At 36.3% G+C, this 72,089-nt stretch overlaps 1 protein-coding gene and 1 pseudogene across 2 annotated transcripts; one reads left to right on the top strand and one right to left on the bottom strand.

Moving 5' to 3' along the window:
* The first annotated feature begins 41,655 nt into the window (after positions 1–41,655).
* LOC143567103 (uncharacterized) lies at positions 41,656–46,849 on the top strand. 2 transcript variants are annotated; one of them, XM_077053607.1, is made up of 11 exons: positions 41,656–42,215; positions 42,392–42,458; positions 42,533–42,586; positions 42,686–42,802; positions 42,900–43,220; positions 43,826–44,181; positions 44,935–45,034; positions 45,169–45,228; positions 45,320–45,406; positions 46,090–46,218; positions 46,313–46,849. In XM_077053607.1, the coding sequence occupies exons 1-11, from the start codon at positions 42,178–42,180 to the stop codon at positions 46,613–46,615; spliced, it is 1,632 nt and encodes a 543-aa protein (XP_076909722.1). In that variant the 5' UTR covers positions 41,656–42,177; the 3' UTR covers positions 46,616–46,849. The 2 variants fall into 2 exon arrangements, with proteins under 2 accessions (XP_076909722.1, XP_076909721.1); XM_077053606.1 differs by lacking the exon at positions 41,656–42,215 and adding an exon at positions 42,253–42,314.
* An 11,622-nt stretch (positions 46,850–58,471) lies between these two features.
* LOC143567101 (mitochondrial import receptor subunit TOM6 homolog pseudogene) lies at positions 58,472–58,681 on the bottom strand (annotated as a pseudogene).
* Between the last annotated feature and the right edge of the window lie 13,408 nt (positions 58,682–72,089).

Here is a 72,089-nt window from a genome sequence, read left to right as displayed (position 1 = left end):
GGAGTAGGTGTGATAGTGGACTGGGAGTTGGAAGTAGAGTGGATGTGGGCCGAGGTGGTTGTAGTGGGGTTTTGGGCCTGTTGGTGGTTAGTGGGGCGGGAAGGCGTGGATTGGTCTGCGGTCGTTGGGCCAGGTGGGTCCTTTGAAGGACCGTGGGTTGGCAAATAAATGGATGGGTGGGGACTATCTTCCAGGAAAGTGTATGTGTGGGTGGTGGGAGTAGGGGATTTAGAGAAGGGAAAAATAGTTTCATCAAAGATTACATGGCGGTTGATGGTAATGGTTCGGGTTTTAAGGTCAAGGCACTTGTATCCCCGGTGGTTGGGTGGGTAGCCGAGGAATACACACGGGTAGGAACGGTAGGCGAGTTTGTGAATTGTGGTGTGTGGTATGAGTGGGTAACACATGCAACCGAACACGCGAAGGTGGTCATAGGTGGGTAGGCATTTATATAATCTGTGGGTGGGGGTTTGAAAATTATGTATTTTACTTGGGATGATATTTAGCAAGTAGGTGGTGGTTTCGAGGGCATGATGCTAGTAGGTGTTAGGTGTTGAGGAATGTGAGAGTATGGATCGCATGTGGTTATTAATGGTGCGGATTTTTCGCTCGGCTTTACCATTTTGGGAGGAGGTGTGTGGGCAGGAGAAACGGAAGTGCATGCCATTGGTGTTGCAAAAAGTATGAAATTGATTGTTGGCATATTCACCTCCGTTATCACATTGGAATTTTTTTATTTTGGTGTTGAATTGGGTTTGCACAAATGTGTTAAATTTAGTGAACATGGTAAAAACTTCAGATTTATTGGTTAATGGGTAGGTCCACAAAAAATTGGTAAAATCATCCAAGAATAAAACATAATATCGGTGAACCCCATTTGAAATTATAGGGGAGGTCCACACATCACTATGAACAAGATCAAATGGCATTAACGTGCGTGTATTAGATGAAATAAAAGGTAGTTTAGTATGTTTTCCATAAATACAAGCAGTGCAAACATTATTATTCAAAGAACCAAAAGAAATTGAACTAGAAGTTTTTAAAGTTTGCAAAATGGCTGGGCCTGGGTGGCCGAGCCGTTGATGCTAGATGTCTTGAGTGATTGCTGCATAAGTGGAAGCAGTGTTGAGGTTGGTGATGTTGGACGGGCTGAGAGTGTAGAGATCCCCCGAGCTATTGCATCGTAGGATAGGTCTCTTGGTCTGTAGGTCCTTCACAGTAAAACCATAGGGGTCAAATTCAACAGATAATTGATTGTCAGTTGTGAAACGACGAACAGAAATTAGGTTTTTAACTAGGTTAGGGGCATATAGGACATTATTGAGTTTAAATGGTGGGAATGGTGGTGGTAGGGTAATATTGCCTTGTCCCAAAACTGGAATGGTTTTACCATTCCCAACAATAATGTTGCGAATAATGCAAGAATTAAAAATAGACGGAAACTTATAATATTGAGGAGACATTGTACCTGACGCGCCTGTGTCCATAGTCCAAGAGGAATCATTATTCTGAAGCGCCAAGTTGTAGAGAGCTTGAGCAATATCGGTTGGCGAGTACCCAGCAGCATATGATTGGGCCGATCCAAATGAGTTGGGTCTCGGGCCTAATATTCCTGGCCCAGCAGCATTGGAGTGGGCTGTATTGGATTGTGGAGAGGATTGGGCCACAGGAGCTGATGGGTATGGACAGGGAGGATATGACCATGGGCTCCATGATGGTTGTTGGGCCTACATGTTGGGCCAGGGAGGGGGCTGCCAGGAGGGGGCAGGAGAAATGTGATGTTGCTGAAAGCGGCCGCGGCCATAGGAGAATTTTCCCCTGGAACAACCCCTGCCACGACCTCGATAACGGTTGCTGGTGCCGGTGTCTGATCTGGGTGGGTTACGGTTGTCCAAAGGTTGTGAGGTGGGTGTTTCGGGTGTTGTTAAGAGAGCCGTTCCAGCATGTTGGGCAGATTGTTTAGCTTGGGATGATTTCTGATCTTCGACTTGACATAATTTTGACCGAGTAGTATAGAAGTCTGGGAGGGGTTGGGTGTTTTGGAGAATGAGAGAGATGCTTTCGAACGGTCCAGTCAAGCCTGTCAATATTTGAAGAACGAGTTGGTTTTCAGTTACGGGTGAACCGAGACTCGTGAGTGGGTCATATAGGAGCTTCACGTGTTGGCAATAGGCTGAGATATCGGGGAATTGATCAAGGCGAGAGTTGAAGAATTTATTTTGAATGGCAATGGTACGAGTGGTTTGATTGTCAAGAAAAAGATTCTTAAGTCGGCACCAGGCGTCGTACGCAGTGGTGTTGGGAATCATTATGGTGTGGACAAGGTCGCGAGTGATCGTACCATAGATCCATTGTAAGACAATGGCTTCTATGCGTTCCCACGATTCTTGGTGAGGGGTTTTGGTGGTTTCCTTTTCTTTGTCAGAGGACGAAGAGGAGGTGGCTTGGATACGGGGTTGAAGATGATCAAAAGCATCATATGCTTTGCAATGAATAACAAACAATTCGGCCCAGGTATTATAATGCTCGTTTTGGCTGTCAAGGATGATAGGAATAAAATTTTTAATATTTGTCATAGTCACAGCAGGGTGGAATGAGGATGCCATGATTGTGTATGTATGATTTGAAGAAAAAGAATACGGCAGGAAGGAAGGTAGGAAGAAACTAGGGTAAGGCTATTGATACCATGTTGAATGATATTGTTCAAAGTGCCCCATCCTTTCATTGATTTTGACCATATATACATAATACATTCCCTCATAATAGGGAAGTCTGTTAATATAAATTAATACTATCTATAAATACAAATGGCATATTCTTTATACAAATATATATTCTATTAGGATATACCTAAAAATATATTTTAACATGATAAGTGGTTCTTTGAACTATATTATTTAATAGAAGTTGTAGTTTTTAAAAATTAATTGATGTTAAAAAATGTATATTTTTATATGCAGCATTAAGCAATTTGTTGATCGATTCCATTCACCCCAATATAAATGATTCTATTAAGTAATAAATAATAAAAAGTAGAAAAACCATGAATTCAATCACATCCCACACGGTCGCAAGTAGCGACAAACAATTTACAAATTTAAATTACAAGTTCGGTACCGTTTTGTTTTGTCAGAAGTAGTGGCTTGTGAGGCACTAGCTTTGTTGTGGAGATAAATGAACCACCAAATAAATAGGCATGTATATCACTCAATACCTTAACTGTATTATATACATCTCCCAAAGTCAATAGGTTTAATGGATAAAAAGGCATGATTTTAGTACTTTACAATATTATTTTACTTTTAGTAATTTAATCTATATACCTTTAGAGTTACCACTTTCAACTTTTCAACCCATTCAAACGGTTAACAATAGTCTTTCTGTTTCGTTTTGTTTATATTGTTAAAGTTCCCACTATCCTAACACATACATTTGTAAGAAAAAAATTGTGCGGCTAAAACGTAATGGTTGAAAAATTTATAGTTGACGGGTTGAATAAGTGAAGTCGAACATAATTTGTATATTTATTCGTGTTAGAGACCAATTATACTTAAAAGTATAGTGTGCAGTGTGTTTGTGCTATGATTCAGGTTGACCTATTTAATATTCATTTGTAATACAAGTAACGCTAGTGAGTTATTAACATTTTATAGAACTAATAACTTCTTACTCAAATAGTTATTATTATTTTTAATTGTACCTTTTAATTGTTTTTTCCCTACCTTTTATTTATACTTAACAAATTTAATTTGTATATTTAGCTCGAGAGTAGATGAACCAAGTGGGATGACTTGAGAAAAGAGAAGTATTTAGAAAGAAAATTTAAAAAGAAAAAAATATCAAACTTTAAATGTTAAAATTTGTAAATAAATTCTCTAAAATCTAAACAAAAACTAAAAGAAAAACTCTTAATCTTAGACGGGTCAACATGTTTTTTTGATAGGGTGTGTTCATGTTAACCGTGTGTTCATGTTAACCTATTATTAGACATATCGTGTTTGTGTTAACCGATTTATAAAAATGATCGTTGAAGAGGTAGGTCCCAGCAGAGCCCAGTTGGACCCGCAAGACTCACCTTGAAGAGGGACGTCTGCACGAAGACCAACTGGTTCCGCAGGATCCACCATGCTCAGAGAGATGAAGACCTTACGCGCAGTACGCCAGCTGTTCCCGCAGGAAAAGCCTCCCAATGGTAAAGTACCCCGCCTGTTCCCGCAACTGCGGATACAAGCCATCAGGGAAGGCTACCCGCACTAATAGTAAGGCTACACGCACAAGGCACTAACTCTCAATAATTCAGTAATGTCACCTGAAGAAGGAATGAGCAAGGCGGGAATACTCCCGCCCAAATGAGCCAGTCCGTACGCTTCTGGAAGATCTTTTGTACTATACCTGCCAAGGTATGGACAAAATAGACAAGATCTGACCAAAGCAGCCCATGAACCAATCACAGGGTGACAGCTCACCGACAACAGTACGAGGAGGAGCACGCTCTAGTACAAAATGTCACTATCAGCCGCTGCCTACCCACCAACCCTCATCGTGGCACGTACATAGCCTGTAGTTGGTGGAAAAGGAATAGTACACAGCCGGCCATGTCACTATCAGCCGCTGCCTACCCACCAACTACCAGCATGGCACGTACGTAGCCCACAGTTGGTGGAAAAGGAATATTATACAGCTGGCTGTACCTGCTTGGAAACCTACCTTCGGCTATAAATACTCCAACACCTTGGAACGGTATCATGATCTCAGATTATCTTATACTATCACATATCATCTGATATTATCTTATCTACTCTAGCTATTTCTCTTAATATACACTTATATTCAGAGCAATCTAGTCTGATTCTCACGCCGGAGGGTGGTCACAAGGAGGTACCCCCCCCTTCTCAGTGACGAGCTCACGGTGTCTGTTTTGCAGGTCATCAGAAGAATAACCATCTTTGCTGGACCTAAACCTCGTGGGAAACATCTACTTGACCCTAAGATTATCCGTAATCTTCCGGGGTCACTTAGTGTTTCTTCATTGGCGCCATCGGTGCATAAAAGCTAGAACTAATTCTTTTTCAGTTTTTTCAAAACCTCTGGAAAGATGGTTAAGGTTACTCCGATGCCAAGGCCAACGAGTGACCAAGAAACTCCAGTAACCACAACCCCAGCTACTGGGGGGAACACCGGCGAGTACACAATTTTTACGAACACTACCCTGGTTACCCAAGCCGGGGCAAGTGCAGTAAACAATCCTCCCCTGGGATTCATTGATACCCAGTTGGAGAAACAACAAACGAGGCTCCACCGCCAAACACTTGATCAAGTTAAAGCGTGGGCAGAAGCACGTCAGAAAGAATTCCAAGCTGAGTTGGATGAACGTTTACGATCACTCCAACAGGCTAATGACGAGTTTGGAAACACTCAACAGCTCAACATGAGTAATGAGTGCGAGTATGATGAATATTGGGAAGAATCTGACAGTGACGCAAACCCGCGCCATAGGGCGAAAGGGAAGCGTAAACAAGCAGATTTCCACAGAAGAAATTTTGGAGAAACCTTTAAACCAAAAAACGCGGGTGGAAACCCACGTGACTTCTCTAAAACCTTCAGACCAACTGTTGCAAATGCGGGAACGTCCAAATTTGCAAGGGACATTGCGGAAGCAATTGCCCCGAAAAGTGCCAAACAAATGTCCAACATAGGCACATATGATGGTATATCTGACCCAGACGATCATTTGAACAGATTCATAGCGGGGGCAACCGTCAGCAATTGGACGGAACCCACGTGGTGTTACATGTTCCAAATGACGCTTGTTGGGGCAGCCAGAGCGTGGTTTGACCGTCTACCGGTCCACCACATCTACGATTGGGCAGACTTCCAGCAGAAGTTCAGCCAACACTTCAGTCAACAAAGAAAGTATACCGAAGAGCAATGGACGATCCTCAACTGCATCCGAGATGAAGATGAGTCTTTACTAGACTTCATCACGCGCTTCAATTCAAAGAAGCTAAGTCTGGGCACTATTAGCGAAGATCTTGTTCGCGCTGCTTTCATCCAGGGCGCGGAAAACCCAGAGCTCATCCGCACCTTGACAGGTAAAGATGGCATGCCATCCACGTGGGATGCCATCATGACAGCAGCTAAACGCTTCGCGGAAACAGAAAAGCAACTGGGTAGAGATCTTCCCCAGAGCACAAACCTCTACACTCAAAAAACAAGAGAAAACAACGTCCTTACCGCCCGACAAAACAAAAAGAGGAAGCTTGGTATTTGGCAGTTAAGGGTAAACTTTGACACCTCATCCGGCTCGCACCCTCGGTTAGGCGGAAAGGATAACATGCAGTCGTCGAATCGGAACTCCAGATGGACGCCACTCACCAAAAGCGTCACCGAAATATTTGCTACCGAGAGGCTCCCATGGCCAAAGGCTCCAATGATCCGACAGCGTCACAACGCTGATCAGAGCAAGTCCTGTGACTTCCACAGGACAAAAGGCCACACCACGGAGGAATGCGTATCCTTGAAGGACGTCGTCGAAGCATTCGTCAGAGATGGGAAACTCACTCACCTCGTGGCGTAATGGACGCTAAGCAGGCTGATGCGTGTAGAACCCCAGTTGGGGAAAACACGGATGAAACTGCAGCTTCAATGTTGGAGACTACATACTGCGTAAACAACAAGAGTCCGAACCAGGTGCATATTGGCTTGAAAGGCTCGATGACACCCCCATCCCAAGAACATGGAAGGGAGCTCAATTACACAGGCTGCATGTAGATCAATTCCAAACTTGTAAAGAAAAGGCCTAGAGCCACTTCTAATGGAAATGATTCTCCTTATCACATTGACGCTGATGGTCTTACATTTATACTTATGATCTGACCACACTGATATGCCGGTATTCACCGCATAAATAAGTGGGGAAGTAAGTCGTTGCGTGTGGAAGGCGGCAAAACCCGCATAAACACAAAAAAAGGTAAAAATTTCTAAGGAAAAGATGAGGAAAACCTTCACGCAGGTCAGTTATAGGTGAAGTTTGGTCATCCCACTAAATGAAAGTGACGGTCCTACCCGCACAATCATGATAGAGGAAACTGAACATTAACCTATTGACAACCACGCGTCGAAAGGTTAACTTATTCAAAACACTTAGAAAATTTCTAAAAATATGAGGAAAACCTTCACGCATGTCAGTTATAGGTGAAGTTTTATCATCCCACTAAATGAAAGTGACGGTCCTACCCGCACAATCATGATAGAGGAAACTGAACATTAACCTATTGACAACCACGCGTCGAAAGGTTAACTTATTCAAAACACTTAGAAAATTTCTAAAAAGATGAGGAAAACCTTCACGAAGGTCAGTTATAGGTGAAGTTTTGTCATCCCACTGAATGAAAGTGACGGTCCTACCCGCACAATCATGATAGAGGAAACTGAACACTAACCTATTGACAACCACGCGTCGAAAGGTTAACTTATTCAAAACACTTGGAAAATTGCTAAGTTAAACTAAAGTATGCATGAGCAAATCATATATTGTTTATAAGGCAAAACAAGTGCCAAATTAAACTATAATATGCATGAGCAAGTCATATAACGTTTATAAAGCAAGTCATTAACTGAAAGTGACGGTCCCACCCGCACAAACATTTATATTTCATAAAAAATTCAAACATTACAAGAACGGCCAGGTATCTACCCGCCTACAGAAATGTAAATCCATCCTAACGGTGGGAAGGGATCTCAAGGTTCAAACTTCAGGACCACTCCCTCCAAACCCACTTGAACCCGCACCATCAGTTGGCTGTGGCGGTTCAAGGAAAGCCTTGAGAATAGTTAGCCCATCATCAGCAGCAGCAATTTCCTTCACCTTCTCCACCACCGGATGCGGGAAGGCAGCATACTGGTTCACTGCTTGGTCGTAAGCAGCTTCAGTGTTCACGTCATAAAGAGGGAAGTTGGAAGGCGGGATGCCCTTCTCAACAAATCCCAGACCAAGCAGGAAACCAGCCTTTTCCCCATCCTCATGGGAAGCGTTGAGGGCTGCGCTCATGGCATCGTCATAAGATGTGTTCGTGAAGATCCGATGCACAACCTACAAAAAAAATATATGTATCAAAAACTTTTCTAAGTATAAAGAAAAGCGTAAAGATATTATGAAGCTACGCATACCTGCGACAACGCTTCTCGTAGAAGCCACTCCTTGGTGATCAGAGCTTCCTGGAGGGCAGCTTGAGCTTGGTCACGGGCGCGTTCGGCTTCATTTTTGTTAAGGTTGGCAAGCAACACTTCCTTAACAGCAGCCTCTTCAACGCCCTTCAGCTTACGCTCAGTGCGGGTACAGTGTCAAGGCGAAACCCTTCACATACTTAGCACTTACAGGGAATCGAAGCTAACAAGATACCTTGGTAACCAAGAAACCGTAAGACAAGTGCGGGTACAGTGTCAAGGCGAAACCCTTCACATACTTAGCACCTGCAGGGAATTGAAGCCAAGAATACATTGGAAATCAAGAAACTATAAGACGAGTGCGGGTACAGTGTCAAGGCGAAACCCTTCACATACTTAGCACTTGCAGGGAATTGAAACCAAGAAGGATCTTCTGGGCCATGCTTGTGGAAAAAGAAATAACATCCCCGCATAGCGGGAACGTTGAGAACTAGAGTATTTGAAGCTCCAAGATGGAATTGGTTGTTTAACATAATTGATCACTATGTCTAAAACTACCAAAACCTCGTGGAGAATCTACACAAGTGAAACTCAACGCTCCTGACTTGCGAGGAGGTTACACACCTACCCGCATCATACCCAAAGATCAAGCAGAAAAGTCGGGAATTTCTGCACGTGACATTAGGAAAACCGCGGGAAGAATCCCCACGGAGAACCTTAAAACTAAAAACCCTTTTCAAAACCCCTTGCTTAAGTCCAAAAGTTCACCTCACTTATTAACAATTCATGAGAAGAACAATGGACTGGGGGGACTTGAAGAGGTAGGTCCCAGCAGAGCCCAGTTGGACCCGCAAGACTCACCTTGAAGAGGGACGTCTGCGCGAAGACCAACTGGTTCCGCAGGACCCACCATGCTCAGAGAGATGAAGACCTTACGCGCAGTACGCCAGCTGTTCCCGCAGGAAAAGCCTCCCAATGGTAAAGTACCCCGCCTGTTCCCGCAGCTGCGGATACAAGCCATCAGGGAAGGCTACCCGCACTAATAGTAAGGCTACACGCACAAGACACTAACTCTCAATAATTCAGTAATGTCACCTGAAGAAGGAATGAGCAAGGCGGGAATACTCCCGCCCAAATGAGCTAGTCCGTACGCTTCTGGAAGATCTTTTGTACTATACCTGCCAAGGTATGGACAAAATAGACAAGATCTGACCAAAGCAGCCCATGAACCAATCACAGGGTGACAGCTCACCGACAACAGTACGAGGAGGAGCACGCTCTAGTACAAAATGTCACTATCAGCCGCTGCATACCCACCAACCCTCATCGTGGCACGTACATAGCCTGTAGTTGGTGGAAAAGGAATAGTACACAGCCGGCCATGTCACTATCAGCCGCTGCCTACCCACCAACTACCAGCATGGCACGTACGTAGCCCACAGTTGATGGAAAATGAATATTATACAGCTGGCTGTACCTGCTTGGAAACCTACCTTCGGCTATAAATACTCCAACACCTTGGAACGGTATCATGATCTCAGATTATCTTATACTATCACATATCATCTGATATTATCTTATCTACTCTAGCTATTTCTCTTAATATACACTTATATTCAGAGCAATCTAGTCTGATTCTCACGCCGGATGGTGGTCACAAGGAGGTACCCCCCCTTCTCAGTGACGAGCTCACGGTGTCTGTTTTGCATGTCATCAGAAGAATAACCATCTTTGCCGGACCTAACCCTCGTGGGAAACATCTACTTGACCCTAAGATTATCCGTAATCTGCCGGGGTCACTTAGTGTTTCTTCAATCGTCTTTAAGCTAAGCTGGTTTGTTTGGTAAATTGGATATTATAATCAACCCAAAACATGATTATTGTTGTGATTGAAGCTGGTAAGGCGTCCACTTCGATGAGTGTGGTCTGGTTATGTAAATTATCGTGTAGCTTTGTCCAAAATATGGGGAAACAGAAAAAGAGAGGTGATTATGCAATTACATAAGAAGCTTAAATATCACAATAAAAGTAATCTAGTATATTTAATATTTTTATAAAAAAAAACTACAAACCAGTAATATATAAATTACCGTGGTAGGTATTTTGGTCTTTTAAGTGGAAAATGTACCCCAGTCGTAAGAGCTCAAGTCTTGTAGTGAACCAAAAAAGTGTAGATTTAGAAATATTATTAGAATATATCTGTACATCTAGAAAGTAAATTTATAAGTATGACTAAAGAATAGGTGAGTATTTTTATTTTTTTTTTCATTTAAGAGAAAGATATTTGGGCTATACAAAATGTTCGTTGTGGTTGTGGGGAATGGGGATAGCTTAACATTTGGACCAGCCCATCTATGTTATCCCTCTTACTAACTTTTCTTGAGTTTTTTTAAAGGATAGAAAGGAAAGAAAAACTTGTTCTTTTAAGTTTTTTTTAGAATGGAAAGGAAAAAAGTAGGAGGAGTTAGGAAGGATTAAATTAATATTATCCTAATAAGTTATCCTCCCAAAAATAGAATGATTACTAAGGATAATTATTTTTTAACATAGGTATCCTTTCCTTTCCTCTAATTTCCTTCCAACTCAAGAACACACCTAATTAAAAAATTTTCCTTCATTTCCCTTCCCTCTCTTATCATTCCCTCTCCTTTCCTTTTCCTTCCTTCGTTAAAAAACTCAAAAACAAGGCGTGAGAGTCTTTGGTTATTTTCACTCTTCAGTCTTTTATTTAGAGAGGAGAAAAATTAATACAGGAAGATTGAATTATTTGGAACGGATAATAGGATCTATATTTGGATATGGGATTGATACAAAATTGTGGGTTTATGTACGAGTTTGCTATTAGGTAATGCCCTGATCTGATAACCTAAAATCATATACTCGTTTACTCAACACATACTTGAAAACTTTTAATTTTAATTTTTCATTTACCCTTGTCTAGTAATGTTTTATTCTAATGGCTTCATGAAATTTTCTTCTGAATTGTGTACTTGGTGATGTTGTTTACTTAATACTTATCTTAACTTATAGGATTCCTATCATCATAAATTTACATATTATACGTATGTCAAATATTTAATAGCAATGACGATAATTGATATGTATGTAAGAGAACTAACTTACATAGTTACCAGTTAATTACAGTTGTGCGACATTTTTTTGTATATAGTAAGATGTAATATTATTTTTTTTATACATAGGACACATATGTATTGTATTTACACGTAACTTACTCACTTTAACATGGAATTTATCATATTTTAATTTGGTGTAGCTTTTAAAACCATATAATTATATCAAAGTTAAAATGGTAAGAAAAATCAATGTACTTAGAAATATCAATAACCATTTTTAACAAATCAATGTAATTTGTTGTGTCGGGTATATTTTTAGGTGCATCCGAAACCCGACAAGTAATTACTAATTAGTCGACAGGTACCTATATGTATCGGACCAGGTATTGAACATGATTTGATAATAAACATGAGGATGTATCCGTCTCAATATCACATTTGCTTCTCTGTTGTTTAACTCAAAAAACTTGATCCGTAAAATATGGAAAATGTGCAACTCCCAACGGTGCAATGTTACTATGTTAGTATGTGAGTGTGTGTCAGTGTTTGTTTTTATTAACAAGTTTATTATAAAACATATTAATAAAAGAATACCTTATTTTCTGTGTCATTTCAGCTTAGAAAATGGGAATTGAGAAGAGGAAGAAGAAGAAGGGTTGTGATTCCTAGATTCTTCTAATGACTAATATTTTAATTTTGACTGTGGATTGAAGAAGTTCCTTTGGTTTCTCCAATGTCTTAGGATTCGATTTTAGCTTTTACCAATCAATAGGTTTGTTTTATTTAACGACGTTTGGAACTACTTCAAATACCCAAGTAACTCTTTTTGAGACTGGATGTCAACCGTTAATACTGATTTTGACATTCCATGTCTAACTCACCCAAGAACGTCATCAAGGAGGAAGCCTACCACTGTGAGAAAACTTCTCTGAGTCGAGTTTTGAACTTGAGACCTTAGGGATCCCAAGCCTTACCTATCACCCCATGTTATTAAACCAGAATATCAATGACACCTTTTTTTAATATATGCATTTCACAGCCTTTATAAATAACTAACATGGGTTAAAAAAAAGTGACTCGGCTCCAAAAAAGAAAAGAAAAGTAGGTTGCAACTTTAATTTTTTGTTTTTTTTTTGTTTTAATAAGGGTAACAATTGTACTGAATTAGCGGGTTGAGAGAACACAACATTAGCCATGTATTTATTTGTGTTAAAAACGTGGGCAAGGCTTCAACTATCAATCTTACTTGCAATACAAAGTTTTAAATATTAAGTTTTAACACTTAACTTTTGTTGTGTAACCTTTCATATATTACAAGTTAAACATAAACCAAACTGCATTACAAGAAAAAAAAAGTAATATTAGAAGTATTGAAGTGACCAAAGACCAGATGATAACCCACTAAACTTTCAACTATCTACACTTTTCTAGCATTATGTTTTTTTCATCTTTTTATCCCGACCCATTTTGATACGAGCAAGTACTAGTTCACCCATATTTGTCACTCATCAACGAGAATTCCTTGATCGTTATTAGTCAAAACCATCAGCCTATTAAGTACACACTTAAAATTGTATAACCTGAACAAGCCTTGTGTAACCCATTTATCTAAATTGACTCTAAACGAGTCAGGTGACTTTGATGACATATGTCAAAATTGTATATGGGTTGTAATTAAGTTGTAAACGAAATGATGTGTTGTAAATGGGTTGATAGATTGACTCACTGACCTCATAGAAAAATATATATATTTATCTAATTTTTAGCAGGTTACTGTGCCGACGTTTTTTATTAACGTGTTAAACCTGTCAACTCGTACATAACCAATTTAATTAAACGTGTTATACTTGCACAGCCCAAACATGACCTGTTTAGTTAATCAATATGCTTCTTAACTCATATACAACTTGTTTATTAAATAGTTTAAATATTAAATCCAAGTGTCGTTCTAAAACCATATCAGAAATTGTACCCAACACACTATGAAGGTACGTTTGCCTAGAGGACCACAATGAGAAATCATATACAACAATGAAATGTGATGTTAAACGTCTCATAGTAAAAAGAGAGTTGATGATGTTTTGAAGTAACAACCGGTGCTTTGGATGTTTAGGCGATTTATGGTAGTCTTGCTTGGTTTTCTATTTCTGTATGTTTCCTTTTCTTTGTACCTTCACTCCCTGCTGGCTTGCTTTTTAGTTTCCAGTACATTAGCTGTAAAAATAACTATTTCTTTAAAAGTTTTAATTAAATAATGAGTTGGTAATTTTTGTTGGCCACCAATGAGAAATTGTGACATCCTTTGTTATGTAAACTGTAAAGCAACTCATGTGAAATAAAAATATCATCTATAAAGTAATATAAAGAATAGAAATAACCTAACCACATATTATTATTTTTTTTATATAAAAAAAGCTCGTTACCTAAACTTGAGTCCTGCTAACATTGTTATCTTTAAAATTGATACTCTCTTTGATAATTGACATCTCGTCTCAAAAAAGCTCACTTGAGTATTAAGAGTGGCTCCAAACGCTCTAAAAAACATATGTTATTTTACAGTTTAAAAAAATAATTGTTTACTTGGTGCGAAATAAATTAAAAGTTTTTAAAACCTATTTCTCATAACTAGGATGACAAATTGAAAGTGAATTGTTATATTGTCTTAAATTCTTATCCAATTTGTTCCTAAATTTGTGTACACTTCTTCACATGAATTCCGAAGTGTAATTGCAACTAATTTATGTTTCAAGTTTTCATGTACACCTAAACTTCGTAAACAAATGCATGTTCGTGCATCGTGCGTGTTCTCTAGAAAAGTTATGTACTATACATTTCACTACATCTTCACGCTTCTTTATCAAATTACTACATGTTAGTGTGGGTTCGATGACACAATACTCACTGATACATCCTTCACTACATGTTTACGGTCACGTGATCCTCTCTTCACTAACACAGAATAACTATTGATAAATACAATTGAAATCACTATGCTGCGTACGGAGACAGGACACATTGACTCATAGGCAATTATGTTAGTTTGTATTAAAATATGTACAGTGACATGAATAGTAACTCTACCAATCATATATTGTATCTGGGTTTGAGTCACGTTTCATGTAGTTCTAGATAAAAATTTTCTCCATACCTGGACAATTGCAATTGGTCTGTCGTAAGGTGTTTTTTTCAAGCCCTTCTTTAACATCCTTTTTTACTAAGTTCTAAATTAGTTTATTATTATTAATATTATTATTGTTATTTTTTCCTCTCTTTTTCTCTGTTTTTGTTTGCTTGTTTGTTTAATTTTCTCTTTTGATGTTGACTTTTTTATTATTATTATTATTATTATTATTATTATTATTCATTAAGATTGCTTCCTGGAACAAAGCTTGTATAATCTCGTCAACGATGTTGGATTTAACTTGAAGATATGTCATAGCTGACGGATTGAAGCCACATGAAAGTATTGAACGAAAATGTCATCCCGCCAAGAAGATCCGTCGCCAACAATGAAATTGAGGGGACAATTTGTGCACTTCAATTCTCCAAAGGGTTATTTTGGGACTTTTATTTTATTGTTTTCATATAATTGTTACGCTTTATTTTTGTATTATATGGTCACATCTTTTTTGTATTGATGTAAATGAACTTATTTATATTGTAACTTACATGTTTCCTTCAAAATTGCGGATAAAAATTCCAATTATAATTTAATATTTTTGTAATTTGTTTTCTTAATAAAGATTTTAATGGAATAAAAAATCATGCCTGACCTTCCAAGACCAAGAGAGAATACAATGGACAAGAAGGTCAAATGCAAATGGAATCTTCTTCTAATCCAACTCCACTAAACCCAAAGATTAATTTTTGTCTGCAAGTATGTCTGTCAGTTTACTCACTATGTTCACTCCCCAATACCAGGGCTAAACTTTTTTAGAAGATTAAATTAAGCACGACACATTTAAAAAATCAATTTTAAAGGTGAAAATGTCAAATGAATAATATGACAGAAAGTTGTGTATTCGAAACACATGCAATTGATCCTATAAATTTTAAATTTAGCATTTATGTTAATTATTTTATAACTTATTTTTATTTATTTTGTTTTAAAACATATATAAGAACAATTTACACAATTTACCATATTTTTTTTTTGTTTTAAACGGCATTTACCAAGTTTGTAACTATTTGTAAAACTAAAATAAATAGTATGAACGTGCTAATCCTTTTCTTCACCCCGTGCTTGGTCTCTATGTGAATTCGGTGAAGGATGTGGATCACGTTGTATGTGAGTGTTCACTGTTTCAAGTATATGAGATTCGATTGGTCGGTGAAGAAACACCAGTCGAACCCCGACAGATTACGAGTAACCTGAGGGTTAGATAGACGTTTCCCACGAGGGATTAATTCCGGCAAGATGGTTCTTCCGATAACCTGCAAAACAGACACCGTGAGCTCGTCACTAAGAAAGGGGGGGTTCCTCCTTGTGACCACCCTCCGGCGTGAGAATCAGTCTATATTACTCTTTGAATATAAAAGTATATTATTAATACTAGAGCAGTTATCAGGTAAATTATACAAGATATTAGATGATGAAATGATATTACCATTTGATGTCTTTTATAGCCGAAGGTGGGTTTCCAAGGAGGTTTAGCCGGCCTACTACTCTGCCAACTGTGGCCTACGCACGTGCTCTGCTGGTAATTGGTGGATAGGTAGCGGCTGACAGTGACCAGGCGTGCTGTTCACTTTTCCTTTTCCACCAACTACAGGCTAGGCATGTGGTATGGCAGGAGTTGGTGAGCAGGCGGCGGCTATTGGTCACAGTGCTGTGGCGTGTTGTCTGCCATGCTGCTGTCAGTGAGCTGTCGTATCGTTGGTCAGATCTTTTGTCCATACCTCGTCAGGTATCACACAAAAGATCCTCCATTATTATACGGACTGGCTCATTTAGGCGGGAGTTTTCCCCCTCCCGCCTTTATGCGGGAATGTTCCCGGCTTTGCTCATTCCTTCTTCAGGTGACTACTGAATTATTATGAGTCTGAGCCTTATGCGTGTAGCCATGCTGCGCGGGTGGCCAGTCCCTAATGGCGGGTATCCGCACCTGCGGGAACAGGCGGATACTTGGAAACCATAGGGAGGCATTTCCTGCGGGACCAGCTTGCGTACCGCATGTGAGGTCGTCACAACTCTGAGCGTGGTGGGTCCTGCGGGTTTGGTAGGTCGCGGCACAGACGTCCCTATGGTGAAGTCTGCGGGTTCAACTGCGCAGACGTCCGTTTAAGGAGTCTTGCGTGTTCAACTGCGCAGACGTCTCCTTTTAAGGGAGTCTTGCGGGTCCTAACCACCTCTGCTGGGACCTACCTCTTCAAGTCCCCCCAGTCCAATGTTCTGCTCATGAATGTTTAATAAAGTGAGGTGAACTTTTGGACTTAAGCAAGGGGTTTTTGAAAAGGGTTTAGTTTTATGGGTTTTCCGTGGGAAGTCTTACCCACGGGTTTCCCAATGTCACGCAGAATTTCCCAATGTTCTGCTTGATCTCTGGGATGATGCGGATAGGTCTGTAACCTCCCCGCAAGTCAGGAGCGTTTAGAACCTTTTGTGTAGATTCTCCATGAGGTCTTGGTGGTTTTGAACATAGTGATCAATCATGTTATAATCACCAATTCCATCCTGAAGTTTCAAACAATCTAGTTCTTGACGTTCCCGCTATGCGGGGATGTTAATCCCGTTTCTGCAAGCATGGCCCAGAAGATCCTTCTTGGTTTCAATTCCCATGGAGTGCTCGGTATGCGAAGGGTTTTGCCTTGACGCTGTACCCACACTTCGTCTTATTAGTTACTTTACTCCCAAGGTATCCCTGGCGTTAAATCCCTGCAGGGCTAGGTGCGTGAAGGGTTTTGCCTTAACACTGTACCCGCACCTGACTTATGGTTGCCGAGGTGTTCCTGGCGTTTAATCCCCTGCGGGCGCTAGGTATGTGAAGGGTTTTGCCTTTACACTGTACCCGCGGCCGACTTACAATTGGGTGCCGAGGTATGACTTTTTACGGGTGTTAGGTATGTGGAGGGTTTTGCCTTAACACTGTACCTGTGCCCGTTTTGTAGTTGGGTGGAATGCCAAGATTTTCTCGGCTTCACTTCCCTGTGGGTGCTAGGTATGTGAAGGGTTTTGCTTTAACACTGTACCCGCACCCGGCTTCATAATTGGGTTTTTCCGGTTTCCGTTCCCTGCGGGTGCTAGGTATGTGAAGGGTTTTGCCTTAACACTGTACCCGCACCCGGCTTCATAATTGGGTTTTTCCGGTTTCCGTTCCCTGCGGGTGCTAGGTATGTGAAGGGTTTTGCCTTAACACTGTACCTGCACCAGGCTTCATAATTGGGTTTTTCCGGTTTCCGTTCCCTGCGGGTGCTAGGTATGTGAAGGGTTTTGCCTTAACACTGTATCCGCACCCGGCTTCATAATTGGGTTTTTCCGGTTTCCGTGCCCTGCGGGTGCTAGGTATGTGAAGGGTTTTGCCTTAACACTGTACCCGCACCCGACTTCATAGTTGGGTATTCTTGGCCTCTGTTCCCCGCGGGTGCTAGGTATGTGAAGGGTTTCGCCTTGACACGGTACCCGCAGCCGTCTTACGGTCAACTGGATAGCCAGGGTAAGGGGTTTTTCCCGCTTACTTTTCGAATCTTTTTGAATTTTTGAAATTTGAAAAGTTGGTGAAAGGATAAGAACAGTCGTCGTGCGACGGTTTCTTCTGACTGTGTCAGGACGTGCTGGAAGTTATGGCGACGTGACATTATATGGTCATTCCAGACGCTTTTTACGGCGCGTGGGCGCGATTTTTCGGGCGCGTGGCCGCTAAATTAAATTCACTCGTCCTTTCAACAGCTGTTGCCAGCTTGCCTGGTGCCACATGTCACGGTTTCATTGCACCTTCAATTTCTCTCTCCTCCGCATTAAATTCATCGCATTAATTGCGATCACTATATAAAGGGGGAGAGGGTCCTTTGTAATTCACATCTTCACTTCTTCTCTTCATCTCTAAGGCGATTTCTGGTGAATACTCTCTTATTTAGTTGAGCATTCCTCCGAAATCGTTTCTTCTTCCTCTGCAATATGTCTTCTCATGATGCTGAAGCTGTAGCCGACGATAGGAGTACTGCTGGCGAGTGCCAGTGTGCTCTACCTATCGATCTGTACCAGTATGTCGTCAGGAAATTCATGCTTGAGTCTCTTGAGCCTGAGTTTCCTGAACCCCAGCAGACTGTGTACGATGCCCCCGGTGGCAAGATCGGGGTATATGCTGCATTCTTTTTTTATGGGAACCTTAGGTTCCCATTGACAAAGTTTGTGTACCGTGTCCTGGAGAGGCACGGTGTGCACCTGACCGAGGTGCATCCGATGGCGATTGCCAAGATTCGGCACTTCGAGTGGGTGTGCCGAATTCTGGGCATTGAGCCCTATGTGGACCGCCTGATGACCTTCTATACTTGGAGGTGCATCCAGGGGTGGTACACCCTGACAACCCGGATCAAGGGTTTGAAGATTTGCGCGACCGAGCGCAGTCTCCGATCGTGGAAGCGGGAGTTCTTCTACATTTCTGCCCGCGCCATCCCCATTGCCATGAAGTTTAAGAAGGGGCAAGCGCTTCCGAGCCTTCACGCTTCCAACTACCAGGAGGCGGAATGGTTCGCGAAGATATCTCGGGTCCAGTCTCCGGTTTACCGGCTTCCGGAGTCCGGGATGGTGATGCTGGGGATGAGCCGGGTATGGAAGGAGGCGTCTCGGTTTCCCATCCTTCTCGAATACGGTTTGAATTCTATTCCTTATGGTATGTCTTGTCTTTCTTGCTGATATGAGTTTGTCTTTTAACTGTTTCTTTTCTTTCAGAGGGGAGCGATTTGGAGTCGCTCCTGTACCCGCGGGAAGCTGACGGTCCCGTGCGGGTGGGTACTCGTGCTCTAGACGAGCACGAGTTGCCCATCCTGGAACAAACAGCGGATCGGTTTGTGGAGGTCTATCCGCTGGGCCACGAGATCCTGAGCCACCGGCGGCCAGGTAAGGCGTTATCCTCTCCTCCACCCCTCAATGCTGTACCCGCTGCTGGAATTCCTGACATCCTGTCTTCTTCTGAGGAATCCGCAGATGGTCCTCCGCTGGTGCGGAAGAAGAAGGCTGCCGGTGGAAAAGGGAAGGAGAAGGCGGCCTCCACAGCCGATCCAGTGCTCCTATCTGACACTGAGTCAGATAATGAAGAGGTGGCGGGGAACCCCGGTGGTGAGAAGACCACTGCTCCGGAGGCTACGACTGTTACCTCCGGAGAACCAATGACGACGACGGTGACCGGCATCAAGAGACCGGCTCCATCGGGTTCGTCCCCGCCCGTCCGTACGTTCAAGCTCAAGAAAACCCGTAAGTACAAACATCCTTCTTATCTTTGTAGATTTATCACTTTATAAATTTATTGAAACACTTATCTTCTTGTGCAGGCGTGGATGTTGACGCATTCCAGGGTGGAGCGCAGAGGAGTACCTCTCCGCCGATGACGGTAGGCTCGGTCAGCCTACCTGAGGCGACGACCCAGGCGCCTGCGCCTGCTTCCGCTGGATCAGTTGCTCACTCCTTTGAGCCGACTGTTCCAGCCGAGATGACGTCACCGCCGGTGGTAAGTGCGATTTTTACAGCATCTTTCACCGAGCCGGCGGTTACGATTGCTGCAGATTCTGCGGCGGCGACGGCGACCACGGCGGCCGCTACTATGCCTCCGCCACCGGCAACGACGGCCGGCCCATCGGGTACGCGCAGGGCTTCTCGCCAATCTTTGTCACCTTCCCATCTGCCCGACCTTTTGGATGGATTTCCCTTAGGTTCAGGCGATGGGTTCGGTGGCTATCGGCCTGTGATCGACCCTACAGGTGCGTAGGGTTCTTTTGGCCTTTCTTATATATCCCTTCATCTTTTTCCTAACTGCTTTGTTTCTTTTGCAGTGTCGGATTCCAATGAAGTGTATGTTCCGCGATGGAACATCCGCCGAGGAACAACCCTTCGTACCCCTGTGGAGTGCGTGGAATGGGCTCGCCACGCTGCTCCCCATGGTGCGTTGGGGGAAGCCATGGCTAGCTACCAGGAGGGTAGGCTAACCAACGAGCTTCGGGTTCTCCAGGCCCGGATGCAGCCGCGCGTTGAGCTGCTTTGTCGTGAAAACGACAAGTTGAAAGCAGCTCGCGCCAAGGAAGTATCTCAAGCGCGGGCTCTTCGGGAGGAGAACCAACAGTTGGCCGCAGCTGCTGCGGAGAAGGAGAAGGCCTTCAAGGCCCTCGAGGTTGAGGTTCAAGCGCGACTCGAGGCCCGCTCCAAGGCTGCCCAAGCTGTTAACGAACAGCTTCGGCTGGCTAAGGAGACTGCGAGGAACGCAACCGAGAGGGCCACCAAGGCTGAAGCCGTTGCCGAGCCTTTACGCGTGGAGAACGAGGAGCTCAAGGCCAAATTAGAGGCTCTCCAACGTGCTCATGATGCCTTGGCGATGGAGGATGCCAAGAAGCTCCAAGAGATCCTGGACCAGAGGGTCGTGCTTGACCACACCGAGCGGAAGCTTAAGGGTGTTGAAGAGGCTGCTGCAAAGGAAGTGCTACTTGCCAACCTAAACAAAAGCGAAGCCGAACGCACCCGCACTCAAGCTCAAGCCGCCCTTCAAGAAGCTCTAGTTGCCAAGGACTGGCTTCTTCGAGAAGCGTTGACTCAGGTATGTTTAGCTTTACGTCTTCACGCTTTCCTTTGTTCATAGAAAAGGTGTTTGACACTTGTATTTTCTTTGTAGGTTGTGCATCGGGTCTTCTCAGAGACTACTTACGATGATGCCATGAGCGCAGCCCTCAACGCTTCTCATGAGGATGGGGAAAAGGCCGGCTTCCTGCTTGGTCTAGGGTTCGTTGAGAAAGGCGTCCCGCCTTCCAACTTCCCTTTGTTCGATGCGGACACCGAAGCTGCATATGACCAAGCGGTAAACCAATATGCCGCCTTCCCGCATCCGGTGGTGGAGAAGGTGAAGGAAGTCGCTGCTGCTGATGATGGACTTGCTATCCTCAAGGCTTTCCTTGAACCGCCACGCTCCACTGATGGGGCGGGTCCAAGTGGAAGTGGTCCTGAAGCTTGATTCTGAAGATCCCTTCCCGCCGCTAGGATAGACTAGATTTTGTTTTGTAGGCGGGTAGTTACCCAGCCATTCTTTGTAATATATCTTTGTGAAATACAAATCTTTTTGTGGATAAGACTGTTATTTCCTTTGGGTTCATTGCTTTATAAACCATATATGACTTGCATACTTAGTTTAAATTAGCGATTTCCCAAGTGTTTAGAATAAGTTAACCTTGAATGTGGTTGACAGTAGGTTGAAGTTTTGTTTCCCCCTTTGTGAGTGTGCGGATAGGACCGGCACTTGCACTTGGTAGGATGGCTAAACTTTACCTATGTCTGACCTGCGCATAGGTTTTTCCTTATCCTTTCAGAATGACTTTTAACCGTTCGACGCGCGGTTGTTAATGAGTTAGTGTTCAGCTTCCGCTACCAGGATTCATGCGGGTATACCGGCACTTTCACATAGTGGGATGGCTGAACTCTTCCCCTTTAACTGTCCTGCATGAAGGTCTTGTCATTTTCTGGGTTTATGCGGGTTTTGCCGCCTTCCCCACGCAACGATTCTTCACTTGATGCGGTGAATACCGGCATTAGTGTTCGAATCGACCGTTCAACGCGTGGTTGTTAATAGGTTAGTGTTCAGCTTCCTCTACCAGGATTCATGCGGATATACCGGCACTTTCACATAGTGGGATGGCTGAACCTTTCCACTTTAACTGACCTGCGTGAAGGTTTGATGCTTTTGGGTTTGTGCGGGTTTTGCCGCCTTCCCTGCGCAACGATTCTTCACTTGATGCGGCGGATACCGGCATCTCCATGTGCAAAGTTCATAAAATATAAATGTAAAATCATCAGCTTCAATTTGAAGGAGAATCGTTTCCATTAGAAGTGGCTCTAGGCCTTTTCTTTACAAATTTGGAATTGATCTACATACAAACTGTGTAATTGAGCTCCCATTAGGCGTGGCTTGGATGGGAGCACCATCGAGCCGACATGTATCTTGTTCGGGGTCTCGTTGTTTACGCAGTATGTAGTCTCCGTTGAAGCTGCGATTTTTATTCGTGCGTTTCCCCAGCTGGGGTTCACGCCTCAGCCTGCTCGACGCTCACTTCGCCACAAGGTGCGCGAGTGTCCCATCCTTGACAAATGCTTCGACCAAGTCCTTTACGTCTAAGCATTCTTCAGTGTTGTGGCCTTTGGTTTTGTGAAAATCACAATACTTTCTCCGATCAGCGTTGTGGCGATGCCGAATAAACGGAGCCTTTGGCCACGTGAGCTCCTCCGTGGCGAATATCTCGGTCACACTCTTTGTGAGTGGCGTCCACCTGGAGTTCTTCTCCGGTTTCACGTTATCTCTTCCGCCCAACCGATGTTGGAAACCGGACGGGGTGTCAAAGTTTACCCTTGACTGCCAAATGCCCAGCTTCCGCTTTTTGTTTAATCGGGCGGTAAGGACGTTGTTTTCCCTCGTCTTCTGGGTGTAGAGGTTCGTGCTCTGTGGAAGATCTCTACCCAGTTGCCTCTCGGTTTCCGCAAAGCGTTTAGCTGCGGTCATGATGGCATCCCATGTGGACGGCATGCCATCTTTGCCCGTCAGGGTGCGGATGAGTTCTGGGTCGTTTGCGCCCTGGATGAAAGCGGCGCGAACGAGATCTTCGCTAACGTTGCCCAGGCTTAGCTTCTTCGAGTTGAAGCGAGTGATGTAGTCAGGCAAAGATTCTTCGTCCTCTCGGACGCACTTGAGGATTGTCCACTGCTCCTCAGTGTACTTTCTTTGCTGACTAAAGTGTTGGCTGAACTTCTGTTGGAAGTCTGCCCAATCGTAGATGTGGTGGACCGGCAGACGGTCGAACCACGCTCTAGCTGCCCCGACCAGTGTCATTTGGAACATATAACACCACGTGGGTTCCGTCCAGTTACTGACGGTCGCCCCCGCGATGAATCTGTTCAAGTGATCGTCAGGGTCAGAAATACCATCGTACGTGCCTATGTTAGACATTTGTTTGGCACTTCTTGGGGCGATTGCTTCCGCAATGTCCCTTGCGAATTTGGACGTTCCTGCCCTTGCCGCAGTTGGCGTGAATGTTTTGGAGAAGTCCCGTGGGCTGTTGCCCACGTTTATTGGACTGAATGCTTCTCCAAAACGCCTTCTCGGTTGGGAATCCGTTTCTTTACGCTTCCCTTTCGCCCTATGACGAGGGTTCGCGTCTTCCTCGGATTCCTCTGAATCATCGTCGTATTCGAATTCTTCCACTTGTTGGAGTGAACGTAAACGTTCATCCAACTCAGCTTGGAACTCTTTTTGACGTGTTTCGGCCCACGCTTTAACCTCATCGAGTGTTTGGCAGGGGAGCCTCGTCTGTTGATTTTCTAACTGGGTATCGGTGAATCCCAGTGTCTGATTATTTACTTCACTTGCCCCGGCTTGGGTAGCTGGGGTAGTGTTCGTAAAGTTTGTGTACTCGGTATTCCCCCTTTGTGCTGGGGTCATAATTACCGGATTCTCTTGGTTACTCGGTTTTGGGACCGGAGTATCCTTAACCATCTTTCCAGAAGTTTTGAAAAAACTGGAGAAAAATAAAGTTCTAGCTTTATGCACGGATGGCGCCAATGAAGAAACACCAGTCGAACCCCGACAGATTACGAGTAACCTGAGGGTTAGATAGACGTTTCCCACGAGGGGTTAATTCCGGCAAGATGGTTCTTCCGATAACCTGCAAAACAGACACCGTGAGCTCGTCACTAAGAAAGGGGGGGGTTCCTCCTTGTGACCACCCTCCGGCGTGAGAATCAGTCTATATTACTCTTTGAATATAAAAGTATATTATTAATACTAGAGCAGTTATCAGGTAAATTATACAAGATATTAGATGATGAAATGATATTACCATTTGATGTCTTTTATAGCCGAAGGTGGGTTTCCAAGGAGGTTTAGCCGGCCTACTACTCTGCCAACTGTGGCCTACGCACGTGCTCTGCTGGTAATTGGTGGATAGGTAGCGGCTGACAGTGACCAGGCGTGCTGTTCACTTTTCCTTTTCCACCAACTACAGGCTAGGCATGTGGTATGGCAGGAGTTGGTGAGCAGGCGGCGGCTATTGGTCACAGTGCTGTGGCGTGTTGTCTGCCATGCTGCTGTCAGTGAGCTGTCGTATCGTTGGTCAGATCTTTTGTCCATACCTCGTCAGGTATCACACAAAAGATCCTCCATTATTATACGGACTGGCTCATTTAGGCGGGAGTTTTCCCCCTCCCGCCTTTATGCGGGAATGTTCCCGGCTTTGCTCATTCCTTCTTCAGGTGACTACTGAATTATTATGAGTCTGAGCCTTATGCGTGTAGCCATGCTGCGCGGGTGGCCAGTCCCTAATGGCGGGTATCCGCACCTGCGGGAACAGGCGGATACTTGGAAACCATAGGGAGGCATTTCCTGCGGGACCAGCTTGCGTACCGCATGTGAGGTCGTCACAACTCTGAGCGTGGTGGGTCCTGCGGGTTTGGTAGGTCGCGGCGCAGACGTCCCTATGGTGAAGTCTGCGGGTTCAACTGCGCAGACGTCCGTTTAAGGAGTCTTGCGTGTTCAACTGCGCAGACGTCTCCTTTTAAGGGAGTCTTGCGGGTCCTAACCACCTCTGCTGGGACCTACCTCTTCAGTCGGTGATTGGAAGTGGATTTTTCATTTAATTTGGGACTGAGAAATTGATGCATGGAATGGTTAGATTCATCGAGATGGGTAAAGAGAAAAAATGTCTTGATTGAGGGGATTATCATTGGTGCATGGTGGTTATTTGAATCAACCGAAACAAAGGTGATTTTTGGCTTGGAATTTGATCAAAAAGACTGTCTTTTTTAGACGATTTTTTTGATTTCTTTTCTCTGGTTTTATTCTTGTAATTGTAAAGTTAAATTGAATTAGGTAGAGTGATTAAAAAAACTCATTGATTATCCCGGTTAGGACTTCGTAATCATGGTATGTGTTTTTGTTCAATTAGTTGTTAATTAAAGAAATATAATATTGAAAAATATAAATAAAAATCTAAATATAAGCTTGGGGCATCTATTATGTGTTTTTTTTTATTAAAGTTAATGGAAAAGTATAATACAACTAGTAAGTGCCTAAGTGGCTTTATCATGAATGATGGCATGTGTTTTGACTTCTTACTTTGTAGTTAAAAAAGGAAAAGTGGGTCTACGGCAACAATGAGGAATCCAAAGGGGGTTTGTAGAAATAAAGTCAAAGCCTCTACTAAAGAGATGCGACTACGATGCTACTTTTGACTTATTTACATTTAGCCCCTTATAAGTTCAAAGGTTTTCAAATTGACCTTGTATTTTAACGACAGCGCTCATCACATGTCCAAGGTTAACTCGAGTTTCCTTTTATAATGAAGTGAATCCAACATTCCTTCCATTTTAAGATTTGTCAACCTTTATTAAGTTTATAAGTTATCCTAAAACTTATAAAACGTTATGATACATGGTATTATGAATTTTCGTCTCACTAAATTGTTTTCTTTAATTACAAATATTGCATATATATTTAGAATGTTGCATTAGTTTGTCATGGGAGAAGATCAAGGAAGCTTTCTTCAAACACTTATATGCTATGTCTAACAATTAATGATGTATGAAACCCTAGAATGATTTATTAAGATGAAGAGAGTAAGGAGACAGAAACTAGATTGTCAAGGAAGAGGAAAATTGAATCATCATCGATCTAATCACCTGAGAGGTTAAAGTTCTCAAGTCCTTGCGAAAACAGTTACAGTTTTGTTTAATACAACAATTGTTGAACAAAATGAACAGAGAAAGAGTCATCACATGAACAAAATGACATATATTGGTTTGGGTAGATGCTAAAGGATTTGCTATCCAACCTAACGCAAAAAGCTTTTCTTGACTAAAAATTCTCTAATTAATAAGATAATGATCACTTGTACGTACTTCTTACTAAGGGCGCAAGGTGTGGTTACAGGAACATAGAAAGAGAATGTCACATAGCACTTTTCCCTATCGCTCCATATTGTTGGGGACATGAAATAGAGAGGGAAGCTCGGCCTATGTTATCCGGTGAAGGTTGGTTTGGTGGTAACATGGCAAAACTCACCGATAGTGAACACCACCTCTTCCATCAGCTTCCAAAAGGCTTGGTGGCGGCATCAACACCACTCCGCCCACCCTAAATATCATGCAATTATCATGCCACACAAGTTTCTCTCTTCGGTGATAGAGATAATCATTAGTCACGAACACTTGTTACAATGCAAAACGAGCATCGCTACGTATTTTCAAGGAAAGATACTGTTAGGGCCCAAATTTTATAGTCGGATCTATGCTCAGGATTCCGAATATGTTCAGGATTCTCGAATAAGTTTAGTATCCTGAGTATTAATGCTAATAAATAGATATTTCTCTATTTGTGTTGATTTATAATTGCATATATTAATTGTTGATTTAATCCATGCGAAATACACGGTTGGTGGTTACATAAAACGTGTGGAATGAGTTTTAACCGCTAAGATTAAGGGCCAAGTAATGATTGATGGTTAAATGTTGACTGTTATCCTGAAATCTCGCACTTATAATTAATATTAGCATGTGTGGGACCATGTTTGATGAGTAACTTCCAAAAGAATCGGTCAAAGACGTGGGTTGAACATTGAAGAACGTGGAAGAGTTCCCCAACGGCTATATTGGAAGACTCTTTCAGTTCCGGGATACTCGGAGAGTTAGTTAGGGATTTCAGTCTATCATGCTGATACAAGTATTCTGAGGATTATACTTCGGGATATCCAACTGTCCTTTATTGTTCTATTTGTTTTGCAGATAAGACCACGTGTTTAATATGCTAATATGAACGTGGGTTTGTAACGGCTAGTGCTTAGACTTCGTCAAATTAAATGTGGACAGCAAGGGACAAGTGGAAGACTTAATCTAGGGTTTCCGATTATTTCGGGATAACAGTTATAATCTTTTATTATATATATGAACTGATAATATCATTAGAACACACACAACTCACTTGTTTAGCTACTAGTACTCACTGTATCACTTAGCTCACGATCACTTATCAGCTCCAACCTTTGTAATCACCGGTTTTATTATTAATAATATTGACGGTGATAGTTTTCACCGTCCGGGGGTTTTTTTGTGTCGGAGATCATAATAATCAAGCGTTAATTCGACCAAAAGTTAAGTTCATAATCTTTAACCGAAGAGATTCGACTAAAGATTACGTTGTAAACTCTTGACCGAAACGAAGATTATCATAATCAAGGGTTTTTCCCCTCGTAATCATATCTTTGTATTCGATCTTATTATCATTAAGCACTTCACCTCACGCACTAATTTGATCAAAATTTGCTTTGCCAATTTTTGACCGAAACATATACAATGATTATCAATGCATAATATGAAAGTTTTGGATTTTGAGAATTCTTTAATCTGGAAGGCTAATAAGTGATAACTAAGTCACCTTAATGTGTTCTTACAACTATAGGCCCGGCCGGTCCGATCGGGACTCGGTTCCTATACAGGGTCGGGTCTGGCCCGTTTTCAAGAAACCCGGCTGGTTTTGCGGGTGAGCGGTCGGTCCAGACCGGTTGACCCGGCGGGTGAACCGGTAAAACCCATTTTTTCATTAAATTCAAAATGAAATGTGTATGCCGGGATTCAAACCTGGTTCATTTTGGAGATAAAAACTTTAATAATTACTCATGAGCCAACCAACCAAGCTTCATTGATGTCTTTATTGATAAATAATAAATCATACATATTTAAAAAAAAAACAATGTATAAAACATAGATAAACATTAAAGTAATTATTATTATTATTATTTTTTGATCATTATTTATATATGCATATGAATTAGATATATATGCAATTATATATTTAAATTATTTATGACGTCATCCAGGTCAAACATCGGTCCGCCCTCCCGGGTCGGTCCGACCTTTGATCCGGTAAGACGTCTGTGTCGACGTCCGAGCCGGGTCTGAAAACATTAGTTAAAGCTTAAAACAAATACCAAGAAAGTATGAAGTATATATAATACGTTAAGCATATTTTCATATTTAAAGAAACACCTTTAAACATAAAAATTATGTTAGAAACTAAGAATGCTCAAGTATACCTATCATGAGTTGCGTGAAACTTTGTGTATATTTAGTTTGTGCATTTAGTTATGAATGAAATCATTTTCTTTGGTTAGTTCCATTCTTTCTTTTGAGCCCCATTTCACATTTGCACCTACAATATTCCACAGAAAACATTTTGGTACCCGAAGTCCTGTGAACCCATAAAGGTTAGTACAAATAGAGCTTGAAACGTTGTCCATGTTATAATATATGCAATCCAAAAGTTTGTTTTTTTAAAGAGCTTATTACTCATGGGGGAAATAAAAGTAATGGTTTTCATTTGTGTTTGATGATGAAAGCAAACAAATATCTTTTATGTTGGTGTAATCACTTTTTAACCTACGTTGTTGATGCCTTAAAAATAAAAAGCAGATAAAATATCTCACTCTTAATTTTAAATCTTAAATATATATATAAATGAAACCTTTAAATGCTCGTTGATTGCTCCTTATTCTCTCAAACCACCAGATTATTTTATTTGTAAATAGAGGTTTCTAATACATTTGACTTGAATTCACAGGTATGAGTCTCACCAAACCCAGATAGCCCTTAAACGGGTTATAACATATTATTATATTAAAAATTGATCTCACCAAATATTTGATATTAAAATCCAATAAAGTAATGATATATTAAAAATTAATATTCGATTTAAAAAAAAAAGATTATTTATAATTAATAAACAATTTTATAGTAGAAAAAATAAATAAGCGGGTCATGAGTCTCATCAAACCCAAATAGTTTTTAAACCGGGTTATAACATCTTATAATAAATAAAAATAAAATCAAAAAAATATATAAATATTATATAAAAATAATGAAAAACAATCTCATACTACGAGAGATAAAAGCTAATGTGTTTATAAATAATGATTTTTTTATGTGATTCAAGAGGATTTACTTGAGGTGCATTGAAAGGCAGGTTATCTCATGGTTAAACAAAAACAAATTATCGTTCCAGAAAGATAATAATAATAAAGTAACATAAAAGTTTTTATAGGCAAAACTAAATTATAATACTAAAAAACAAACTTCTTATAACAAGATGCTAAGAAGAAAATATTACAATTCGTTACAAATGAGAGGGGCCGCAGGCAACAATGGTGATGGAAAACCCTAGCAATAAGATGAAACAAACCTCCCAGAAAACCTCATGGAAACGAACGCTAATATAAAGGAGAGGAAGAAGGGTCGTTAACCTCCGACAAGAAACACATAAGTGGTTGCATGACCTCCGATCAGAAACACAGAAGACGATTTATTATTTTGTATTATATTAAGGAGAGGATGACTCACATAAGCACGCGTCAGTTGGAAAACCAAGAGTTTCATGAATAGTACATTTTAGTTTTTAATATACATAATTCACCGCTAATTTGCACCAATCATTTCAAGAAATTGAATTAAATTTCGCACTATTGATGTAAGGCCCCGAACCCGGTAGTCTTACTTTAGCGTCGGATTTACTCGTAAACACAGTTCTTACAAATCAGAGTTCATTAAAACTTCGTGGAATATAAAAGCTTTCATTAAACATATCATAACAAAACACGTCTTGTCTTAAAACATCATGTTGTCTTTCAAAATAAACGAAACATTAAACTTAAAAGTCTTGAGTCTTCCGATGCCAGCTTCTTATTCTGTGCCACGTGTCTCCTCAAGCGAGCTGCCTCTTCCTACTCACCTGCGTGCATACTAAAAGTCAGCTACGCTGAGTGAGTTCTAGTTAATCAGGCAACATACAATTTATTCCCATATATTTCTTTCCGTATCCGAAGACACATATTACTACCTTAACCTCGTATAAATATCCATAGGAGGATCGTCACGTAATATCTATTAAAAGAACCATTACCATTACCATACTATATATAATTTTCATTGGGGGAACACTCTGTATACTTTCCATAGAATGAACACTTTACTATCCATAGAAGGAACACTATACTTTCCATAGAAGGAACACTATACTTTCCATAGAAGGAACACTATCTATAAGTTATTATTTAATGTCCATGTAAGGAGCTAATCACTTCCCTTGACGATACGTGCAATATCCGAAGATCGTTCACGTACCGACAAGCTTTCATTCATAATGTTCATACATCATCCTTACATTACATACAATATTAATATCTTTATTTATATCCTGACAGTACGTGCAATATCCGAAGATCGTTCACGTACCGTCAAACAATCAATCGTATCTATCACATATATCATACACGGCATACACTTACCATTTAAGGTAAGTGTATTAACTATCACATTGAGTATGCACGCAGCCCCGAAAACATAACAAGGAATGGGGCTAGAAACTCACCTGAATCCTGTTATGCTCTCCGTTAATAGTTATTCCCTTCTTGAGCTGTGCACGGCTAACTGTATAATATTTACACGTAACAATTAACTACTACTACTCATGTTGTATTTCTATCTTTATATGACCCACAACGAACGGGGGTCCGGGGGCAGCGCCCCTGGCAGTGGGGTCTAGGGGCGGCAGCCCCTAGCAGGGTCTAAGGGGCAGAGCCCCTGGCTGGGGTCGAGCTGCCAGGTCAGCTTGGAAAAATTTTATTTCCATTAACTGTCTTAACACATTTTTCATTAGATTTTTAATTTATTTTCTAATCGAACTTGGCTTTAGGCGAAGTTAAACCTCAGGCGAACTTGGCTTTAGGCGAAGTTAAACCTCAGGCGAACTTGGCTTTAGGCGAAGTTAAACCTTAGGCGAACTTAGCTTTACAGCGAAGTTGTCATCAGGCGAACTTGGCTTCAGACGAAGTTACCAGTTAGGCGAACTTAACTTTACAGCGAAGTTGCCATCAGGCGAACTTAGCTTGCAGGCGAAGTTCATCAGGCGAACTTAGCTTGCAGGCGAAGTTCATCGCTTTGAGGGCGAAGTTGCCCAGATGCAGGCGAAGTTGCCCAGACAGCCGCTGTTCGGTTTCTTTCCAGCATTTTGAGCGATTTTAACACCCTTTCTATGGTTCAATATCACCCACTACGCTTCCCGACCATTTTCGGTCGCTTATACACTAAAAAGCTTGGATCTTTAAACTTCAAAGATCAAGAATCATACATTTTTGAGCTTGTTTGGATCTCGTTTAACTTGTTAACACAACTAATCGCTCTCTCTCTCTCTCTCTCTCTCTCGGATCTGCCCGTTCCTCTCCTCGGATCTGCCCGGTTCCGGCCGCCGGCGAAGTTGTGGTGTATGTGTGTTTTTGGAGTGTGTTTGGATAATGATAGAAATGAAGATATTTTGGGGTGCTAGGGTATTTATATCCCTGAAATCCCATGGACCTAAGGCCCATTCTCATTTAACCAATCTCTATTAATCCAAGTCCATAACCCACATCCATTACCCAACACTAGCCCGACCCATACCAACTCCTATTCTATTATTTATTTCCTGATAACCCGAGTAAACTTTCCATCTATTATTAAGTAATATAATTAATATTATTTTGGATATTTCGGGATGTTACAATTGATAATCCATAAGCAAACATTCACCTTAATCTCCACAAATTTCTCCATGCCTTTATTCATGTTGTTGAAGGTTGTGTCATTATGAGGCACGAGCTCTCTAAAGAAACCTACGCAATTAATATGATACTTGCATAAAACACTTGATAAGTGGTTCGTTCATCAAGTTTACTGAAAATAGAAGTCACCAAACGTTTTTCAAAAGACTAAAGAGGAACGAGTGACATGCTTTTTATGGAACTAAACATATTATTGTCCTCGTAAAATTGGAAAATTGCATAGGAAAAAGATATTACTTTAGGAAAAAATGTTTAATGTAACACCCAAGCTTGTTTGATGCTAAAATCACGCAAACTCACGTGGTCTTGAGGCAAAACAAAGGGTAATAATGTGTTTTGTGGTAAAGTTAAAGGAGTGTAAAAAATAAGATAATGAATATTAAAAAGTTTTCACTAATTAAATATTAAAACAAGTTTAAAGTCATATAAATATAAATCTGAATCGGTTTATGTTAATTATAACAGATTTAATTTTTTTAAATAATTGTAAGTGGCCAAGCAGCCATCAATTAAAAACTTTTTGTCACAAATTGTAAAATAAAAAAACACAAATAGTTATATTTTAACATTTTTTACTGTTCATCTAGGTTTATTTTAAAACAGCATTACGGGTTTTTGTTTTATAACTTGGCTACAAAGTGCATTTTATATCCTTTTTATGATTGATGTGAGTTAATCAAATTAACTGTTTTAAGTTGTATAAATTTAATTTACCTTTTTCTTTTTCTTTAAAGCATAATTCATCTGTTGGAGCATTCATATTCAATCCAGAATATTATGTGAGTGGAGTTTCTATAAGATCATCCTCATTCACAAACTAACTCAACTCAATCTTTATTATAAAACTAATTTCCCTCTTTTCAACCTACCTAACCAAACCAAACCCAACTTTTCACACTCATTAGCAACCAAACCTTAATTATTTTTTATAAATAAATACAATTTATAATTGCTCTTTTTTTTATTGAAAGTGACTAGAAATATAAATATAAATTTTTAATAAATATATACAATATATATAATTTAAAATATTTATAAAAAATTAAAAAATGTATATGCTCAACCAAATCGTTTTTAAAGCGTTGTGAGCTTCTTTATTGGTCATATAACCGGTAAACTTACAATTCGTTGCGTAGAATATTGAAAAGTTTTTTCATCATTTTCACTTTAGCTTCTTGTTGCCGGTCAATATTTACTTTGTATTAAAAAATATATATATTTTTATAAACTTTGTTTTTAATAAAATTTATACCGGTGTGTTCACAAAAATAAAGTGAACAAGACTGTGTTTATATATATTTTTAAAAACTTAATTATTAAAAGTTATTATAGAAAAACAATATTATAGTTAAAGCTAATTAGTGTGTAAAGAAAAGGAAAAACAAATTAAATTGAAGTCCAATAAGAAAGTGACATGTGGCGGTGAGTGAGTTTGCAAATTAGTTTGTTGTGGTGAATCGGTTTGGGCCATATCTTTGATTTTTTATTTCTTTTTTGAATTTCAAGTAGTAAGACAAACCATGTGCGGTTTGCTAATGAGAGTGGTATAATGTATGAGTGGTTTAAAATGTTGTGAGTGAATGAGAGAGAAATTAGTGATTTTTCTGTATGTTTGAATAATTACTGTTCACACCCTATAATTTATTATTATATTTTGAAACTGGTTGTGAGTGAAAGAAAAAAGAAATGTTAATGATAAATGTATAAAATAAGTATTATTTAATTGAAAGAAGAAAGAAAATATAGTGATTTTTGGTGTAATTTTCTATTGGAGATAGAGGATCGAATCCGAATGCTCTTAGTTGATATGCCCTTCTAAGTGGAGGTGCATGCTCGATTCTCACTTAAGCCAATTCCATTGACATATGTATGAAGGGATAATTCAGGGCTTCAATTGTCACACCCCAACCTACGGCGGAAATGCTGCGGCGTGAACTGATCGTCACAGCTCTCAAGGTAATATCATGCAATATTAAAGGTGACAATATCTATTAGATTTAATTAAATAATCATTTACATCAAATTAACCAACGTACATAAATTAAATTAAACAAAATCAAATATTCTAATTCTTGTCTTCTTCTCTAGCATGCAACCTAAGTTTTCTTCAAATACAAACATGAGAATCACATCACACGATAACTTGCATATGCGTTAAAAATACAATAGGTTTTGTCAACACAATGTTGAGTGAGTATAACACCAGATTGAGACACTATATAATAATAAGTAAAAGTGCAAACTGTTCCTGTGAGATATACAGATAAGCCATAGCACATAACAATTAAACAACTATAAAGAAAGCAAACCATAAAGAAAGAAACCTTAAAGAAAGGGCTCAACCAATCCATATAAATGGACATTGGTTACCAAGCAAGGACTACACCGTTGCCATAAAAATGGACATCGGTTGCCGAAGTAAGCAATAGCATTCAAATAAAGCAAGTAAGCAAATAACAAGTTAGGCAAACCGATAAACACACAAGAATAAACAGTTGCGGTTGAGTCCTATATAATATAAAAATATATACGAACGCATATGTCCCCAAAACGGTTAAAATAAGTAAAAGAGGGGAGTGATATACTCACCTTAGCAATAAGCAAGAGATAAACGAATGCGGTAAGAACGGTAATAAACAAGTGTTACGCTCTCTGGAAGTTATCGACGAGGAATCCTAAGTAACAACAGTTGAGGAATAAATATGAATGGAATAATGAAGCTAAAACTAAATAGAGGTTCGGTATTCGGTGATCGGGTACATTCTAACGAAAGTTTAATATTAAAAGATTTATTATTATTTTATTAGTTTAATAATATATTTTAATTAATAAAATTCTTAAAGAAATATTTGTAAACTTTTGGATAGCTTGTATAACGGGGATTGTTTATTTAAATCCAAAAACATGTTTGAGGTTTTTATATATATTTTGATTATTAATAAAGATTTCTTTTAAATACTTATATTAAATATTAAATAATAATATTATTATATAAAATATAAATAATTCTATAAAATGCTTAGACTATGTTTTTAATACGTGAATTTACCAGATATACATATATTTTTATTACATAATTTAACAAGATCGTATTAGATATGTATATTAGATTAAAACTCTTTTTAAATAGTAAAAAACATTTAACAATATGTAATAGCTTTTTATATACATATATATATATATATATATATATATATATATATATATATATATATATATATATATATATATATATAGAAAATGGTTCAAATAAGAATAAGGAGTTTCCTAAGAATGATAAGAACCAATAATTTTTTGACATTTGGCATTACAAATTATGGTGAAAGAACAATTCTAGGAAACTATGTCGGTTATAATGATAAAAGAGTAATTATAAGAAACTATGTCGGTTATTGGTAATTTTAAATCTCAACTATTGATTAACATGATCCAATGGCTATGATATTCCTAGTCTTCTTAGGAACTAATTATTTTTAGGATAACCTTCCCATATATATATATATTAACTAAAGTTTGGAAAAAATGAGAAGTTAATATGTCGGTTTTTAACAAAAATAGATCAATTATTCATAATATATTATAATCAATTAAATTAAATAATATATGTACTTATGTATATAATATAGAGATTTTACAAAAATAAACCCAATAAAAAAGCTCTGTGAGGCTCGAACTTGGGTGAGGGCTGGCTCAAAGGAACTAAGCACACACACACCCAGTCAACCGAGCTGGGTACGTCAGTTGTTAATAACCAATATGGAAAATTTATAAAGAGCAAATCAAATAACCCAAAAAGAATCATGAACCCTAAATCATCAATCCGTTAATTCGTTACATATTGATTCAATTAACCTTAGGGTTAATATACAACGGAAGATGAAGATCAGAAACATATACATAATTACTTTTAATGATGAAGAACAGAGGGTTAATTAGTTCGATGAAAAGCCGGCTAAAACGAGGTTCGGTTGAAGCATCAAACGTCAAAGATAATCCAATTCATTATGGGGCTACAGTAGGAGACGGCTTAAGGATTGTGCATTAGGGTTTAATTGTATTATGGTGATCGTTTCATTGTATATTCAAAAACGGGTATAAAGACAGTTTGCTTAATAAGTTAATGTGTATCATATTGATTTCGTTTCCTAATCCAAAACGTCGGTAGGCCGGTTATGGTATGATTCAGATTATGCATTGACCAATTTCCAATATTATGACGAAAATTGTGGTTCAAGAAACTTAATCGGGTAACCAAGTTGCGAAACGGGTCGGATAGATGGGTTTGGTAATGAGTTAATGGATTATAATATAACAAGTTTGTAGTTTAGTCCCTCTAGTTAAGGTGTGGAAACAAAATAGGGTTTAAGTTTAGTTTTGGGTTAAATTTGAATATAAATTAGAGTTATTTTATATATATTAAATAAATAAAATAAAGAATTATTAATAAAATAATCAATACTCGATAGACGCAATTATTTTATGGATAAAAGTTTTCCCGAATATAAAAACATGTCGGGTTAAGATTACTGAATATTAATTTAGAAAATCCGAGTTTGCAAATTAGTTTGTTGTGGTGAACCGGTTTGGGCCATATCTTCGATTTTTTAAGTTTTTTTAATTTCAAATAGTAAGACAAACCGTGTGTGGTTTGCTAATGAGAGTGGTATAATGTATGAGTGGTTTAGGATGTTGTGAGTGAATGAGAGAGAAATTAGTGATTTTTCTGTATATTTGAATAATTACTGTTCACACAATATAATTTTTTATTATTATATTTTGAAGGAAAAAAAAATGTTAATGATAAATGTATAAAATAAGTATTATTTAATTGAAAGAAGAGAAAAAATGTAGTGATTTTTGATGTAATTTTCTATTGGAGATGAGGATCGAATCCGAATGCTCTTAGTTGGTATGCCCTTCTAAGTGGAGATGTATGTTCGATTCTCACTTAAGCCAATTCCATAGACATATGTATGAAGGGATAATTCAGGGCTTCAATCCCATGTTCGAATCCGAAAGAAGAGCGAAAATGTAGTGATTTTTGGTGTAATTTTCTATTGGAGATAGAGGATCGAATCCGAATGCTCTTAGTTGGTATGCCCTTCTAAGTTGAGATGTATGCTCGATTCTCACTTAAGCCAATTCCATAGACATATGTATGAGGGGATAATTCAGGGCTTCAATCCCATGTTCGAATCCGACAGAAGGCGAGAGTTTACATATTCCATACGACTCTTGCGCATCATGGGATACGGTCTCACGACGGTCAAGTAGTCAACCATAGACATAACCAGAGGCGGATTCAGTGTTGAGTCAGGGGGAGCGTAGGCCCCATCAAGCTCGTATTTTATTCAATAGACTTCTAATATATTATATTCAAAGTCACCAAGTGCCCCATTCAAGTATTTTTCTAGTGCCTCAAAGTCTCAAACCCAACTTTCCGAGCCCAACTTGTCAAACGTAAGAATAATTTTTCTTTTTACAAAATTATTATTAAGCCTATATTATTTAATTGTCTAACAACTTCATTAATTAGTTACTACTATAGTGATAAATTCTTGAGTTTAATTGGACCATTATGAAAATTAGACCAAATATGAGATATTCGGAATATCATTTCGTTTTTATAGTTCTACATTATTTAATTTTGTAATTTTTTAATTGGTATAGAAAGACCTTTGAGATATGATAAATATGAAAAGGTGTTCATCAATTGTAATATATTTTGTTTATTATGTTTTGTTGAAATTTGTTGCTTACATTTATATACGTGGTTTATTTAATGTAATTTGTTTTACCCGGCCCATTTTGATTTGATGTGTTTTAGTTTAACCCATTTTTTGCACCACTAACTAAAATTCATGTAACTACCGGACCACCACTGAACATAACCCTAAAAATTATAACTTTACATGTGAGATTCTTTGTTGTTAAAAAAAAATTGTTATCACAATGCCATCCTCGTATATAATGCTATTAATTAAAATAACTAATGGTTTTAAATCAGTATCTTTCATTTTACGTTTGTTGGGTTAACAAATAAGACACATGTTTTAGCCTTAAAACAAATAATATATTCAAAACGTTGATTTTTATATATGAATCATGAATAAACCATAAATAACAGAAATAAATATTTTTGGTCAAGCTTTACAATTTTTGGTAGCAAATGACATTTTGTCGCCTAGATTTATTTTATAAGTTTTGTCACGTAATAGATTTGGATTTATTTGAAACAATTGTTTCCGTAGATAGCGGTGTGTCAATAACCTCATACTGGTTACATAATGTCTTTGATATTTAAATTTCTAAGACTTCTTTTTTAATAGGTGGGTAGTAGTCTTAGCAAAATAATTACACTTAAAACATTCAAGAAATATGCATAAGTAGCTTAACAATAGCATTCTCAGTAACTCTTTTAAAATATTATGAGGGAAACCTTTAAATTTTTTTTAAGAGGATTGCAAGTGTTTGTGAGTAAGTGAGAGAGAAATTTTTAAAAAGATGAGTAAATTTTAAGAAGTACTATTCATCATATATTATTTTTTTAATATACTTGGAAGGGGTTGTGAGTAAAAGAGTGAGAAAAAATGATAAAAATTAAAAAATTATCATTTGATTATATATGAGAAAAAAATATAGTGTTTTTAGTATAACAATAGAAATAGAGATAAATAAGCCGACAAAAATCTAATCAATTGCAAAATCACATCCACTTCACTTTATGTGTCATCGTTCCATTATTGAAAAACATACGATCTCTCTCTTTGCCACAACCCAAAAATTGGGTGCTTGATTTTTCTTGGATTTAAACAACAAAAAAATTGAAATATTGTATAATATTTCAGCATAAATTTAAAACGTTAAATATGAAATCTACGGCCTAGGATAACCTAAAACTTCTTGTTTTATCCAATAGTCTGGAGACGTCTTGCTATTATAAACACGTACTAAAATATGTTAGTTTTTGTTGGTGAGTCTATAATCAAAATTTTAAAAATCTTAACTTCATCAAAATAAACGTTTATAAATTTCCACTAATATCTTATTATTATTGATACCAAATTTCATCGTTACTACCTGTCATTTAACATGTCCATTACATTACATCACACATAGATATATGCTGCTTTACTAAACCCATGATATGTTAATTTATCAAAAACAGATTCCATTCAACGCTTTCCATGAAAACATTTTTTATAAATATGTCACGTTTATTAAACATTCTATAAAACTTCTTAATTATTATGTGTTGTGTTGTCTTTTAAAAATTTTTGGGCTTCTTTTATTCTTTGTGCCTAACTCTTTGTCAACGAGAGGCCTATTCTCTGCGACGTCCCAAAGTGAACTTTAATACTGCCCTCTTGTAGTGGACCTAAACTCCGCCAACAAGTGACACACTTTCATGCAACAACTCGTTACAAAGACATTCATATGAACACTACATGCAAATTTTATCTCAAAAGTCAAAATATATGATTGATTACATTATGCAAAACCATAACTCTTTAATCCTTACAACACATATTTCATAAAAACGTTCTTTATAAAAAACAAAAACATGTCTATAAACCTCATTTACAAGTTATGATGATTAACCAATCAATAACCACATGCCATTTCCTAGTAACCATCACAAACAAAATATCATATACACAAACTAATAAACGTGTGTGATCAACCCATATTTCTGTCACCCTCTGTTTCCATAATATAATCTAACTCATAACATTCGCACGCATAAACGTCACTATGAACTTATAAGATCATCCCTTAGCTTAACCATACCCATTCCTCAAAATAACATAACATTCACTTAAAATCATAACTACTGTCACACATGATTCATAATGCACGCACCATACAATATAAACCATGAACACACATGATTTTCCAAACACTTAAACCATTATTTGACATGAAACTTAATCACAAGCCTTTAACTCACTTCATCTATCAACTATGTGGTACGATTAAACCTATAGTTTCATTGCATTTAAAGTCATCGCCTTAGAATCATGGTGTTATACTCTCGAATACATTTTTGTTTAGAACGACAAATGCACTCCTTTTCTGAAATATATTTACGTGTGAACTATATACCACGTACCTTAGTTTTTCTTTTTTGATGACGTCATGTTACCTCAAAAGTCAATACTCATGCTTCCACCTAATAAGTTATAAATAATTAGCCATATGACACTAGAGTATGCACCGACTATGACAAAGAGTCAAAGTCGTTACTTTTGGTTGATTTTTCATTATTGGTTAGAAAATGTCGTTACTTATAATTTAACTTGTAAATAGACCATTAGACATTAATTAATAAAATATCTATAGTCACAAAACGCCAAATAAAATAACACGAAAAGCTGGTAAAGAAAATCATGGGGAATATTTCTATGAACTTAAAGCGGAAGAGATATTATGTTAATACAAAAGCATATATGTTTAGACGTTGCATGTAAAAGTTGAGAATAATCTTTCCTATCTCACATATTTGTTGGTAGAATGTATTTTTCAACCACTGTCACGTTGTCACCTTTTTTCTGAAAACAGTCTCATTTATTATGATTATTTATTACTATTTTAACTGTAGAAATATATATATATATATATATATATATATATTTTTTCTTCTTCTTCTTAAATTGCATTTTCTTAACAATTTTCTAGTTATACTTATAGAGTAGCTGCAAATTGCAATACAACATTTTTTGCACTCATGAACGCGTATGTGGCACTCACGGACGTATGAGAAGCCAACATCCATGTCGGTGCTGGGTTACCATGGTTGTTTGTGGTGAAGGCTTTCAATTAGTTTATTAAAAACAAAAAGGAAAACTTAATAAAGTTTGCAATAAATGAATTAGTGTTGAAAAATACATGTAAAAAGTGATAGTAATGTGAAAAATGCAAGATAAGTGAAGAATGAATAAAGTGGTTAGGAAAATTGTATAAGTACAAGGTGAGAAAGTGTTGACAATGCGTCAAATAACATGACAAATCGTTAGGTGAATGATATATTACAAACAATCTTATTATTAATATTTCTACCAAAATTAGAAGATTAAAAAACATCAAATGATCACACCACTAGGCACTAGCTTCTTTACGTCAAATTCACTGAGTGTATATAATTTATAAAGTCTAAATTATCACAGCTTTCTTGAATAAAAATTAGTTTTTATTCTGACGATAGTATTGATTATTGAATTAAAAGCTATAATTATCTTGAAATGGCATAATAGTATGTTCCAATATGGCAATATGGTACATTTCTTTTCCAAACCTTTAGTTTTTACTGTCCACTTTCACCCCTTTTAACAATATATTCCCATGTTTTCCTTAGAAAAAAAAAAGAAAATCTTTTATTTCTAAGTTCTTTAATTTTTTATAAAATAACTTCAAACATTAAAAACATTCCATCTTTTCATTTTCACAACAAAATCATTTAAACTTTATAAAAAAACAAATACACGTACAAAAAAAGTCCATTGGAGTATGCACACATAATAGATGATGAGTAGTAAATATTTAAGCATTGAATTCCATTTAACAAATTATTTGATTCTTTTAATGCAAAAGACGCTTGTAAAAAGCTACCACACATAAAGGTTGTATCACTTTCTAAAACTAGCGACTAGTCAAAACTCGCATCATCACTACACCACACCCACACCCACACCCACACCCACCCATTCTCTTAATCTTAACTTCAATCCAAGATTTTGATGGGTTTTAACCATCACTGAGTTCCAATCAAACCCATTTAATTTCAGCTTCAATCGTTCAGTTTCCAGTGAGAATTTTAGTACGGCCCGTGACTGCGAAAATTGGTGGAAACCCGAATGGAATCTCCATTAATGTTGGTGTTTTTGGTGTCGTGATCTATGCAATTTGGTGGCTTTGGATGATTCTGATATTTAATTGTGGTGGTTTTGTCAAATTGTGTGTTTCTTTGTCGTTGTTAATGGTGTTTCTTTAAAGTTTAAGGATACCTGAAACTTGGGCTCGTGAGTTCCGATTAATATTATTATTATTATTATTATTATTATTATTATTATTATTATTATTAATAGAGTTACGTAGTTTTGAAACCGTTGAATTGACAATGGGTTTTGGTGGTTCAAGCCATAAACGCAAAAAAAGGTAAATATAACTTTCTTTATATTTAGTAATATTAATTAGTTTTGAAACCGTTGAAGTGACAATGGGTTTTGGTGGTTCAAGCCATAAACGCAAAAAAAGGTAAATATAACTTTCTTTATATTTAGTAATATTAATGTGGGCATGATTTATTGATACTTTGTTGTTGAAATTGACAGTGATCTTGCTAATAGAAGAATACATGATGATAAGGACTTTACTTTTATTACACCTCAACCAAAAAAGGTGAGAAATTTATATTATTAATATGTCTGCAATTGTTACAAAATTTGGTAGTTAATAATTTAGTTAATTAATAGGTTATGGAGCAGGTGAAGAGTGGTGATGAGGTTAAAAACTCCCTAAAAGAAGAGGTTATTTATTTATTTAGTTTTTTTTTACAGAATTTTTTTTTTTTGAAAAACATTTGTGAGTCTTATTATAAGTTTGATTATGTATATATGTGTATGTAGATTGAACAACTCCAGAAGCAACTTGAGGACCAGCTTGTGATTCGGAGCGAGCTAGAGAAGGCGAGTACCAGTCAACCTTTCTTTCATGATCCTATCGATGAAGCCTCGCTTACAAAGGTAAGAATTATGAATTTAGGATATAATATATAATTATATATCATGGTTAAACATGTTCTTGGTTTTAATATGTGTCCATTTTGTGTTTTGAGATCAGTCCTCTAAGGATCTAATTAAGGAAATATCAATACTGGAATTTGAAGTTAAGCATTTGGAGAAATATCTTCTCTCGTTATACCGGAAAACTTTTCAAAAGAAACAACAATCTGTAACTCAAACCGAGACCAATATCATTCCAGCTCGGGCCTCGGTTGATAAACCAACAAAAGAATGTTGTCCCATCTTGGAATCGCAACCGATGCAAGATTCTGATGTGAATCGAAGCCACTCGTCACTTTCGTACAGAACTCCGCCTCTGTACATGGCGGTGAATCAAGCGGTTGATTCGTATCATTCCTTACCGTTGGGAATGTTAGAGGTATACCGTTTAATCTTATCATTAAGCAGTAGTTATTAGATCAATTATGTTATAGTCAAGGTAAAAGTCATGAATTCGGTTTTGAGTTTTTGAAAACCATTTTGTTTTGGATTTTTCGGTTTTACCATTTGGGTTTGAGAATTTTGGGCTGAAAATAATTTGGCCTGAAATAATGAATTTGGGCCTAAATATTTTTGTTAATTAATGAATTATTATACATTTGAACTAAAATATTTTGGTTACACTATTTATCAAATTCTTATAAATTAATTAGCATTAAAAAAAACGAAAATCTATAAATTCGGACCATTCCAGTTTTTTTAGTTTAATATCCATTTAAAACCCTAACCAAGTCAAAAGTTAGGTTTCAGTTTGGGTTCGGTTATTTCGAACACAACTAAAACCGAACCGAACCGAAATTTTGGTTAGCAGTAAAACATAAAACCAACCCGTCAGGCTTTCGTGTTGGGTTTGGTTTTTTCAGTTTCATGCAGACACCGTCGATGGGCTAAAACACAACTAAAACTAATAAAACTCCTAATAATTATAATTATCATGAAGCATGATCAAGAGTGATATAACTTATTTATCTTGATATCTACCAGTTTGCTAAGGATGATCATTCAAGTGTTAGTTTGGCTGAGCATCTTGGCGGGTGTATTTCCGATAACATTAGAATGTCAGCGAACGGTCTTTCCGAGGAAATGATCAGGTGCATCGAAGGCATTTACAGTCAAATTGCGGATCCGCCATTGTTCAATCATGAATTCCCTTCATCGCCCATATCATTCCCGTCACCACCCAGTGATTCTTCCCCAATTGATCAGTTTAGCATGTGGAGCCCACATTGTGAAGGGTCAGTGGAGTTCAGTGGACCCTACTTCACTACACTTGAAGTTCAAGGTTTTTGCAAAAGTACTCAGAGGCTAAGTAGTGTTGAACACAAGCAGCAACATTTCAGGCAAGTTTATTGAATACTTTTGACTGTTTGACCCGAACCCACATTTCTTTATGGAGTGCTTTTGACTTTTTGTTGCAAACAAACAGCTGGCATCAAGTGTCAAGTACTCAAGCATATGTGTTGGTTTGGGGCTCAAGCCAAACCTAAAATGAAAAATTCGGTGTTTGCACTTTGAAAACTGTTTGGTTTTGGTTTTGGTTTTTACGGTTTTCACAGTGGGTTCGGTTCGGTTCGGCTATTTGGGCTTGAAATATTTGGACCCAAAAATATGATCCAATATAATAAATTTGGGCCTGAAACTTTGGGTCTAAATTTTTTGTTAATTAATGGTTATTATGATTATTAAACATTTGGGCCTATAATTTTTTGGGCTACACTATTTATTAACTTTTTTATAAATTATACTTAATTTTCGAAATTAAAAATTATAATTCATAAATCGAATAACAAATGTCAGTTTTTAACCGAAACCGAACTATAAATTTGGTTTTAGAGAAAACATAAAACCAAACCAAAACCGAACTATAAACTGGGCTGGGTTCGGTTATTTTGGTTTCATACATATCATTATTTACATTCCTGTAATTCGTTCAATTTGCCAATGGTTGCAAACTATTGTGTTTTTATGGCATTATGCACTAACAACAGTTGATTTGCAATATTATAAATAGTCATGACAGTTCAAGAATCAGTCACTTTTTCTTTAATGCATATTTTAGAAAATATAGAACCCCTAAAAATATCATTTTACAGGTCTCTTATATTACAGTTAGAACAAGTTGACCCTAGGAAATTGAAACACGAAGAAAAGCTGGCGTTTTGGATCAACATACACAATGCACTTGTGATGCATGTAAACTTTCCTTCATCTTTACAATAATATATATAATTTGATTCGGTGTTAAAGTTGTTGTCAAATACAAGTTTGACTTTTTAGTCAAAAGGCGACACATTTGAATTATATAACATTCTCATGACCCGTTACAGGCATTTTTGGTTCATGGAACGCCTCGTGGTGCTCTAAAGAGGATATCATTAGCCCTAAAGGTTAATTTAGACATTTTACATTTCATGTTTATGTGAATATGACATGTTTTTTAATTATTGCAACGTAAAAGTTTATTTTTAAATAATATAGGCTGCTTATAATATTGGTGGTCAAAAGCTTAGTGTTGGAGATATACAGAGTACAATACTGGGATGCAGACCGCCTCAACCTGGACAAGTATGTTTGCTTGTTTGTTTTTCTTTCTATACAAAATTGTTGTGATTTGAAGTTGTCTCAGCCTTAACCTTAAATGGGTTCACCCAAAAATTGTGTTCATATGAACCTGAACAAACATGAATTCTGGTGGGTTGAAACCGACAACCGTTTAGCCTGAAATTTTTGTATTACGTATGAGTACTTTAAAATTACACTTTTTTAATAAAATATTAAAATATATATAAAACAATTACAGTTTTATAATAAAATATTATGTATATTTCTGTTAAGTTTTTAATTTTGATTTAAATACCAAATCAATTCAATTTATGACATAAAACACATCCTGAAAATATAAAATAAAAATCAAATGGATTAGATGGGTCAACCCACGAACCCGGTGGATTAACACGAGCACGACCCGTTTAGCTAAACGGGTTCACTGTTTGATCCGAACCTGTTTATACTCAAAACAGATTAGTGTCGTGTTTGGGTTTGTGACAAGTTTTTAAGTTCATGTCAGGTTGGACCCACCAACCCGCAAACACGATCCGTTTAACACCTCTAGTGAGGCCAGAAAAGCTCTAACAGGTTCCCATGGTTACTAAGAAAAGAAATGTTGTATTTTTTTTTAAATGTTTTTGTGGTATTGATTTAAAAAAAAACATGGAGACTAATAATTTTTCTTCTTCTTCTTCTTCTAGTGGTTTCAATCTTTGTTTTTTCCAAGTCCAAAGTACAAGTCGAGAGATGCACGAAAAGCATACGCAATGAAGCACCCACAGCCTCTTGCATACTTTGCTCTTTGTTCAGGAAGCCATTCTGACCCTATGGTACACTAATTTTAAACCTTACAATTACAATTCAGGATGTTACATATTCAAATACACATTATTTAACACCTTTTAAATCAATTTTATGATTCAGGTGCGCGTGTATACACCAAAAAGCGTTTTCCAAGAGCTCGAAATTGCCAAAGAAGAGTATGTTCATACTAATTTTAAGATACAAAAAGGGCAAAAGATTTATCTCCCAAAACTTGTTGATCTTTATGCAAAAGAATCTGGTTTATGCCACGCTGGTTTAGTGGACATGATTGAACACTCAGTGCCCGAGTGTTACCAAGCGAGCTTCAAGTCGATTCAGAAAGGAAAATCGCTGAAGAAATTTGAGTGGGTCCCACACGACTTCACTTTTCGGTATCTGCTTGCCCCTGATTTAGCTAAGTAAAGATTGAATGTGGGTCGTACCGAGATGATGAAACAAGATTTTTGAGGGTTAGTGGTGGTGGTTATGGTGATTGAGTTTGCTATGATGAGTGCTTTTTGATGATTATGTTTGGAGTTTGATGTGATTGTCATTTTTTATTCTCTTGCACTTATGTAAAATTTTCAACAGCAAGAGATGAGTTTGATGATATTTCATGTATATTGTTATTTATTTTAGTTCTAGTTTTGCAATAACATGCCACGTTGAAATTTTTGTTCCAATTATGTTATTATTTCAAGCTATATTGTTCAATAAGAGACATGATATAATGCCGCTGACCATTGCTAACAAGGTCGCTCGCCTTTAGTTTGAGTAACTCGCTTATTGATTTGTGTTATTTCATTTCCTTGTATAATAATATTTAGTAGTTTAATATTATATTATTTGATACTTTTATCATAAGAAAAGCGATTCAATTCGTCGAGCGGTGGCACAAGTTGGCGGCTCAAATACGAGCTAAGTTTCTAGCTCGGTTAAAATTGAGTCGAGCTTCGAACAAGCTAGTTGGACAACCCTAATCTCACCTCCATAGCTTATTTTAAGAAAAAAAATATATGTTCTTATTTGTACCAAAAATAACCTATTTTAACCCAAACCTTTTTATATGTTATCCACAACATTCCGACCCATCAATCAGTACATTTTGACACCTCTGATTTACTTCATCTCAGATAAAATAATGTAAAGAATTTTACTTTAAATAACTTTTATTACACGCCATCTTAAAGGTCATAAAAAAAGTAAAAGGTTTCCTTTTTATCTAATTATTTTCATCATTTGATAAGAATACAATGATCTTTCACCTATAATAAAAATATTAATACACTAGTCCTCTTTATAGTATTTGCAATACATAAGTTTATTGGTGTACGATGTACCATACCAAATAGTGTAATTAATATAAAAAACTTGTAAAACATAAGGCCAAATGTAGTGGGTGAGGGTTGGGGGAGAAATAGGGCGAGGAAGGGCTAGAACACCGCCCCCCCCCCCCCCCCCCCGACGATAATTGGGCGAAAAAGGGCGGGGGCGAGGTTTACTTGTCACCGGTTGGAGAAGAAAATAATAATATTATATTAATATGACCGTTGTAAAACGGTCAAATGTTAAAAAAAATAATAATTTAAACAATATATATATATATATATACACACCTTCTTCTCCATTTCATACACAATTCATACCCAAATTCTTCAAAAAATTTAGCAAAATGAATCCTACAAACAACCCGAACCAACCGACACTCGTGGAACTCGCCGCTACCATGAGAAAAATCATCAAAAAACAAAAAAAATGTGTCGAGGAACTCAACGATGCCATGAAAGAAACCAACAAACAACACGAAAAGATTGCCCAAATGTTGGAATTGCGGGAAATGAGTGAAGAATAAGAATCTCTCAAAGCGGTCGGGTTACACGAAGAGGCCACATTATTGCAACGACGACGAATTGAAAAAATGCGCGAATATTATGGATATTAGTTTTTTTTTTAGTTATGTTTTTTAATATTTTTAGTTATGTGTTTTTTTTAATTTTAATGCATTATTAGTTATGTTTTTTTAATTTTTTTATTTCTTTTTAATTTTAATGCATTTTATTTAATTATTTTAATAAATTGGTTTCATTTAATTAGTTTAATTATAAAAAGAAAATAATAAAAAAAGACACCGTGAGCCCAACTTGTAGCCCCTACACCATTACACCTCAAAAACAAATTTTCACTACATGCTGACTGGGCGTCACGTGTCACAGCCCCAATTGTAGCCCTTCCACTACACATGACCTAAGAATACTTTGAGAAAAACTTACGTAAAAATAAAATAAATTTTTTTTTTATAATTTATCATGAAATACCTGTAGATACAACCATTATCACGGCTTCAAAGTTTACTATAGACCCATAAAGCCCTTTTTGTCTCTCCCGCTATCATCAAGCTTAGAGTATCCTCAATAAACCTCTTCAAAAGTATAAAAAAGAAAAAAAAACATGTGTCACGTCATCATTTCTCTTTGTTCCATCAATCACATATATGTTTTCAAACATCCTTGAGAATGAACGACTTCCTCACCCTCTCCATAGTCCATAGCATAAGCTCCGGCCGCTTAAAAACACCAAAAAGAAAAACAACTTTACATTGTGATGCTCTTATATGGTTCATGAATCCAATCTTATAAATTGAAATATAATCAAAAAAATTATTGTACATAACCTTCATACCAATGTATATTTTTATTTTTTTAAATAAAATCTAAAATGGTTATATCAATAGACATATAATTCATATTAGCTCTAGTTTGGTTTTTGACTTTTTGGTTTTGAACCACAAAATGGTGCAACCTACTAAACTTCGGTTTGAAGTGCCAAGCCAGCTTTAATTGCTAAAGAACATAGCTCATGTAAAGATAAAGGGTTGTTCGAGTTTGAGAGTGGCATGAGGAAATAGATTTGACCCATTTGTAGCTCTTCATTCCCAAGCATTTGAGGCACGTGACAACCTACGAACATGGTGTCACTACTGCAAAGGAAGGCGGCAGGGTGGCCGGAGAGGGTATGGCTTACCATGATTGGCTGCTTAAATTCTTGCAGCCGCCCATCACGGGAGTTGATCACCTTGACGGTTGTTGACCAATTGGTCATTAATCTTCCTTCTTTTGTGGTCAAATGACTCAAATGACAAGATGCACATAAACCCATTATTATTTGTGGTGGTAATTTATTTTTGTATATAGAACATGACTTATAAGTTATAGTTAAGGTTAAAAGACCTAAACTTTCAATCTTGATCAATAATGTTTGATACTCACATGTAGACGTGCACAAAAAAACCGGTTCCGGAACCTAACCGGAACCGGTTCCAGTTCCAACCCGGTTGGAACAATACCCGGTTTGGGTATTTTTGTACCCGAAAATCGTACCCGGTTCTAATATTTATATGTCAGTACCGGTTCCAAACCGGTTCCTACCCGGTTCTTAATTGGAACCGGTTTGGTTCGTACCCGGAATAACCGGTTCCGACGGGTTTTTTTGAAGGGTCAAACAAAAGTCAAACTAGCTGTTGGAACCGGTTTCAACGGTAATATAGCCGTGGGAACCGGTTTTTTTAGACACCAATTAGCCGTTGGAACCGGTTCCAATGGTAATATAGCCGTTGGAACCAGTTTTTAAGACAATAGATCCGTTGGAACCAGTTCCAACGGTAATATAGCCGTTGGAACCGGTTTTTGGGCCAAACCTATATATAAGTTGTTTCCATTACTTGTTTCACCACCAAACTCAAAAACAAACTACAATACTACTCCTTTAGCAAACCCGTTCCTTTACCCGACCATCCAACTAAATATTATTATGGCACCCATCAAAAAAACTAACAACAAGGCTAAGAAGAGTGTTTTTGTTGCCTCCGTTCCTGTTACGTAGGACCCAAGGGTTGTTACGGTAGTCAACCATAACCGCAACCAAGACGTATGGAAGAATTGGGATTTGATTGTGGATGACGAAGGTTATCAAAAGGCTCGTTGCAAACTATGTGGTTCAATATTAAAGCACGATTCCAACTCTACTTTGAGAAAGCACATCGAGAAGCCATATTGCAAGGCGTTGAAAGGGATTGGCGCGACCGATCAAATTGACTTGGGTAAAGATGGTACACTATTTCGTTACAACACGACTCAAGTTCAAGATAGAATGGCAAAGTTCGTTATTCAACGAGGTTTGCCGTTTAACCACTTTGATGACCCGGAGTTGACGTCGTTGATTCGCAAAACTCTACAACCGAGATACACACATGTAAGTCGTACTACCTTAAGATGTCATTGTATCAGGTTGTGGGAGTGTGCTAAAAAAGAGTTAATCGAGTCTTTTCATTCTTTAGAAGCCATGGTTAGTTTAACTACCGATGTTTGGTCGGCACCACACGGGTTGCCCGAATCATACATATGTGTCACCGCTCATTGGGTTGATCCGGTGACATGGCAATTGATGAAACGCACCATCGCTTTTGAAAACTTCCCGTTCCCACATACCGCCGAAAAATTGTTTGAATTACTTGATGAAGTTATAACGACTTACAACTTGAGAAATAAAATATTTTCGATTTCGTTTGACAACGCTTCAAACAATACTAAGGCGGCTGAAAAATTTATTATTAAATATTCACCACCTTGTTTCGGGGATTTTTTTCATGTCCGATGTGTTGCACATATCATCAACTTGGTTGTCCAAATAGGTCTTGACAATGAACACATTTGTGATGATTTAAAATACTTTAGACTTATGTTACAAGATGTCTTCAAAAGTGGTAAAAGAAAACATCTTGAATATAAGAACTATTGCAAGTCGGTTAAAAGAAAGTATTTGGGGCCGAATCGGGACGTTCCAACCCGTTGGAACTCAACTTGTCATATGTTAAAGTGTGCTTTTGCCCAACGCCAAACTTTACAAGCTTTTCATAACAATCTTGTTGAAGAACGCGAGGCCGATATGTTTCCGGAAAGTGTTTGGGTCCAAGTCGGTTATTTGTTGGAGTATCTTGATGTGTTCAAAAAGTCAACAACAAAATTATCGGGAGTCTATTACCCTACTAGTTGTTGGGTTTTGCAAGAATTGTACTATATTTCTTGTGTTTTTAAAAGCTTTGCGGAGAAGAACAAACTCTTCGAAAATATTGTTGCGGTGATGAAAGAAAAGTTCATAAAATATTTTGAAATCATACCGCCGGTCTTCACTTGTGCCGCCGCATTAAACCCCTATTGGAATGTTAATGGGGTTGAAACAACGATTGAGGAAATATTCGACAACTTAGGTATGCACGAGATTGACCCGAAGTTGTCGACGGAAGCGAATGACAAGTTCAACAAAAACCTTCAAGACCTTTATGACCATTATTTTCAAATGTATGGTCCAAGCACGAGATCGTCTTTTGTGAAAAAAACAACTGGTAGGCCGTGCAATGGCCCACTTATAAACTTGATGAATGGGATTCGTGAATCGGCATCTAAGAGGCAAAGAGGAAACACACCAAGTAGCGAACTTGGTCGATATAGTGGAGCAAACTATGTTGAGGGCGCAACGGTCGACGAAATTCGCAATATTGATTTGTTGGCTTGGTGGAAAGGTAAACAAAACGAATTTCCCATTCTATCCGCCATGGCTCGTGATTTGCTTGCCGTACAAGCCTCAACGGTTGCTTCTGAATCGGTTTTTTCTCTTAGTGGGAGGGTGTTATCTATGCGAAGAACAAAACTAACTCCCGAGTCTCTAGAGGTTTGCATTTGCCTAAAGGACCATTTGGATGCGGTGGATCGTGTACAACACAAGGCGAACTTTGAAGACGAAATACCAATAGAGCGTCATATTCATGATGAGGAGGCGGAGGACGGGGTTTCTTCCGATAACGAAGACGAGGGTGAAGACGAGAATGAAGACGAAGAAGAGTTGTAATTATTTGTTTTGGTAAACTTATTTGTAACTTGTTCAACTAATATTTAGTTTTGATTTGTTTTATTATAATTACTTTTGTTACTCATGATTAATTGTTTGTTACTTTTTTAATAACGACGAACATTTTATTCATCTAAAAAATAACTATTACAAACATTATTAAAACATAAACGATACTAAATATAACAACTAAAACATAAAAAACAAAGTCCGTCGTTTTAACCCGGGAATACTTATTTTTGGGTTGTAGAGCCGGACGACTCTCCCACTTCCGCTTTTTTAGCTTCCATTCTTCTTTTCTCTCGACAATACTTATTCGTATGTTTTCGTAATGTCGAGTTGGACGCTGCTTTAAGAAACTTCGAGCAATATTTGCAACGTGCCAACTCATGTGAGTCGGTCATGAGACACAAATCGTAATGAACCCAAACATCGGGGCATCTTGTTGTTTCGATCACCATAACAACGTCATCATTGGTTGCCATTTGTTGTCGGTTTAAGGTTAATTGTGGTTTGGAGTGTGTTTTATAGTTTTGGGAGTGGTTTAACAAGTACACAAACAAACCTTGCTATTTATAGAAAGAAGATAACCTATTTATAGTTAAAAAACCGGTTCCAACGGTCTAAAACGGCTATATAGCCGTTGGAACCGGTTCCTAATGGCTATAATGTTTAAATTTTAAAAAAAACCGGTGGAACCGGTTTTTACGTAAAAACCGGTTCCGGTTCCAACCTACCCGGTTCCTAAAAGTTTGCATTTCTGGGCATCGGTTCGGGTCGGGAACCGAGCCGGTTCCTGACTGGAACCGGTTTCATTTTCTACCCGGTGTGAAAAAAACCGGTTCCGAACCGGTTCGGGTTTTCAAGGTGAACCCGATTTGTGCACCTCTACTCACATGACATATTCTTCAAGAGACTTGAACTTCTTTCTTTAGAATTGTTTGGTTTTGATTGATACCGACGCCAATGTTACTTTAGTAATCTTAATCCCGACCTAAAAGCTCATTAAGTTAGTGCGTGCACGCTTAAGTGGAAAACGTGAATCCTCAAGAAACTCATGTTTCTTCTGTTAACATTCATTTGATTTGGGTGATACCCATACAACATATCAACAATTACTTTAGAAACAATGAATTATAAATCCCAGACTCAAAAAATAAGTGGCTTTTGCAACACGTGTTTATAGAATTCATGTAACTAGTTGTTGTGATGTGAAGTCTCATCCTCAAAAGATAATTTGGTTAAGATTAATGAACCACATAACTATCATCCAAATCCACGTGGGTAGGACAAATGTATATACGTAGAGGAAAGTGGTATTAATGATAAAAGAAATACTTTATGTTTGGACAATTGAAGGTCAAATTTTGTAAATTTTAAATATATTGGTTGGTTCTTGTACAAAGCATTAATAGTTTAAAAAGAGTACGAAACAATGAGGATAAGGCTCATGTGTGTATGGGAGTTTAATGGGCAAGAGGTATTTGCGTCTTTAGATATACCTTAAGTTTTTTACATAAATAACTAGGGGGTGAGCAAATTAACCGTCATAACCGCAAACCAAACCATAATCGTCATAACCGAACCGATTTTAACCGATGGATCGGTTTAATGAATTTTTGAAAACCGCCAAATGTGGGTCGGTTTTGGTTAATGTTAATTTCGAACCCGCCATAACCGAACCGCCCTATTTGTGTATCTATTAATCAAAATATAAGGGTTTGGAAATTAGAATTAGTGCATGAGCGAGATATTTTTACACTTTTACACTTATTACCGTTGCAGAGAAAAGTTCTTTGCACTTACTTGGATTTAGGCCAATAATAATAATATTGGTGATATTAGTTACCCTATTCATTCTAATGTTACATAGTTGTCATTCTAAATTTCCGTTCAAATTGTCATTTCAATTATTTAATCTGTCAATTAGATATATATATTTCAAAAATCGCAGTAAAAAAAAAGAAAATATATTTGAATTCCCCAATACAATTAGCGACTACTCGATGTTCACAATCATACGGAAGGATTGTTTATTTTAATCACGGTTAACCGACCCATAACCGAACCGTTATAACCAATTAACCGAAACCGCCATGACGGATCGGTTATGGTTATGGTTATCTATTAACCACTATATCAATTATGGTTATGGGTTGGACAAAAACCGCCCAAACCGATTCATACACACCCCTATAAATAACCATACCATGTAAATTGAGGCATCTGCAATATGGCTAGTGTAATCAAAAACACATTTATGACTTGCACATACGTTCACACTTTGTAAATTCTTTAGATACCAATCCGCACCATGTAAACTAGATAACCGAACTGTGCAAATTAGATAACCATATCGTGCATCACACGTTGCATTACAACTTCAAAAATGTTGTTTTTTTATGTAAAAAAATAATTAAGCATATACAAGTTTTATTAAGGTTTGAAATTAGTGAAAATAATATTTAATGAAAAAGAAACTCAACTGAAACGGAGATTCCCCTTTTAATTCTCATAGTTAGGCTATAAGGTATGGATGTCATTTTACTTTTAATTTATAGTGATATGTCATCGCCACATCATACCACACTTCACTTAAATATTTTTCACAATTACATGGAAATGGACACCAATTCATCACTTTCTTACTTTTCAAATAAAATAATAATATTTATATTACAACAATTTAATATAACTAAAATTAATTAATTTAATATAACTAAACTAAAACATAAATAAAAATAAAGTTCCATTCATTGATAAAATTAGCAAGAAGTAATCAGCTAGTAGACGCTCGTGACCCGCTTCACAGTCTCTATTAAAAGCCGCTCTTCTCGTTTTTGGTATCGAATTTTATCGCCGGTTACAGTAGACACGATTGTGTGGATGAAAAGTGGAACGACCGAACTTGACTCATCATCGGATGAAAAATCCATCTTAGTTGAGAGAGACTTGTAAGTTTTTATATGAAAAAAGAAAGAAAGAAGGAGTTTACTTATATGGTTTGCTAAGTTTTGTAATTATAATTTATTAAAAAAAAAAGGAAAACAAACTAAGACAACGGATAGATTTATAAAATCAAAAAAAACATTTACTTTTGATTTTTGTTGAAATGGTCAACAATGGTAGGTATTAATTTGAACAAAAAATTATCATCTAATTTGTAACTACTCAAATGGAGCGGCAGAATTTTCGGCAAATTTACCTCCTAAACTCCACCGATGGCAGTGCTGATTTGAGTGGGGTGGTGTTCACCGAAGACACCATATGACACATCAACATTTTCTTAGGCATCCATACCTTACAGCCTATAGGTTAGTTTCAAAATTATATGTTAGACTAAGTGAGCCCCTTTAGGCTTTGGGAGCTAGTGTGGTGGTGAGAATTAGGGCAATGCGAGGTGGGGCTATATGTTTCTTCAACCATTCACGTTTAGCCATCTATTTTTTTATTAAAAAAATTGTTTGATGAGTTAGTTAATTCAATGCTACATAGTAGTAATATAATATCACTTTTTATTAACCATATTTCAGAACACATGATCTTATATTGATTTAATTATTAGAACGGAAAAAGGTCAATTTGTATTTCATCCTTTCCACACTAGTATTGAAGATTTTTTTTAAAAAAAAACCTTGAACATTTGATAGCAATTTGAGATTGTTTACTTACTAACTAATATATATTCACTAATAATCTATAATATATATAAACGAAAACATAAAAATCTTACGTGTCGCGATGTGGTCGCTCCTATTTTTTTTAGAGTCAGCAAATTTGCTTGATTTTTAAATGAAGGCTTCTCATGCATTTGACCCGAATTCATGAGTATGGGTCTTACCAAACCCAGATATTTCTTAAACAGGTTATAACATCTCATTAAATAAAAAATGATTCTCACCAAATTATTGATGTAAAAATCCTATAAAATAGGATATACTAAAAATTAATATCTTATTTATTTTAAAAAAGATATATATATTATTTAAATTAAAAAACCAATTTTATAGTAAAAAAATAAATGGGTATATTATTAAACCATAAGTATATTATTAACTTTCATAAATATTATTTATAATTAAAACCAATTTTATAGTAAAAGAAATAAACGGGTCTTGGGTCTCATCAAAACCATATAGCTTTTAAACCTGGTTATAATATCTCATTTATTTATAAAACAATTTATCATCAAACCATAAATATATTATTAACTTTCATACAATAAAAAAATATAAATTCAAAAAATAAATAAATATTAAAACAAATAATATAAACAACCCCCGTAATACGGGGGATAAAAACTAGTGTTTAGTATATACAATTATCTGTATCTAGTCTTCATTTTGAAGATTATACTAAGTCTATTACTTTTATCTAAAAATAAAAATGAATATAACTTCTAAATTTTCTAATAATATACTTTGCAAGTTTTCTAATAATATACTTTGCAAGTGACATCTTACCTACCCCGTGTTAACTTCATTTTAACCTATTTTCTAACCATGCATAGCTTGTTCATTAGAGTCCAGAATTAGAACAATAGAAATTAAAACGTCCGTCCTATTGATGGAATGAAATAAACTTAAACTGTATTATGTTCAGTATATCAGATCACCAAATTCTCTTTATTAAAGTCTATGTACTTTATTGTTTTCTATATAAATAAATCTTTAAATGTAATTAATAACTAATCGTATAAACATACATGTAAAATACATATACACTTCTGTTAGTTTCTTAATCGTTAAATTTTAAAGAAAATAAACTAAAATACGCCCTACGAATAATTCTAAAAATTATATTCAATTGCTAAAAAATGTAAAATTACATACCCATTTGACTTGAAGCATTTTGTTCTACATTTAACGATTTATTCACGTTTTGTCAACCGTCACATGACATCAAATGTCAATTCCATTGTCGACAATCAGTTTTGACAACATCAAACACGCTAGAAATACCGTTTAAGCCAAAGATGCACATGCCACTAAAAGAAATAGATGAACCATTTAATAATAAAACCTAAACAAGTAACAAATGTTCTTGGGATAATTTATAGAATGTAATAGCAGAAATATACTTCCCTTGATTCAAACATAACATAATCTCAAAATATTAAACTAACCAATGAGCTTTGTCATCAAACCACACTTGTTCCATAGAGCCTCATCACATCACCTGCAAAACAAGATAAATTATTAAATATCAGTCGATAACACCTTTGGCTCCTCATGCGTTCCAACCATTCACTAATCAGTTGCCAATAAACCAGAAATTTGTAAATTTTAACTTTGCTAAGTATGTTAAATTTAGATTTCTAGGTCCGATGATGAAACTAAACATTAATACAACCATACAAGTAATGCAATCAAATAACATATTAAGTAGCATTTTTACCTAATTGCAAATGAGCAGAATCGCTCACGAGCTACCCAAAATTGAATCGATAAAAGCTCAAAACGAGCCGAGCCTAAAAATAAGACTCATTTAGTTATCAAGCCAGACTTCAAGTCTTGTATAGCCTAGTCTATTTTTAAGTTGTAACTCTTTTCGAGTTCAATGTATTCATTTCACACTGCACAACTGAGCTTTGGCTCGTTTAAGGAACTGCACATGAGCTCAAGCCGAGCTTACACTCGCTCAAAGTTTTGTAATAATATTTTATAAACAGTTAAAAGGTATATAAACTAACTAGGGGTGCAAACGAGCTGAGCCAAGTACTCAAGCTCAAATCAATAAAAAAACTCAAAACGAGTCGATCTTTTTCGAGATCGAGCCAACCCAAAGCCACAATGTGTCTTAGTTTCACACAACACAGCCAAGCAATTATAACACACAAATAATTTAACAAAGTCATTATTTTATGTTTTACCTCTTAACAAGCTCTGGCTCCTTTAAGGTACTACACAAGCTCGAGTTGAGCTTATGCTTGTTTAAGATTTTCTTTAAATATATAAAGATAACTAACTGAAAACGTATATAGATTTATTATAAATAATAAACAGCCCGAACCCGAACCCAAGCTAGAAAAAACAACTTCCAAGCCAAGCTTGAGCTAAAAAGAGCTCGAGCTCTAGTAAATCAAAACAATCAGAGCTTGAACCTAGTCGAGCTCGGCTGGTTTACACCCCTAAAATTAACTAATAAACAACAAACAAGCCATGCTCGAGCTTCATGTAAAAAAAATAACTCGTTTGCACCCATAAATTCGAGTAACCATAACTTATACATCAAAATTGACAGATTAAATAGTAATTATGCCAATTCAACAATCTAACGTTTGCATAATCTAATCTCCAAGTAACAAAAAGATTGAAAAAACCATAAATCATCAATAAACCAAACAATTAAATAGTGGGTTTTGAGCGATTACCTCTAAGAACCAAGATGTGATTGGAATAAACAAAAATAAAACTAAAAGTCAAGAACAAGCTCGTCTTTGCTGTCGGAAAAGTAATGGAGGATATATGGGGCGACCCACCCCCCGAACAAGGCCACGTGAACACGAAGCTGCTTCAGAGCGGCTTCTTTGTCGGGTTTTCGCATGAACATCCCAGGAAACATCTTCGATTCGATCTGTCTTTTAGGTTTTTGTTAAGAGATTTTTAACGAAACGAATGAAATCAAAAACCCTAGTAGTTGTTGTGTTTGTGTCTGTGTTGGTAGCAACGTATTAAAGGTGGATGATGAATAGGAGCCCATATGATATGAGGTGGTAGTTAATTCAAGCCCATTGCGGCCCAGCAAGACTGCAACTACAAGTAGAGGGGCACAAAATACTCCGTTCCGGATCTTACCCGCAACCGGTTCCTACCCGTGTGGGTACAACCTGGCATAAGATTTCTCCCGGACCCGCCGAAAACGAAAACCAGAAAAACCCGGTCAAATACCTAAAAAAATGAATTTGGTTGAATTAACTTGTTCAATCTCATCGATTGAATATAAGTATGCTATTATGAGTTCGAGCAAGCCGCTTTGGTAAAACCGTTAGACACACTGCTCTTAGGAAGCGGTGCTAGAGCATCTCGGTTCGAGTCCGAGTGGCGGCATGCCATCTTCTAAACTATATCCGTAATTGATTCCTACCGACCCAGTTTTGAAGTTTACCGAGCATACCCAAAACCAGCTCATACCCAGTTTTGTTTTTTTAAAATACCCGGATTATGCATCTCTAACTAGAAGTCTAGAATTAAATTTGCAAAAATAAATAAATAAATAAAACCTTACCTTTAATAATATACACCCTATTATCCATCACCAGCTACATTTTTTTTTACTTTAACGACTAAATTTTTACAATCTATAGGATTTGAACTCATAACCACCTATTTAAAATCTTAATCATGTTATCATCCCATCAAAATGAGAATGACATCCATCACTAGCTACTACCTTAGAGTATTCACATCTTGCTCGATATTTTGTTCTATATAATTTAACAAGAAAAAAAGTATACATTTTTCTATAAAATTTGTTTATATTTTAAGAACCTCACACATTCTATTCTTAATCTCTCTATATTTGTCATATTAGGATAGTAACCGTGTGGTGTTACACACGGGTGTAACATATTTAAAACGTAATATATATGTTGTGGCGAATCTAGACTTGAAACATAGAAGTAGCGCTTAATTTATTTTTTCACATTCCATACAATGTTAACGAAACAAATACAATTTTTTTTTCGTATTTCATACAATGTTAACGAATTTTTTTTCCCATATTTTCTACGATATCAACCATATTTGAACTTGATGTTGGAATATTAGACCTAGGTGTTGAGCCAATGTCATCGTTTTTTTTCTTTGACGTTTAAAAATGTTGTTAATAAAAGGTTGTTTACTCATCTTCAAAGTTACCAGAACAAATTTTGAACCAAAAACCTAATATCGATCAATTCCAATATACACATAAAACTAAAAGTTAAATCCCTAATTAATTCCAATTTAAACATAACCATAAATACCTAATCAATTTTAGTTTAAACATAAACCCTAAATCCCAACTAATTCCAAATTAAACATAACCCTAAATCCCTAAATACAATAAATCTTATCGAAAAGAAGGAGAGGCGGGAGGTGGAGTGGCCGAGTGAGGTCAGGAGGTGTCTGGAGGTGGAGGTGGCTGGCAACAGTGTTGACTGGTAGTGTGTGGTGAGTAGAGTCAGAGAGGCAAAGAGCAGCCCGCTGTATGCATGTGTTCACAATATCCAGGATTTTTTTTAATTGTTAAACTTAAAAGGATTATTTGGGTTATTGAGTTTTATGGTTTGGGCTTTATAATTTAAGTGGGTTTTTGTTGGGTTTAAGTATTAAATTGGTTGGGCTTAAAATACATAAGGGTGACGTTAAATTTTTTTCAGGGATAACGGAAAATGAACACCGACCGATTTTTTTTACACCGCTACCCCTCCTCCTAAGCTAGGCCCCCCCTGTATATATGTAACATATAAATTTAATGAAATGCAAATGTCGTATTTATAAATAAATGATAATTTTACATGAATAATAAGATATCATAACTTATTTTAATTCAAATACAAAAACATACATAGAATAGCAGAGATAAATGAAAAGTTGAAACATTTTATAACTTATACCATGAATACAATAAGCAAAAAAAGGAAATCGGTCTCAAATCCAAAAAACAAATAAAAAAGTATTCAAATCTTAAAACATAACAATGAAAACATATCATTGTCTTTATTAGACAATAAATAGTAATCATAACCATTTATTTTGAAACATTCTCCAACTTAAGAGTTACAAGTTTAACATCATATGCCATTTTACCGTCAACTCCATCTTTAACATCATTAAATACATTGGCTTTCTCTTCCACATTTGATGCTTTAGACTTAATTGCTGACACGCTAGATTCATCATCAGCGTCAAACACATCCACAAAATTCAAATTAGAACTTGGCGTTGTATTATCACCAATATCGAAAAACTGTTATTCAAATAAGAAACAACAATTAAAATATTGTTAACCAATTATTATTTATAACTGTTATAACATTTTAATGAAAATTTGTATCAACCTTTAAAGAAACAAAAATGGTTGATTGAAAATCAGAATAAAAAATTTTCAACTGGCAGGCTGAAATTTATATAATAATAAAATTTGAAGAATTGTGTTTCCCCAATTCTTCTTCATGCTTATCATGTTGTACTAACTTTGTTGTCATCTCACTCACTACCATTTACATGCATTTTTTTGTTTTGGTGTTTTTATTTTAATGGTTTTCATCTTTTTGATATTTATTTTTTTATTGTTTAATTGTTATTTCAATCTTTAAACATGTAATTTATTTAGTGTCGTTACTGTAACGAATGTAATCGAAATTAAACGAATTCACTTTGACTTGCTACTGCAACCCCTGAATTTTATTGACTGAATAAATGTCGTTTTAAATATGTTTTTTTTATCATAGACCGTAATGAATGCAACCAAAATTGATCAAATTTGCGCTAACTTGCCCAGGTTTTACTGACTGAATAAACATCATTTTAGGTAGGTTACTTGTTTTTGTATCATATACCGTAACAAACATAACCAAAACCGATCGAATTGGCATCGACGCGCCACTGTAATACTCGGGTGTTACTGACCGTATACCTGTCATTTTAAGTATATTACATTTTTCTCATAAGCAATATGAGTTTCTTTTGTTTTAGTTCCGATGCCGTAATGAACTTCTGGAAGTTTACTAATTTGATTTTTTTAGTATCATAACAAAGCTAAAAGTGTCACTACGTACTGTTTTCTGTGTTTGACGACCTGATTGTTTTTCATAAATTAGTGTCAGTATTATAACTAACTTAGTTCAAAACAACCGAGTGCATACCAATGTACCGCCGCAAAGCGACGGGTGCAAAACTAGTTTAAAATATTTACGGGAAATTGGTTAATTTGAATAATAGGATAGTAAAAACCATGCATTTGGTAATTATTTTATTTAATTACCTGAGTAGTGATTAACCTTTTATCTATTTGAGAGACGATGTCTTCATGATCAGCAAGTTTGAAATGCCATAAACCTCCACATTATTTATGAAATTAAAGCCTGCTATGTCAAATTTAAAAGTATATTTATTTTCTAACAAACAATTCAAATCCGATGGAAATCCACCGATTGCAACCTCATTCTATAAACAAATGTACAAAAATATTAAAACGCAATTTATAATTTTGTTTACTACGAAAAAGTAATAAATAAAAAAATCTAAAATAACGTCATTTTCAACACCAATTAAAGCAGACGATGGTTTCTTGATAAATAATTTAGCATCCCTATCAAAGAGGGGGTTGAACTAACAACTCCAGTAGAATTTTGCACTCTTATATTTATCTTATTCCTAATCATGAGTTACATGTAACAAACGTACTCATTAAAATAAATCAAAGTTGAGTTAAAACAACAATATTCATTTTGTAAACATTATAACAAACTAAACATAAAAATAAATTATTGTTAAGCCAAGCCAAAGGATCAACTCATGATAATCCTTTGGCATGGCTTAACATTTGCAAGGAAAGAATATGTATATTAAGAGAATTGAGTTAAGTTTGATCTCCTTCCTGAACTTCATCGAGTGCTGTTTAATCATGTAACCAAGCATTTTATTACCTTACAACAACTAATGCAAAACTTTTCACATTATAGTTTTACTTAAATGGGTGATTATGTTAATTTAAATTTGACTACAATAATGATATAATAAATACATTACTAACCATTTGTGATGATCAACACATCAACGTAATGTTGCTACTGATCTTGATTATTGATTTGTCTAACAATTAAATGACAGTATACAATCGAAATCCATTCTTCGTTATGTTCAGACACTCGCCAACAAATTCAACGCCAACATACTTGTCATTAGCACAAGTTTCAATAAGATGTTGACGAACATCGGTGTTGTCCTTGAAATGAAAACTTGATCATCATAATTTGAACATGGGAGCTACTATAATGTTGAAATGAAAAAAATATAATGAAGATGGGAGTGACTACCGTCCATAAAAACGTGTATTGCAATTTTGATAATGATTTATGTTTTAAAAATCCGTTTTGAAAATTATACATAAACAAATTCAGAATTGGAGGAATTATCACTAAACAGGGTTTCATGTTCATTAACCCTAAATTGATTAACACCAAATATTCAAGATCACACTTTAACCACAAATCGATTATACATTATATAGATTGAGAGGAACCACAACTGAAATCGATTAGATTTGCTTTAGAATAAAGGGACGACTTGATTTGCTTAACATCACCGACCATCACCTCTTGTCTAGATAAACCATAAATGGATGGAATATGCAAATTCTAAACGAATTATTGTATTGCAATGAAATATTGTGAAGAAGAACAGTAAATATCAAGATTAGAGAAGATAGAGGAAGCGAAAAGGGAAATATTAGGGTTGGTAATAGAGAGAAATTGAAAGCGGCAGGAGGGAGACCACTAAATGAAAAGGTTGCATATGGCTTAGGTTGAGGGGTGTGGGGCTTCAACGGGGGCGCTAGAGCCCCTCCGCTCGCGCCCCCAGGCGCTAACACCACACCACCGGGGCGCGAACCGGGGCGCTAGCACGAAAAAAGAGGCAGGCGTGATGGGGTTAGCGGCAGAAGAGAGCGTAAAGTAGCCTTGGGAAGGGACAAAGAGCCGTTGGTTTTATTACAAAGAGCCGTTGGCTCTTATTTAATTAAAAACGTTTTTTCCCTATATAATACCCCATTTCATCCCATTTTTATACCACAACTTCAAACCTTCACCCAAAATCAATTCATCTTCTCAACTTTTTTTAAAAAAAATGTCGTTTGTTTAATTTTTAGTATGTTTTTTTTGTAATTTGAATTTTAGATATTAATGTGTTTTTTTATTAATGTGTGTTTTTTTAATAATTTATGAGTTTTTTTAATAATACGTTGTTTGAATATATTTATAAAAAAATAAAAAAAAAAATTTCGCTGGAGCCCCTGTTGGAGCCCCTCCACACCAGGGGCCAGGGCTCCAACAACCCCCTTATCCAGTTTCTCTTTCTGCCACACGTCATAATATTATTGGCTGGAGCCCCCACTAAAGCCCCCATTAGAGCCCCCCACACCCCTCAGCCTTAGGGTTTTTAAATTTGGGTTAAAATGAGATTATAATTGGAATGAAGTGACATGACATTTGATTGGTATTTAGGTGGATACCACCTAGAATGATTCGATGTGAAAACTCTTGTTTGTTTTAATGGTATAGTAAGATATTTGCAAAAACTTATTTCATTATTCTCATCTCATCCATACTTGTCACACCCCAATCTACGGCGGAAGATTGCTTACAACTTTTCAAAGGTTACTATCATGCAACATTATAAACTTCAATATCTATTTATTAAATTAAGTTTTCAAATAAATAAAATACAAACAAACACATAATCCATAATCATACAACAATACAACTTATATATCACAAATGATCTTGATTAATTATTCTCTAACTTAAATTCTTAACTAAGTCTTCACTAACCTGCATTAAATTTCTACGATAACCTGCATATGTGTATAAAATAGAATTTTGTCAACAACACATGTTGAGTGAGCAACACACCAGTTTAAATGTACATATAGTATATATAAAAATAAATAATTGCAACAAGTTATATGAGAATAACAAATTAACCAAATGAGCAAGTATAACTGAGATGTCGAGAAGCACAAAGGCTAACGACTAGCGTATGATCATACTATTATGAGATTATGCTGGACCTCTCCGAATGCGGAAGCATATAAAGCAAGTAAGCACATAAACATGTAAGGTATAAGTTGTTAACACATAAGACAATAGTTGCAGTTTTGAGTATAAGTATATATGATAAATATAATTTACGCATATGTCCCCAAAACGGTGAAAAACGAGTAAAAAGAGGGGAATGTGGTACTCACCTCAATAGACGAACAAAAGTGAAAGGATAATTATTAGGAATGATGATTCGCGAAAATCACGCGCTTCGGGAAAATACCAACGCGAATCCTAAGTAACAAATAATTACGTAATAAATACGGATTGAATAAAGAATCTAAAACTAGGGAGAAGTTCGGGTTTAATGATCGAGTGTAATCTTTACAAAAGTTTTTTATTACTTAGTTTTATTATAAACTTTATTATCAAAGTTTTATCGTAAAAAAACATAATTTTAGTTATATAAAATACATAAAAGTACTTGAATAAATATTTCTAAAATTGTTTGATAAATTATATAAAGAGATTGTTTTAACATATTTATTTTAAACTAAAATACTTTTAATACATATTTTTATTATTAATAAAGATAGCTTTTAAGTTATTATCGTAAATAATAGATCGTAAACAATAAATAGTGATATTTATATAAAATATGATCTTTATAAAATACTTAACCTATATTTTTAATACATGAATTAACATGATAAAATTTAATTAAATTAAAATTATTATTTTATAAATATTAAAACTTTTAATAATCTATTACTTATTAATAATCTATTACTTATACATATTTATATATAAATGTATATATCATATATTTATATACACACACATATATGATGTTTAACCGAAGTTCATAAATACGATCAATTTATATATCGGTTTTAATAGTATGATGTTTATATAACATTAACTATATTAAATTCCTAAACCTTTTAGATTAAAACAAAGGTAATTAAAAAAAACAAAAATAATATTAATCTGCCATGGCCGGGACTCGAACCCGCGCCATGGCCGGCTCAACGGATTGGCAAACATGCACCCAGCCAACTACACTGGGTGTTTAGTTGGTTAAGGATCATAACAGAAACCTTTTAATTAACAACTCAGAAAACCCTTTTAAGACATAAACCATAGAATCCCAAATTGAATAAATGACTTAATGTTCGTTTAATTTAAGATTGGGCTATTGGAGAGCAGATCACGACAAGTATAACCATATAATTAATTACCTGATTCGTTGATTATATGAGGCCTAATTGGAATGAACGAGGCCGCAACGTATGAAGACGAAGTAAACGTATTTGCAGACTGTTATAAACAAATTAGCTATAGGGTTTAGCTTTCGCTGAGTAGAGCATCTTATCTGCAGGTTTAATAGATTTATTATGTACGATATAATGTATATTGATAAACAAGTGATGTCGGTTCGTTAATAGGTTAATACATATTAAAAGCGATTGTTGTTTCTTAATTAGATGCGTCGGTTAGGCCGAAATTATGGGAAGGGGATCATAATACACACAATAATTACCATGTTGGAGACGAGAAATAAGCTACAAGCGAACGAAACGGGTTCCGGGTTGCGATACGGGTCGGATAAACGGAATTGGGTCACTTGGCTGATGGGTATTGGTGGATTATAATAATTTTATTATCAAATTTGCATTTTAGTTATTGTAATAAAAAGGTGGAAACATATAGAGGTAAAAGTTTTAGTTTGGGGTATATTTTGCCAATATTTGAAAGCCTATAATTATATAATATTAAATAATTAAGCAATTATTAAATATGCTTGATAAACGCGATAATAATTAACCCGAACGTCGAAGCGAGTTAGGTATTTAATATAAAATATTAACTCAAAAAGCCAAGTTGTTACAGTCTCCCATACTTTAGAGAATTTCGTCTCGAAATTAAAGAATACTATAACAACACCATTAAAGTTTGAGGAAAGAAAATTTTAAAATAAAATTTAAAAATTTATCATAAATAGTTATAATAACGCTCCAAATGCAAACCCGATAAGGGCACTTATATATAGGATGTACCAGCGGCGTATCCACCATGTCCTTATCATCTTTACATTTGTACCGTTATTCCAACAACTTTCAATTCTATATAGACACACAATCTTACGCATCATGATTTCCATGCGAGGACTTCGATAATTATGTTCCGGACCATAATTATTTTCATCGTCGGATGGTCCACATGATTCGTCCTATCGTGTGAATTTACAAAACATTTGAGTAAAACATGATTTTGAGAATACAAAAGTTTTAAGGAGTTTCAATAAAAAAATCACCAATGTATAAAAACAATTCCAAAAGTTGCAGTGGATTTTACTAAAGCAAGGAAATTTCCAAGACATCACAAAAATACAAGTATTTAAAGTTGAAGTAGAGATAACTTATTAATAGTTAAGGTTGATCGAAGTAGGCTTTAATAAACAATTTATTTAAACAAAAGAGACTTTATTCATAAATGGTTCAAATGAGGAAATAATTCAAAGCCATAAAGAGGCGTTACAATACGTAATTAAGAAAAGGACAAAATAATAAGGTAGATAAAGAAAACGGCAAAAATCTTCGGGGTCTCTGTGTAGCTTAATTGTCGTGACTTGGAGCACCGTGAGTAGTTGCATTCATAGTAGTTGGAGCAGTCGAGGTAGATTGATTTGGGGTAGCTTGAATAACGTGAGCTTGAACAGTTTGCAAGAAGGTTGTTTGGTAGAAACATGTCCAGTAAAATTGAGGTTGCGGTTGCTGTAACATTCGTTACTTTTCAAACTCGAAAATCCGACCCGTTTTAAATTTTCTAATTTTATTTATAAATATATGTATAAAAACATATTATAATATCCAAGTCCATAATAAAATACACATTCAACATTTCTAATCCTCGATGTGACACCCGACATTTTCAGTTAAATCCCGTTGACTGTGTCAGTAAACCCAGTTAGTTCTGTTAACTAAGTTAATGAACTCCCATGCATATAGTGTCATGTATGCATACATTGAGTCAGTGGTGTCGTTGGTGACCTAAGTGAGAGTAACTAGTTATTGATAACTAGAATAATAAACTTATCACACATGTTATAATATATGGTTGGTTATAATAAATTTGTTACACATGATATGTTACATGTATTATATGTGGTGGGTGTTACATGCTACATGATTAGTTGTTGTATACTTATATGTTGAAGGAGAAGTGAATAATTAAAATAACATAACCTATGATATATTACATGACAAGTAACAAAAAGACTAGTACACAATATTTGATTACTAGAAAATGCTTATAATAGAATGTAACATGTCACATGTAATAAAAACTGACATAACCTAAAGTTTAATAAAATTAATTATGTCTTAATGATTATGTTAATGATGAGTAAATAACAATTAAGGTTATAACTTTTCTTTTTCTTCCTTTTGGCCGTCCATATCACATCACACACACATACATTTTTTTTTTCTAAAACACTCTCAAAATATCATAATCAAGTTGGGTGATTCTTGGAACAAATAGTGATATAGCATTGATCAAGCAAGTAAGTAAGCATGGTTAATATATATTCTGTTTATGTTTCTTTGATTTGGGATTATGGGATTGAGTATCCAAACACATGTAATCATAAGAAATAAAAAGATGATCAAGTTGATGGTTTTAAAAGAAATTGCGTGTCTCATAAAAGAAAATATGAAAACCTTTTGTACATAAATATTATTTTATAAATCAGTAAAATAACGAAATACATGAGATTTGGTTATAGAAAATGGTTCCCTGATGATTAAAGATCATAAGGATATAAGAATCATGATTTTTGTGACTTTTGGTTTGAATCTTGTTGTTGACAGATTCTGTGTTTTAGATTGTATATTGTATAACTTGATGATACTTTGGTGTTTCTGATTGATTTGTGATACTATGATTAAGTACTTTGAATCTAGTTTTTAAAAAGTCAAGAATAATAATTTTTGGACTTTGTTTGACTAGTTTTTATTAATTTACAAAATCGGGTTGTAATCCTGATTGAAAGAGAAATTTTCTGAGCTGTGTTGTAAATTGTATAACTTGAGATTGAAAATAAATATGGGTGTTATTACACTTCTAGAATGCTATAAATTGAAGTAGGAATCTAATCCAATTGGTCTTGCATAAATTAAACAAATACAGAATATTTGGCAAATATTTGTGTACTGCTGTGTTAAAATAGAGACTGAAATTAGGTTGTTGTAGAGTGTGAATATTTTGTATATTTGTGTGAATTGGAAAATTATAAGAAAAATATATGTTATACATAATACTTGAAAGACTATGTGTGAATTATTCGGTAGTTTAATCACAAGTTTTGATTGGTTAAAAAAAATCAGTTTTGATGATTGAAAACTTGTTAAGGATGATCAACATATTGGTTAGTGAAAATAGATGTAATTTGTAATAGATAGATTGTGGTAAATTGAATTTTGACTTTATGGATCAACTTAGAACCATTTGACTAAGTGGTTAGTCTTACTTATGAGAAATGAAATTGGTAAAAGTGTGACTTAGTCATAGGGTTGCATGAAAAAAATGATTAACTGCAAATTTCATGATCGATTATTAGGTTGCGACTATGAATATCTTATGACTATTTTAAGTCTAGATAAATGGTCAAAAGTCACCAACGGGTCGTCAGTCAATATTTAGGGTCAACAGTCGATATTTTAGTCAACGGTCAACAACTTGGACCTTTAGGTCAAAGTCAACGGAAAGTCAAACTTTGGTCAAACTTTTAATAATCAGTGGGATTGTTTGGATACTAAGGATTCTAGGGATCGCTTAGAAAATACTTATAGTGCTTATATGAATATCTACTTTTTATAAGTCGTCAGTTAATATTAATTTTTATGCTTTTAATTCTAGTTCGTGACGTTCAATTGCTTCGATTTCATTTACATACTTTCGGTTTTATTTCAAGTTTGTCTTCAACATCAAGGTGAGTTTCTCACACCCCCTTTTTACTCTTTTACTAATTTTGGGGGTAGCATATATATCCTATCCAAATTACAATTTCGTTTATTCATTATTTACAAACTACAATTCGCTACATGGACTTGTGCGTTTACTTGTTACTTGCTCAAAATTACTTGCACATGGATTACTTCAATATAGTATGATCATATGCCCTCCTTTGCGCTCAATACATTTGTTGTTATGAGTGGAAAAGGGCCTCATTATCCGAGTACGTTGGTGCACAATCCCAACTGGAAAGGACCTTACTTGCGCTTATCTGAGTACGCTGGTGCACAATCCAAGTTGGAAAGGACCTTACTTGCTCATTTACACTTGTTCATGGAATTATATGATTTTTATGTACATATATAAGAACTTGTGTGAACTCACCAACTATTCATTTAGTTGACTTTATTTAATATATATGTTACAGGTACAATTATTAGAGGATGAAACGGAGAAGACACTAGAAACTTATGTTATATTAATAAATGGACAAGTTGTTAATTGTTCTTGTATTTTCCTTGGTACTTCTCTTACTTTCAAACTTGTATACTTGTTGTTAAATCAATTAATGGTGTCAGACCCCCATCTAAGGCCTAGGAGTGCGACCAATAGTTGGTACCATATTTGTAAATAAATCAAAGCTGCGGGTTAATGCGGAAGACTTTATAAAACATGTGGATTTAAGTAATAAATATTTACATTACAAAATATGAGACAAACTTCTCATTAAGTTTACTTGTTTATTAATTTACAAAACCACCATTCATTTATATTTAACTTTAACAAAATATCCGAGCCATCAGATTATCTTGAGCACTTCGTTCTTCAAGCCCTAATCTTGATTACCTACAAAGTTATAAAATACGTCAGCAACGAATGCTGGTGAATATGCTGACGCTAAAAATAATTTTCTTTACTTGATTACCCCTCAAGACATAACTTAGGTCCGGCCCATCGTGGCTTAGGAATAGTCAAGTTAAAACAATACAATTTATAAACTCAAGTCTCTACTCTTAGCACCTCAGCAAACACCGCAGCGTTCGACATTACTTAGGTACCATAGATATACACATGGTCATTACTCCTCGCATGCGAGCGTACTATAACCAAGTGTGGTGCGATGTGCCCACCGCTTTTACCACATATGTAAGGATCCATACAAACGTATACTACAGCTTGAAGGCAAGCGTTTTTACTCTTGTTTATAAATGTTTTTGAGACACATAGTCTCATGTAAACTTTACACATAACACGCTTGACTCGTTTGAAAAAAAGTTTAAAAGTTTGGGGTGTATTCACCTTTTCAATTTGGATCGGCTTCAAACACCGTCCAAGGGTCTTTCCCTTGCTATCTCGCACCTATAGTACGAGTATAACTTTTTGTTAATCGGATATACAATCCGGCTTAAGACCTTTAGTCTTGTTTTATAATCGCCACCTCGATTTACTTTAAAACCTTTAGTTATAAAGTAATTTCTTTTCTTTTAAAACCTTTAGTTTAAAATATCTTTCTCTTACAAGATAACCTATAGTGTATCTTATTTTCTTTAAAACCCTACGTTTATTCTTCTTTAAGAAACGTATATCTTTCTTTTCTTTATTATTTAAGAATACTCATTATTACTTAAATACTATTTATAACAAAGAATTATATATATTCACACATTTATATATATATATATATATACATTTATATTTCTTTCTTTTCTTTTCTTTGTTATATATTTCTTATATTTTCGAGGTATCGAGTATAACCTCGACTTGGGGTTTTAAGCCTTTTATAATATTTGGTTATTATTTTATTCGGGCATCACGCATACCTTTACTCGGCTGATCAAACCCTAGATAGTCAAGCAGCACTTTGACGTCTTTTACTCTTTTCCAACTATTCTTGATCAACACTCCACCTTGGCACGCTTTACGAGACACCAACACTTCTTGAAAGGGATCGTCGGGACGTCGGGATGGTATCACCTTCTTGTTATTAATGTCGCCGGGTGGTGGCACCAATATCGAGAAAAAGGCACGGAAAATGAAGAATCGGGCACGTTTTTCGAGGTGGATCAAGGATACGATTTAGAGATTCTAGTGAGATGTTAGAGAGATGAGAGAGAGTAGGTTTTGGTGTGAAATTTGAGTGATCCAGAGCTTGCTATTTATAGGCATGTCCAGGAGCCCATCGCGATACGCGATGGCCCTTTGGCTAGCCCGTCGTGTATCGCGACGTAGCTC

The sequence above is a fragment of the Bidens hawaiensis genome, unplaced genomic scaffold, assembly GCF_021521415.1.
Source record: "Bidens hawaiensis isolate Kalapana, Puna unplaced genomic scaffold, B.hawaiensis_p1.1 tig00023216_1, whole genome shotgun sequence".
Lineage (NCBI taxonomy): Eukaryota > Viridiplantae > Streptophyta > Magnoliopsida > Asterales > Asteraceae > Bidens > Bidens hawaiensis.
This window is presented reverse-complemented; position numbering and strand designations above follow the sequence as displayed.

Excerpts from the sequence above, each read along its gene's own strand:
- LOC143567103 (XM_077053607.1), top strand. The coding sequence starts at position 42,178 with ATGGGTTTTGGTGGTTCAAGCCATAAACGCAAAAAAAG. Across the intron at positions 42,216-42,391 it reads AGCCATAAACGCAAAAAAAG|TGATCTTGCTAATAGAAGAA; the intron begins GTAAATATAACT and ends TGAAATTGACAG. Across the intron at positions 44,182-44,934 it reads CACAAGCAGCAACATTTCAG|GTCTCTTATATTACAGTTAG; the intron begins GCAAGTTTATTG and ends ATCATTTTACAG.